Here is a 71658-nt window from a genome sequence, read left to right as displayed (position 1 = left end):
TCTCACTTATGTTGCTCTTTTTTATTACCTTTTTAACACAAGTGCCTTTTCTTTGTGTAGAAAGGGACTTTTCTCAGTTCTGTCCATCTTTTTGTTTACCTTTTTGGCATAATTGCCCGTTTGCTTGCCCAGCTAGTCCAAAGTTACGATATTTTCATTATAGAGTTATTTTTTATAGTCCAAAATTATTTATCAAAACAATTAAAGATAAAACTCGGGGCCATGCATACCTACCACCATGGGTAGAAAATTATTTCTGACAGTTATATTATGAGTTTATGCATTTTGATGTACCGAAGTTTGTTCGGAGTCCCGGATGTGATCACGGACATGACGAGGAGTCTCGAAATGGTCGAGACATAAAGATTGATATATTGGAAGCCTATGTTTGGATATCGGAAGTGTTCCGGGTGAAATCGGGATTTTACCGGAGTACCGGGAGGTTACCGGAACCCCCCGGGAGGTACATGGGCCTTAATGGGCCTTAGTGGAAGAAGAGGAGAGGCAGCCAGGGCTGGGCCGCGCGCCCCTCCCCCCTAGTCTGAATAGGACAAGGAGAGAGGGGGCCGGCGCCCTCTTCCTTCTCTCTCTCTCTTTCCCACCTCGCGAGTCCTATTCCAACTAGGATTGGGGGAGAAGTCCTAGTCCCGGAGGGAGTAGGACTCCTCCTGGCGCGCCATATGTGGCCGGCCGGCCTCCCCCTCTTGGTCCTTTATATACAGAGGCAGGGGCACCCCAGAGAGACACAAGTTGATCCACGTGATCTTATTCTTAGCCGTGTGCGGTGCCCCCAGCCACCATAGTCCTCGATAATATTGTAGCGGTGCTTAGGCGAAGCCCTGCAGCAGTAGTACATCAAGATCGTCACCACGCCGTCGTGCTGACAGAACTCTTCCCCGACACTTTGCTGGATCGGAGTCCGGGGATCGTCATCGAGCTGAACGTGTGCTAAAACTCGGAGGTGCCGTAGTTTCGGTGCTTGATCGGTCGGGCCGTGAAGACGTACGACTACATCAACCAAACGCTTCCGTTGTCGATCTACAAAGGGTACGTAGATCACACTCTCTCCTCGTTGCTATGCATCACCATGATCTTGCGTGTGCGTAAGAAATTTTTGAAATTACTACGTTCCCCAACAGTGGCATCCGAGCCTAGGTTTTATATGTTGATGTTATATGCACGAGTAGAACACAAGTGAGTTGTGGGCGATATAAGTCATACTGCTTACCAGCATGTCATACTTTGGTTCGGCGGTATTGTTGGACGAAGCGGCCCGGACCGACATTACGCGTACGCTTACGCGAGACCGGTTCTCCCGACGTGCTTTGCACATAGGTGGCTTGCGGGTGACAGTTTCTCCAACTTTAGTTGAATCGAGTGTGGCTACGCCCGGTCCTTGCGAAGGTTAAAACAGCACCAACTTGAATATCGTTGTGGTTTTGATGCGTAGGTAAGATTGGTTCTTGCTTAAGCCCATAGCAGCCACGTAAAACTTGCAACAACAAAGTAGAGGACGTCTAACTTGTTTTTGCAGGGCATGTTGTGATGTGATATGGTCAAGACATGATACTAAACTTTATTGTATGAGATGATCATGTTTTGTAACCGAGTTATCGGCAACTGGCAGGAGCCATATGGTTGTCGCTTTATTGTATGCAATGCAATCGCGCTGTAATGCTTTACTTTATCACCAAACGGTAGCGATAGTCATGGAAGCACAAGCTCGGCGAGACAACAACGATGCTACGATGGAGATCAAGGTGTCGCGCCGGTGACGATGGTGATCACGACGGTGCTTCGGAGATGGAGATCACAAGCACAAGATGATGATGGCCATATCATATCACTTATATTGATTGCATGTGATGTTTATCTTTTATGCATCTTATCTTGCTTTGATTGACGGTAGCATTATAAGATGATCTCTCATTAAATTATCAAGTAGTGTTCTCCCTGAGTATGCACCGTTGCGAAAGTTCTTCGTGCTGAGACACCACGTGATGATCGGGTGTGATAGGCTCTACGTTCAAATGCAACGGGTGCAAAACAGTTGCACACGCGGAATACTCAGGTTATACTTGACGAGCCAAGCATATACAGATATGGCCTCGGAACACGGAGACCGAAAGGTCGAGCGTGAATCATATAGTAGATATGATCAACATAGTGATGTTCACCAATGAAACTACTCCATCTCACGTGATGATCGGACATGGTTTAGTTGATTTGGATTACGTAATCACTTAGAGGATTAGAGGGATGTCTATCTAAGTGGGAGTTCTTTAAGTAAATTAACTGAACTTAAATTTATCATGAAACTTAGTACCTGATAAGTATCTTGCTTGTTTATGTTTGACTGTAGATAGATGGCTCGTGCTGTTGTTCCGTTGAATTTTAATGCGTTTCTTGAGAAAGCAAAGTTGAAAGATGATGGTAGCAATTACACGGACTGGGTCCGTAACTTGAGGATTATCCTCATTGCTGCACAGAAGAATTACGTCCTAGAAGCACCGCTGGGTGCCAGGCCTGCTGCAGGAGCAACGCCGGATGTTATGAACGTCTGGCAGAGCAAAGCTGATGACTACTCAATAGTTCAGTGTGCCATGCTTTACGGCTTAGAATCGGGACTTCAACGACGTTTTGAACGTCATGGAGCATATGAGATGTTCCAGGAGTTGAAGTTAATATTTCAAGCAAATGCCTGGATTGAGAGATATGAAGTCTCCAATAAGTTCTATAGCTGCAAGATGGAGGAGAACAGTTCTGTCAGTGAGCATATACTCAAAATGCCTGGGTATAATAATCACTTGATTCAATTGGGAGTTAATCTTCCAGATGATTGCGTATTGACAGAATTCTCCAATCACTGCCACCAAGCTACAAGAGCTTCGTGATGAACTATAATATGCAAGGGATGAATAAGACTATTCCCGAGCTCTTCGCAATGCTGAAAGCTGCGGAGGTAGAAATCAAGAAGGAGCATCAAGTGTTGATGGTCAACAAGACCACTAGTTTCAAGAAAAAGGGCAAAGGGAAGAAGAAGGGGAACTTCAAAAAGAACAGCAAGCAAGTTTCTACTCAAGAGAAGAAACCTGGACCTAAGCCTGAAACTGAGTGCTTCTATTGCAAGCAGACTGGTCACTGGAAGCGGAACTGCCCCAAGTATTTGGCGGATAAGAAGGATGGCAAGGTGAAAAAAGGTATATGTGATATACATGTTATTGATGTGTACCTTACTAATGCTCGCAGTAGCACCTGGGTATTTGATACTGGTTCTGTTGCTAATATTTGCAACTCGAAACAGGGACTACGGATTAAGCGAAGATTGGCTAATGACGAGGTGACGATGCGCGTGGGAAACGGTTCCAAAGTCGATGTGATCGCGGTCGGCACGCTACCTCTACATCTACCTTCGGGATTAATATTAGACCTAAATAATTGTTATTTGGTGCCAGCGTTGAGCATGAACATTATATCTAGATCTTGTTTAATGCGAGACGGTTATTCATTTAAATCGGAGAATAATGGTTGTTCTATTTATATGAGTAATATCTTTTATGGTCATGCACCCTTGAAGAGTGGTCTATTCTTATTGAATCTCGATAGTAGTAACACACATATTCATAATGTTGAAGCCAAAAGATGCAGAGTTGATAATGATAGTGCAACTTATTTGTGGCACTGCCGTTTAGGTCATATCGGTATAAAGCGCATGAAGAAACTCCATACTGATGGACTTTTGGAACCACTTGATTATGAATCACTTGGTACTTGCGAACCGTGCCTCATGGGCAAGATGACAAAAAAACCGTTCTCCGGTTCTATGGAGAGAGCAACAGATTTGTTGGAAATCATACATACAGATGTATGTGGTCCGATGAATATTGAGGCTCGTGGCGGATATCGTTATTTTCTCACCTTCACAGATGACTTAAGCAGATATGGGTATATCTACTTAATGAAACATAAGTCTGAAACGTTTGAAAAGTTCAAAGAATTTCAGAGTGAAGTTGAAAATCATCGTAACAAGAAAATAAAGTTTCTATGATCTGATCATGGAGGAGAATATTTGAGTTACGAGTTTGGTGTACATTTGAAAAATTGTGGAATAGTTTCGCAACTCACGCCACCCGGAACACCACAGCGTAATGGTGTGTCCGAACGTCATAATCGTACTTTACTAGATATGGTGCGATCTATGATGTCTCTTACTGATTTACCGCTATCGTTTTGGGGATACGCTCTAGAGACGGCCGCATTCACGTTAAATAGGGCACCATCAAAATCCGTTGAGACGACGCCTTATGAACTATGGTTTGGCAAGAAACCAAAGTTGTCGTTTCTGAAAGTTTGGGGCTGCGATGCTTATGTGAAGAAACTTCAACCTGATAAGCTCGAACCCAAATCGGAGAAATGTGTCTTCATAGGATATCCAAAGGAGACTATTGGATACACCTTCTATCACAGATCCGAAGGCAAGACTTTTGTTGCTAAATTCAGAAACTTTCTGGAGAAGGAGTTTCTCTCGAAAGAAGTGAGTGGGAGGAAAGTAGAACTTGACGAGGTAACTATACCTACTCCCTTATTGGAAAGTAGTACATCACAGAAAACTGTTTATGTGACACCTACACCAGTTAGTGAGGAAGCTAATGATGATGATCATGAAACTTTAGAACAAGATACTACTGAACCTCGTAGATCAACCAGAGTAAGATCCGCACCAGAGTGGTACGGTAATCCCGTTCTGGAAGTCATGCTACTAGATCATGATGAACCTACGAACTATGAAGAAGCGATGGTGAGCCCAGATTCCGCAAAGTGTCTAGAAGCCATGAAATCTGAGATGGGATCCATGTATGAGAACAAAGTATGGACTTTGGTTGACTTGCCCGATGATCGGCAAGCAATTGAGAATAAATGGATCTTCAAGAAGAAGACTGACGCTGACGGTAATATTACTGTCTACAAAGCTCGACTTGTCGCAAAGGTTTTCGGCAAGTTCAAGGGATTGACTACGATGAGACCTTCTCACCCGTAGCGATGCTTAAGTCTGTCCGAATCATGTTAGCAATTGCCGCATTTTATGATTATGAAATTTGGCAGATGGATGTAAAAACTGCATTCCTGAATGGATTTCTGGAAGAAGAGTTGTATATGATGCAACCAGAAGGTTTTATCGATCCAAAGGGAGCTAACAAAGTGTGCAAGCTCCAGCGATCCATTTATGGACTGGTGCAAGCCTCTCGGAGTTGGAATAAACGTTTTGATAGTGTGATCAAAGCATTTGGTTTTATACAGACTTTTGGAGAAGCCTGTATTTACAAGAAAGTGAGTCGGAGCTCTGTAGCATTTCTGATATTATATGTGGATGACATATTACTAATTGGAAATGATGTAGAATTTCTGGATAGCATAAAGGGATACTTGAATAAGAGTTTTTCAATGAAAGACCTCGGTGAAGCTGCTTACATATTAGGCATTAAGATCTATGGAGATAGATCAAGATGCTTAATTGGACTTTCACAAACCACATACCTTGACAAAGTTTTGAAGAAGTTCAAAATGGATCAAGCAAAGAAAGGGTTCTTGCCTGTGTTACAAGGTGTGAAGTTGAGTAAGACTCAATGCCCGACCACTGCAGAAGATAGAGAGAATATGAAAGATGTTCCCTATGCATCAGCCATAGGATCTATCATGTATGCAATGCTGTGTACCAGACCTGATGTGTGCCTTGCTATAAGTCTAGCAGGGAGGTACCAAAGTAATCCAGGAGTGGATCACTGGACAGCGGTCAAGAACATCCTGAAATACCTGAAAAGGACTAAGGATATGTTTCTCATATATGGAGGTGACAAAGAGCTCATCGTAAAAGGTTACGTTGATGCAAGCTTTGACACAGATCCGGACGATTCTAAATCGCAAACCAGATATGTGTTTACATTAAACGGTGGAGCTGTCAGTTGGTGCAGTTCTAAACAAAGCGTTGTAGCGGGATCTACATGTGAAGCGGAGTACATAGCTGCTTCGGAAGCGGCAAATGAAGGAGTCTGGATGAAGGAGTTCATATCCGATCTAGGTGTCATACCTAGTGCATCGGGTCCAATAAAAATCTTTTGTGACAATACTGGTGCAATTGCCTTGGCAAAGGAATCCAGATTTCACAAGAGAACCAAGCGCATCAAGAGACGCTTCAATTCCATCCGGGATCTAGTCCAGGTGGGAGACATAGAGATTTGCAAGATACATACGGATCTGAATGTTGCAGACCCGTTGACTAAGCCTCTTCCACGAGCAAAACATGATCAGCACCAAGGCTCCATGGGTGTTAGAATCATTACTGTGTAATCTAGATTATTGACTCTAGTGCAAGTGGGAGACTGAAGGAAATATGCCCTAGAGGCAATAATAAAGTTATTATTTATTTCCTTATATCATGATAAATGTTTATTATTCATGCTAGAATTGTATTAACCGGAAACATAATACATGTGTGAATACATAGACAAACAAAGTGTCACTAGTATGCCTCTACTTGACTAGCTCGTTAATCAAAGATGGTTATGTTTCCTAACCATGAACAAGTAGTTGTTATTTGATTAAATGGGATCACATCATTAAGTGAATGATCTGATTGACATGACCCATTCCACTAGCTTAGCACCCGATCGTTTAGTATGTTGCTATTGCTTTCTTCATGACTTATACATGTTCCTATGACTATGAGATTATGCAACTCCCGTTTACCAGAGGAACACTTTGTGTGCTACCAAACGTCACAACGTAACTGGGTGATTATAAAGGAGCTCTACAGGTGTCTCCAAAGGTACATGTTGGGTTGGCGTATTTCGAGATTAGGATTTGTCACTCCGATTGTCGGAGAGGTATCTCTGGGCCCTCTCGGTAATGCACATCACTTAAGCCTTGCAAGCATTGCAACTAATGAGTTAGCTGCGGGATGATGTATTACAGAATGAGTAAAGAGACTTGCCGGTAACGAGATTGAACTAGGTATTTGGAATACCGACGATCGAATCTCGGGCAAGTAACATACCGATGACAAAGGGAACAACGTATGTTGTTATGCGGTCTGACCGATAAAGATCTTCGTAGAATATGTAGGAGCCAATATGAGCATCCAGGTTCCGCTATTGGTTATTGACCGGAGACATGTCTCGGTCATGTCTACATTGTTCTCGAACCCGTAGGGTCCGCACGCTTAAAGTTACGATGACACCATGGGTAGAAAATTATTTCTGACAGTGAGAGACGATTTCCTATGCATGGTGGTAGCTACGCACGCATGGTGGCAACTACACACCCTTTGTATACAGAGGCAGGGGCACCCCAGAGAGACACAAGTTGATCCACGTGATCTTATTCTTAGCCGTGTGCGGTGCCCCCAGCCACCATAGTCCTCGATAATATTGTAGCGGTGCTTAGGCGAAGCCCTGCAGCAGTAGTACATCAAGATCGTCACCACGCCGTCGTGCTGACGGAACTCTTCCCCGACACTTTGCTGGATCGGAGTCCGGGGATCGTCATCGAGCTGAACGTGTGCTAAAACTCGGAGGTGCCATAGTTTCGGTGCTTGATCGGTCGGGCCGTGAAGACGTACGACTACATCAACCAAACGCTTCCATTGTCGATCTACAAAGGGTACGTAGATCACACTCTCCCCTCGTTGCTATGCATCACCATGATCTTGCATGTGCGTAGGAAATTTTTGAAATTACTACGTTCGCCAACACATATCACATCACATAGCATACCTGCAAAAACAAGTTAGACGTCCTCTAATTTTTGTTTGCATATTTTACGTGGCTGCTATGGGTTTCTAGCAAGAACGTTTCTTACCTACGCAAAAACCACAACGTGATATGCCAATTGCTATTTACCCTTCATAAGGACCCTTTTCATCGAATCCGATCCGACTAAAGTGGGAGAAAAAAACACCCGCTAGCCACCTTATGCAACTAGTGCATGTCAGTCGGTGGAACCAGTCTCACGTAAGAGTACGTGTAAGGTCGGTTCGGGCCGCTTCATCCCACAATGCCGCTGAATCAAGATTGGACTAGTAACGGTAAGCATATTGAACAAAATCAATGCCCACAACTACTTTGTGTTCTACTCGTGCATAGAAACTACGCATAGACCTAGCTCATGATGCCACTGTTGGGGAACGTAGCAGAAATTCAAAATTTTCCTACGCGTCACCAAGATCAATCTATGGAGTAATCTAGCAACGAAGGGAAGGAGAGTGCATCTACATACCCTTGTAGATCGCTACGCGGAAGCGTTCAAGTGAACGGGGTTGATGGAGTCATACTCATCGTGATTCAAATCACCGATGATCCTAGTGCCGAACGGACGGCACCTCCGTGTTCAACACACGTACAGCCCGGTGACGTCTCCTATGCCTTGATCCAGCAAGGGGGGAAGGAGAGGTTGGGAAGACTCCATCCAGCAGCAGCACGACGGCGTGGTGGTGGTGGAGGAGCGCGGGACTCCAGCAGGGCTTCGCTAAGCACTACGAGAGATGAGGAGGGAGAGGGGTAGGACTGCGCCAACTAGGAGAGAATTCACGTGTGTATGGCAGCCCAAAACCTCAAGTATATATAGGGGGGGGGAGGGGCTGCGCCCCCACCTAGGTTTCCACCCCTAGGGGTGGCGGCCAGCCTAGATCCCATCTAGGGGGGCGGCCAAGGGGGGAGAGAGGGGGGCGCACCACTAGGTGGGCCTTAGGCCCATCTGAGCCTAGGGTTTGCCCCCTTCCACTCTCCCTTGCGCCTTGGGCCCTTGTGGGGGGCGCACTAGCCCACCTGGGCCTGGTCCCCTCCCACACTTGGCCCATGCAGCCCTCCGGGGCTTGTGGCCCACTTGGTGGACCCCCGGGACCCTCCCGGTGGTCCCGCTACGTTACCGATAAACCCCGAAACTTTTCCGGTGACCAAAACATGACTTCCCATATATAAATCTTTACCTCCGGACCATTCCGGAACTCCTCGTGACGTCCGGGATCTCATCCGGGACTCCGAACAACATTCGGTAACCACGTATATCTATTCCCTATAACCCTAGCGTCATCGAACCTTAAGTGTGTAGACCCTACGGGTTCGGGAACCATGCAGACATGACCGAGATGACTCTCCGGTCAATAACCAACAGCGGGATCTGGATACCCATGTTGGCTCCCACATGTTCCACGATGATCTCATCAGATGAACCACGATGTCAAGGACTTAATCAATCCCGTATACAATTCCCTTTGTCTATCGGTGCGATACTTGCCCGAGATTCGATCGTCGGTATCCCGATACCTTGTTCAATCTCGTTACCGGCAAGTCTCTTTTACTCGTTCCGTAACACATCATCCCGTGATCAACTCCTTGATCACATTGTGCACATTATGATGATGTCCTACCGAGTGGGCCCAGAGATAGCTCTCCGTTTACACGGAGTGACAAATCCCAGTCTCGATTCGTGCCAACCCAACAGACACTTTCGGAGATACCTGTAATGTACCTTTATAGCCACCCAGTTACGTTGTGACGTTTGGCACACCCAAAGCACTCCTACGGTATCCGGGAGTTGCACAATCTCATGGTCTAAGGAAATGATACTTGACATTAGAAAAGCTTTAGCATACGAACTACATGATCTTGTGCTAGGCTTAGGATTGGGTCTTGCCCATCACATCATTCTCCTAATGATGTGACCCCGTTATCAATGACATCCAATGTCCATGGTCAGGAAACCGTAACCATCTATTGATCAACGAGCTAGTCAACTAGAGGCTTACTAGGGACATGGTGTTGTCTATGTATCCACACATGTATCTGAGTTTCCTATCAATACAATTCTAGCATGGATATTAAACGATTATCATGAACAAGGAAATATAATAATAACCAATTTATTATTGCCTCTAGGGCATATTTCCAACAATCCGCGCACCCTCTATGCACGCCGATCTCTTCATAGCATCGATGCGCGGCACAGCACCAAGGAATTGTTGCACTAAACTAAAATAGCTATTCGGCCTTGGTCCTCCCGGCCACAGATGATCCACAACGGACCTCATGGCAAGTCCGGACAACCTATGGAGCTCGGCCCACTCGGCCATTCGCTCATTCAACAGCAGCGGACGGACTCGAGCATGAAACTATGACCAGAAAAGCTTTTCCACTTCGTGATCTTTCTGATCCTTGAAGTACTCGGCCGCATCAGCAGCACTTGCAGCCAAATCCACGTAGGCGTCCGCAGAACTCCATAGTCGGTCAAGAGGAGCATACTTCGGATCTTCGAATTTAGTCCGCAACAAGAAGGGCTTCCCAGACATGATATCCGCACCTTGATGCAGCTTCTCCTTCGTCGCTCTAATTTTAGAGCGGGCTTCCTTGGCAGCTACCAGGGCCTTCTCCAGGTCCGTCGCCCTCGCTCGGCTTTCTTCTTCAAGAAGCTGGTAGCGGTCAGCGGCATCTTTCAACTCTATAGCCATTTTGTCTATTCTTTCCTTGCTCTCGCAATGCGCGGCCTGTTCGGCCCTCAACTCTTCTGCCGCCTTTAGAGCGGCCGCATTGCTACTCCTTGCTTGTTCCTTGGCTCGGGCAAGCTCCGCCCGAAGGATCTCCACGGTAGCAGCTCCATCTGCAGTCACAAAATATTAAAGATACTGGCATCATGCTCCTCTTATTATGTGACGATCACCAGAGAAATCACTTACCCTGTGCCTCGTCAAGCCGCTGGTTGACAAGCACGATATCGGCATCCACCACATCAAGTTGTCGCTTTAGCTCGGTAAACTCATCAGTCCGGCTAGCCACCGGAGCCTCAGCCACCTGCACATAAAGGCAGTCGGGTTATTACCTGGGAATATGATCCTCGGTTTGCTGCCATTCTCGACGACAACCAGAGTCTCAGGGGCTACTATCTGCATAGGGCACACCTAACGTGTGCGGTACTATCAAAAACATACACTATTTCACGTACCTCAAAGCCTTTCAGCAGACTCATAAAGGCTTCATGCAATCCGCTTTCAACGGATGAAATCCTTTCAATTATCGGACCCATCAGCGTACGATGCGCTTCTAAGACGGCCGCTTGCCCCAGAAGATCCCTCAGTGCATCCGACCGTGCTCTGTACGGTTCCGGACTCTTGTCATCGCTCTCCTTAGGAGCTGGATACTGAGGATTCTGGGTAGCCAAAGGGTTATCCTCTGGCCTCTGCGGATTAGGAGATACCCTCCGTGACGACACTTCAGGGTCGCCCGCCTCCGGAGGCGGGGTGTCAGGAGGAGGCGTTTCGTTCTCCATCATCTCCGGAAGAAGATCCCCCGAAGACGAACTATGTCGAGAAGGGCTGCGATCCGGACTACAATTTATACGCATCGGTTATTGTCTTCAGAAGTAAGGTAGGATATTTTAATTATTAAGTACTTTTTGATTACTTACAGCTCGATAGAGGGCTGATCCCCGCGCGGACATTGTGCGGCAAGGATACCCTCCAAGGCAGGACCCTCTAGCAAAGATTTCTTCTCCCATTTGGAAACCTTAGTTTCCGGATCTTCAGAGGTAGTCCTCTTCCTTCCCCGGGGCGAGAGAATGTCATATTCTTCGCCCTGGTTATCCTCCCTCGCGGAGGTGCTCATTCCCCCGGTTGGAATGAGTAGCGAGTGAGGCCCGCTTTCGCCCTCTTTATTCCCCCCTTCATCTTCCTTTGAGGGCACTAGATAAGGCGCCGGCTCGAGCATCTTGTCCAGTACCGGATTGTCCAAGCCCTCGGGAAGGGGGGCCGAACACCTGATCATCTTCGCCTTTGTTATTCAGTCCTGGTCAAAGAGCGACTCTTTAGAATGATGCCATGATAAACAAAAGGACAACGGGTTCGGCCATGGGATTACTTACTTGGGTAGCAGGGCGGTTGCAGCTGAAACCCACATCCTCGGTGGTGTCCGGACACTCTATTTGGGGTCCGAAGAACGATTTGTACATCCCTTCGAGCGTCATGCCGAGGAAGTGCTGAATAGCTCGCGGTCCTTCCGGGTTGAATTCCCACATACGGAGGGGCCGACGTTTGCAAGGCTGGACTCAATGAACTAGCATAACTTGCATTACCATAACCAGACTGAAATCTCTCTCAAAAAGATCTCGGATACGGCTCTGCAATATTGGCACGTCCTTTGCTGGACCCCGGCTCAGCCCCCTGCTAATCCATGACATCAGTTGCGATGGGGGGCCCGAGCGAAAGGTGGGGCGGCTACCCACTTGGCACTTCGGGGAGCTGTGATGTAAAACCACTCCCGCTGCCACAATCTAGACACCACTGGGAAGGAACCCTCTGGCCATGGAGCATCAGCAATTTTGCTTATTAAGGCACCTCCGCACTCTGCATGCCGCCCTTTGATCATCTTTGGCTTCACATCGAAGGTCTTGAGCCACAGGCCGAAGTGAGGGGTAATGCGTAGGAAGGCCTCACATACGACAATAAATGACGAGATGTGAAGAAGGGAATCCGGGGCCAGATCATGGAAATCCAGCCCATAATAGAACATAAGACCCCTAACAAAGGGATCCAGAGCGAGGCCTAGTCCTCGGAGGAAGTGGGAGATGAACACGACACTCTTGGTGCGTTCGGGAGTAGGGATGACCTGCCCTCGAGCAGGCAGCCTATGCGAAATTTTGGCAGTCAGATATCTGGCCTCTCTCAGCTTCTTGATGTCCTCCTCTGTGACAGAGGAAGGCATCCACCAACCTTGAAGGTTGGATCCAGACATAGTTGAAGGTCCGAAGCGCTTGACCTGAGCTTTGGGTGTTAGAACTCGAGGCGGGGGAAGGATTCGATTGGGCACGAGAGGGAAAAAAGAAAAGGCCTCGTCCTCTTTATAAAGAGGGTGAATATCAAGCGTCCTCCTCGTGGTCGTTTTGGACTTGCCTAAGATCTAGGAGTCATACCAACAGGCACGGTTGGGTTACCCACGTCCGTATTGATGAGAATCCCACAATAAGGGGGACACGATCTCTGCTTTGACAAGACGTGACAGAAAAACCGCCTCGCAGTATGCGTAGCGCTGGTTGGGAAAAACGGTTCGAATAATGACCGAGCCATGACATAACATTGTGCTGTCAAAACGCGTCAGCAGATTAGATTTGTGCAAATATTATTCTCTCTGTGGTAGTATGTGGAACCTGTTTTGCAGAGCCGGACACTATTCTGGTGTTCAAAATCTTCTATGGAGTATTCGGAGGAGGAACCCGCATTGCAATGCTGAAGACAATACTGCGCGCCGCACTCATCGTCAGTGAAGCCTAGTTCAGGGGCTACTGAGGGAGTCCTGGATTAGGGGGTCTCCGGACAGCCGGACTATATCCTTTGACCGGACTGTTGGACTATGAAGATACAAGATTGAAGACTTCGTCTCGTGTCCGGATGGGACTCTACTTGGCGTGGAAGGCAAGCTAGGCAATACAGATATGTATATCTCCTCCCTTGTAACCGACTCTGTGTAACCCTAGCCCCCTCCGGTGTCTATATAAACCGGAGGGTTTAGTCCGTAGGACAACACATACAATTATACCATAGGTTAGCTTCTAGGGTTAGCCTCTACGATCTCGTGGTAGATCAACTCTTGTAATACTCATATCATCAAGATCAATCAAGCAGGAAGTAGGGTATTACCTCCATCAAGAGGGCCCGAACCTGGGTAAACATCGTGTCCCCCGCCTCCTGTTACCATCCGCCTTAGACGCACAGTTCGGGACCCCCTACCCGAGATCCGCCGGTTTTGACACCGACAATGGTCTTGTTTTATCACAAGGCTAATACCTGCTTGATTTGATTAAACGTCTAGACATGAAAGGATGCAAACCGGTAAATACACCCCTACCCACGTCAGAAAAGTTATCTCTTTATGATGGTGAGCCTCTTGGAGGAGAGGACTCTACCAAGTACAGGAGCCTTGTAGGTGCTTTGCAATACCCTTGACACGGTCTAACATTTCTTTTTCTTTTTCGGTCAACAAAGTTTGTCAGTTTTTGCATGCTCCTACTACTGTTCAGTGGACATTGGTTGAGCGCATTCTTCGTTATTTACAAGGGACTGTGACTCATGGTCTAAAAATTTGTAAGACAAATTCTATGTTGGTCAGTGCTTTCTCAGATGAAGATTGGGCAGGTTGTCCTGATGATTGCAGATCCGCAGGTGGTTTTGCGGTTTTCATTGGCAGTAATTTGGTGTCCTAGACTGCTCGTAAGCAACCAACTGTTTCTCGATCGAGTACAGAGGCTGAATATAAAGCCCAATGCCACTGCAGAAATTATTTGGGTTCAGAATCTTCTTATAGAGTTGGGTGTTCCTCATCCCAAGTTGGCTTCTCTTTGGTGTGACAATCTTGGTGCTACGTATTTGTCTGTCAATCCTATTTTTCATGCTCGGACGAAACATATTGAGATTGACTATCATTTTGTTCGCGAGGGAGTTGCAAACAAGTTATTGAATATCAGGTTCATCCCTGCAGGTGATCAAGTGGCAGATGGGTTTACAAAACCTTTGACAGCTAAGCAATTGGAAACTTTTCGTCGCAATCTCAACTTAGATAGTTGTGATTGAGGGGGTGTGTTAGACATTGTATTCTCTGCGTATATGCACGGTGTACGTATAAACCATGTGTATCACGTTTGTAGGCGTGAGTGTGCTCTGTTGGATGGTTGGGCCGGTAGGATCAATCTCTCCCTCATTGTACCTATCATGTAGATAGATGAGATCGATCCTAACCTCCCACAACCTCCTCTATGTAATCTCTTCTGCCTTGTGCCCATATAACACACAGGCGTCCCTGCCTAGCGGCATACGCTTCCAGCCTTTTCTCACAGTAATTGTTATTGGTGTTGCAAAAAGACATGTATGAGAATTCTTTAGCACGAGGAACAAACAACATCAAGCAGCGAGTATCAGGCATCATGCTCTGGGTGGGAACGTGTACAAGGATGATGGTGATGGTGAGGAGTGGTCGGACAATGTTAGGGTGAGGGTTGGACGGGGTGGGGAATGGAGACATGGAGAGGGGAAGGAAGGGGAAGTGGGGTTTTTGGGTGGGACTTGCGCCTGCGTGTCCGGGATGGTGTTTCCTATTCCACCTGCAGATCGTTGGATAGAGACAGCACACGTATCACATGTGGCAAAATGCACAAAATGACCAAAAGATGCAACTAATTCGCAAAGTGAACCGTGGGTGTAACTATTTCACCGAGCTGACCATTTTGTGTAGCGCCCGACAGGTCGGCGCTACACTACATTGAGTAGCGCCTGACTGACAGACGCTACACTCCTGGCGAGTGTGGCACCCTAGGGCCAGGCCCGGCCCTACCCCTGGTGTGCAGCGCCTAGCTGACGGCCGCTATCCTGCCATGTGCATCGCCTAGCCGACGGGCACTATGCTTCCATGTGCATGCCTAGCACAAAGGCGCGGCACAGTGACTTAGTAACCGCAGCGGGCTGGCCCTCCCCCATCCCACCCCCATTCGTTGCAGGACCAAACAAAGAGCAGCGGCGGCGGCTCTCTTGTCTCCCCCTCTCAATCGCCTCTCCAAAATCCTTCAGATCTGATGATTTCGTTTGTGGATTTCTTCCCCAATCCATACTAAAAGGTAATCTCCTCCGATCCCCTCTTTCTATCTGAAAAATCATTCACAGTTTTCAGATTTGTGCAAGTTTTGGTGGAACCCTTGATATGAAAAATGGAAATACTGTGCTGTGATTTAGGAATTGTAGATGATTTGTAATCATTGTGGAACCCTAGTGTTGTTGATTTGTATTGTAAATCATGGTTCCACAGAATTGTTTCGTATATATGAAAAAAAAAGTCACATATGTATGATTGTTGAGATGAAAATATATTAGATGATTATTTGGATTATTGTATGATTGTTGAGTATCATTGCTAAGTACTACATGAGTATTTAAATTCCTTTTAGTGCCTATTGTAAATCATGCTTCCATAAGAATTTGTATGAAATAATGCTCATATTTGGTTATATTCATCTCAAGTGTACCTATTGGTTTGCTCATATTTGGTTATAAGCCAAAACCGTGCTCACATATGAAAGAATGCTCACATATGTCTATTGCTTGAAATATGTAGGATGGTGTGGCTTCTGGATGATTACTATGACGTTGAACACCGGGCCTACTTGATGTCGGAGAAGAAGATGGTAACAAGCATACTAGTTTGTAGTTTCTAATTTGTGTTTATTTCGAATAGACATGTCGTAATAATCTGACCTGTATGTTTGCAGAACTTTTTACCCCTGAAGATTCGGTTTCATGGGGCTTCGTCGAGTGTCATGTCGTACGATGAGCAGTACACACCGTACATCTAGATGATAGGACTCCTCCCATTCATTCAGCTTGTCAGCCGGTCGACGCCAAACCTGAATGTTTTGGCAATCACCGCACTTACGGATTGGTGGAGGCCGGAGACGCACAGTTCCACCTCTGGACTGGAGAAATGACCATGACACTTCAGAATGTTTCCATGATCCTTGCAGTTCCTATCAAGGGGAAGCCTTTGTGTGTGAGAACCGATTATGAGGGGTGGCGCCAGCAGATGGAGGCCCTTGTTGGTGTGGCTCCTACAGAGGCACCATCCAATGGAGACAAGAAAGAAAGAGCCGCTGCCGGCGCTCCTTACACGTGGATTGTAGCAAACACTTTGTGCATTGCCCTGAGGATGCTAATGATGATGTGCTCGCGTGTTACATGTGGTATGTTATCTCTGGGACTCTCTTTGCTGACGGTGGTGGCAAGACCGCTCAATGGATGTGGCTCAAGGTGTTTGCTGTCTTGGACAACAAATTTAGTTGGGGTTTGGTGGCACTGCCTACTTGTACGGCAGGTAATCAATTTTTCGTAGTTTATTTCTACATTACTAATGCAATCTTGCCATTAATTGAACCTTGTTTGCCTTTACGTGCGGTTGGATGATGCTTGTCGTAGGTCCTCAAAAGAGGGTTGCATTGGTGGTTGTATGCTCCTACTTTCGACATGGGGTTGGGAGCGCCTGCTAGTTGGACGCCCGAAAGAGGTATCGTTCAAGCCTTGGGATGATCATGACAACCCTCTACGGCTCCCTACTTGGGCTTACAAGTGGGACGTGGTATCGGAGATGACGAGCGATGTCAATATCATGTACAAGAAGTACACCAACGAGATGGATACGCTTACCGCTGAGCAGGTAAATATTGACATTACATCACTCATTATCATGCTCTCTATGAAAACTCGACATCAATGTTGCCATGTTGTGCTATATTGCAGGTGGAATGGGAGCCATATGGTGCCGGGGATAGATTTGGTGTAGCACACATGGTCACGCTGAATCTGAAGTGCTTGTAGGAAAGGCATCTTTGGCCTATACGGTGCCCACTGATATGCAATTTGGACGGTTGAGTTTCATCTGCCACATCGTGTCTACCGGCAGTTTGGGTTGTTTCAGGGTCACCCGCCGGAATAGGAGGACACGGAACGCCAACTTCACAGGTAAGAGAGCATGAACCGTGAACACTTAGAGCATCTCCAGCCGTTGGCACCCCCAAGAACATCACCGAACCAAAATAGTTGGTGTCTTGGTGGTCATCCGGCGAAATCCAGCGAAATAAAGAGGGCTTCTTCCCAGTCACATCCCACCCCAAGCAAAAGTTTGTGAGGAGAATGATTAAGTGGGCCAAGAAAAAGGACATGTGGTGAGACATGATTCGCCGAAACTTGTGACGGCGCCCCCAAGAGACCCCCAGCGCGCCGGGTTTCGCCTGGGTTTGTCGGCGCTATTTTGACGTCCTAGGGAGCGTTGGAGGCGTGGTTGGGCCGTTTTTCGGTGAAAAGTGCCGTCTGAGCCTAAAACCGATGAAAAGCTCAATATTAGCACCAGTGAAGATGCTCTTAGCATCGTGATGTCCTTTTCGATGGTGCTAATATTGAGCTTTTTAACACACAGGTTGGATAGGAAAAAATAATGAAAGATCAAGAATCGGGATAAACATAATAAGAAGTATGTCAACATGTTCGAGTTGTGCTTAAGTACGTCACTATGTTCAAGCAAAGTGCATGTCGTCTAGGCGCTGCACATGGCAGGATAGCACCGGTCAGCTAGGCACTGCACACCAGGGGTGGGGCCGAGCTTGGCCCCAGGGTGCCACGCTGGCCGGCCAGGAGTGTAGCGCCTATCAGTCAGGCGCTACACAAAAGAGTTAGCTGAGTGAATTTGTTTCGCCCACGGTTCACTTTGTGAAATAGTTACGTATCGAGGTCATTTTTTCCGTCACCTGCTGGCACCAGTTTCCTTTTTTCCGAGTAGTTTATGTAGTTCTTTTGCTAGTTTTCATTTTATTAGTCTTTTTCTTTATTATTTTCTAAAATTCATAAAATTTTGAAGATTTATAAACTTTCAAAAATTAATGAATATTTAAATAATTCATTAACAGTTTTTAAAAGAATGGTCAACATTTAAAAAAATTGCGTGAAACATCTTGAGAATTCATGAATATTTTAAAATTTTGGAAAAAATATTTACATTTGTGATCATTTTTTAACTCACAAGAATTTTTTAAAATTCATGAGCCTTTTTAATAAGCGTTGGAGGTTTTTCAAATATGCAACAAATTTTATGTAAAGAAACATACCCAATATTTCATTCTCCACTATTAAATTTACTTTTATAAACTAATCAATATTTTTTCTAAAAATGTGGTACACAATATTTTTCTGGAAAACAAACAAAATAATCGGCTCAAAAACCAACCAGCCCAAACATACATCATTGCACGTACATTATACAAAACATAAGGAACAAAACAGAGGAGCCGAAACCACTAAATGGGCCTGTGACGGACAAGGCCAGGTTTGGGAATCGGCTATTCCAAAGGTGGCGCACGGTATAGGAGGTGTTGTGAATTTTCTCAACAACAAAAAAAAGGAAGTCTTCAGGACAGGGCTAGGTTTAGAGATGCCCTGAAGGATCATGACCTATTGTCAGTAAAGGTTTTACGAAGTGGAGTAGCTGCATATACAATGATAGAGCCATTGATGCGCTGGCCAATAGTAGAATGAACAAAGATGAGATAGTATATCATTCATTTGCATACGAGAGATGGTGCGATGAGAAAGTAGACATGTGGTTCAATCTGCTGCAAAAAACAAAACAAGAAAAAAAGAAAAGACATGTTGGCCAATTTTGGGATACAACAGCCATCATGAACTGAGTCAACTTCTGGTACTTACTGAACCAAGGGGCAAAAGTTGGGCGGCAGCAGGTATATATAGTCATGTCACAGATTGGATTATGTTGCAAGTCTTTTAGCATATATGTTCCCTTTTCGTCCATCATCTACCACTCACCAAAACAGATACTTAATGACCTTTCAAAACAAAAAGAGTTCTATCATGTGAATCGTTTTTCGATTCTCAAGATCATACAGCCTATTTGAAATCCTGCTTTGGTTTGGTTCTCCTCTCCTAATTAATTAAAAAGACCCAACCCGACCCGAGCGAGCGCTAGTCCACCTTTTTGCTCTGACTGGAATCTTCATCTTCTTTCTCGGCGGCTCCCTCCTCCTCGGGCTGCGTCTCGGTGAACTCCAGTAGCTGCAATGTACAATAGTCAGAAATGAGGCTTGCATTTTTTACAGCAAGTGATTTATAGGTACTATACAATATGAGATGAAAAACAAAAGTAACATGGCAATGTCTTAAGCACAGCAAAGGACGAAACAAGTACTCCCTCCGTCTAGGTGAATAAGTCATTCGCGTAGTTCTAGGTCATCGATTTGAGGAATTAAATATGTATTATATGTCATGAAAAGTATATCACTAGATTTCTACACGGATGTAGTTTCTAAATATATATTTTTTTGTCACATATAATACATATTTAGATATTTAAATCGTCAACCTAGAACTACACGAATGACTTATTCACCGAGACGGAGGTAGTAACTGGTATTGGTGTACAGTTCTGCAGAATTACATCTTTTCTTAGGTGAATTTACCCAAGACGAGGTTGGAAGCTGGTCAGAGGTCTTACCGGCTTTACTTCACCATTCCACAAAGAGTGAACAGCCACAAAACCAGTCACGCCAGGAACGATGTATAGCAGAGCAGGCTGCGTATCAAAAACAAAAAAAGGGGGGGGGAGGGGTGGGGGGGTGGGTAAAGAAACAGGTGTTAATATTTCAGAGATGGACAGACATCACGAGCAACGAGATGACCAAAAATGTAACAGAACTAACCTGTGCAGCTTGAAACCAGTTCATCACAACGATTGTTACTATCATGCCCGCAGTGTATCCCAAAAATGCACTATTGAAGTAACGGTTCTTAATGTTTCTCGAGACATCGAAACGGAGTGCAAGTGCAACAAATATACCTGGAATCATAATAACAAATATACATTGTATGTTATAAGTGAGTTCTTGTGGAAACATGGGAGCTATGCATGTTTTCCAATATTGAATGGGGCAGAACTTCTTTGAAAAAGGCTCTTCTAATTTTGGTTATGTACTAAACAGTTAACACAGAAGACAGCAGAAATGACTAATGCATCATTACAACAAAATATTTTTACCAACCAAGCTCATCCTTGGGAAATGAGGATGCATTGTTTGCCAGGCAATCAATGTAAAACTTTTGATTCAATTTAGTTCCTGTAATCTACAAAAACCAAGCATTCATCGTAGTTCCAAGCTAATTTTTTATGTCTCCTTATGGACAGCCTTATGTCTCCTTATGGACAGCAGAACTCAGATTGGAAAATACATTTTGTGTGCAACTGGAAGTTATCGAAATCATAACTACTTTCTGAAGCTACTGGATACCTACAATCCTGATATCTGGACTGGAGCATATATTTGTTTTATTAGTAATGGCCCAAGTCCATGCAATGAGATAGCGAAAAAACCATAGAATCTCCCACCCAAATCTAGTAAGTCAATGATATCTGACTACATTAAATAAACAAGCAACTACAGGTTTCTTTCCGCAGCTAAGTCCCCTTATATCAAGTTATCAACAGCAATCCAGTTGTAATGGCAACTAGACTAGCAGTTCACCATAGATCAATACTCAGATCAGAGTTGTGGTAGTACTATCAATTCGAAAATCAGAAAAGAAATCCAGTATCACTGCAAATATCACTAGAATATGAGAGAAAACTAGCCAAGGCTTTTATCACTAACCAGGTATAACAATATCACCAAGACCAAGCATAGAGAACGGGCGTGCGGCATCCGCGGTGGGAAATAGAAGCTACAAAAGGAGAGGAACAGATGGATAAATTGAAATACTCATCATGGAACAAAATGACGTTGACAATAATGTGAATTCACCCAAACAAAACACTAACCTTTATTGGAGCATCAAATGATTTAGCAACACTGACCATAACTGGAGTGAAGAAAACCCAGAAAATGTCATACACAAAAAGTCCAGCCTGAAATTATAAAAGGAATTGAGCAACCATTCACAAAACAATATTAAGAAATAATAAAAGGAAGGGCTCAGTGACGATATGTGAAACTACAGCAGAGACTGACTAGGACTGGCATTTTTATAAGCCATACACCAACAAGAATTTCAAAAGTTGTAGAGCTAGTAGTAAACAATCATAGTTCCAAATTATCCAATTCATGAGATAGTAGGATCACAGTTCAATCCTAATTGCCAGAGGATGAGTACAGTCTATGTTTTTAAGGCGGTAAGGCGACCTAAGGCGAGCACCACCCGCTCTAGCGCCTAGGCGCCTAAGGCGGACATATTTGTAAGGCGCTGCCAGGGCGCCTTATCGCCTAAGCGTCCAAGGCAGGACGCCTTAAAAACATAGAGTACAATACAGACTATGTGGTGAAAATGCAATCATGAACTTGCCAACACGATACCACCAATCAGAACCAATTTGCTGAAGTGCCGAGTAAAAACAGAGAAGGATCATTTATAATACCATCACAGTAAAAGTAGTCCACGATTGATACTAGATTCTATAATATTACAAATAAATCATAAAAACAAGGACAAAAGCATTATCTACCATGCATATGGTGAGCTGCTAGAAACAATATTAATTATATTAAAAGAAAAGGTGTCATGCTTCAAAGTGAGGATTATGAAAGCAGAGAGGTGAAAAGGAGGAAGACATGTGGGTGGCTGAAATAATGAAAGGTGTTCACAAGTACACCACCAGAAAATAGTGATATTAAGTTTCAGTTCGTTACAAATTTTGAGTGAATCCATACCAAGAGAATACCACCGGTTTTGAATGATCCTAGTGATAACATCTCAATTCCCTGCAAGATTAAAACTGGCGTATTAAAGTTTTGAGCAAGTAATAAGCAGGGAGGAAAACTCAGAAGTAGCAGTAAGGGCAAACCTGAATGCAGAAAGCAAGTCCCAAAACATTGTTTGCTAGCCAATGCTTCTTCATGGCATACCATACGCAAAAGAAAAAACCAGGGACTGAAGCGACAACTTGAGACTTGGTAAACTCCACCGACAGTGCTGAAATATGAAGTTAATGAGCTTACATCACCATCAAGACTCAACCTTGTAAAGGGGGATAGCATGAAAAATTCTAAAATGATCAAGAAGTCACAATCGTTTTGCAAAACTCAAGAAGAGTGATCAGCCGCAGCAAAAGCATTGCAAATCTAGAAAACAATGAGACCCATATCAAACAAAACATTGTCACAAAAATGTGTGTACATGCCATTTAATTGTTTACAGAAGACAGGATCTTCTATAATTTCACTCTTCGATTTATCTTTATTCTTTGTGCAAAATTCAACACATGGTCCCATGGAGCAAATGAAAACTATCATGTTGCCAGAAAATGAGTGCTGAATTTTCTTCAAGTCTTATTTAGTTAGGATACTCCATAAGTAATATATGGACTCTTGGTAGCACATTTATACTATTATAAAGTACATGGCAAGTTGGAGTTACTAGAGATACAACAAAACAGTGGCTCAAGACAGCAGGCTAGTAATAGAAATTATGATGTGTTAATTTGACATGAGCTACAAGATGTAGAGCAAAGTGGGAAGTATCAAAATGAAGGTGGGAATCATACAGTGGAAATATGGAGCACGCCAGACGATGGCATTATCATTCCATCCTTCTGGAAGAAAACGTTTGACGGTAGGGAGCAACGTTGCACTGCATCAGAAAATAGGGATCACACATAATCTCAGGTTTGCATTCACACTTTTAAGTATTTACATCCGTGGAAAAACTCTTCAAAGAACAGTTGGAATTACCAGAGCGCAGCAATGCCAAGAATGAAAAAGTAGGCAGTGAGAACAGTATTGACCAGGTCCTTGGAGAGAAACTTGAATAGAAGGAATAGCGACAGAAGCATAGCACTCCCCACCAAAGGGAACCGCATAGCATGCTCTTTGGACATTGTCTCCTGCATAAGAAGAAATGAAAAGGTTGAGTTGGACAGAGCGATACACAATAATTTCATGTTAACCCATCACCGTAGTTACCAACCAGGAGATACGCTAACACGAAAAGATTAGAGAGAGGAAAATGCTGCACTCACAGCGGGTGGAGTTGACTTGACAGAACGGTAACAGCCCACATAGACAGTAAGACATGCTGTCAGTATCACATTCAAATTTGGGTTCACATTGATCACGAGCGGTGCCAAGCTCAAACCTGCACATGCCGAAACACGCATTAGGACCACGAGTCGTGAAACATCCTATCAGGTCGGACAAACGATAGGTAACGGCCACCGCCAAAGCGTAAATTTTTAAGAAGCATACCAGCAAGAGCCAAGTTGGCAGCACGCTCATGTGTTTTCATTCTTCAGCTGGATGGTTTTGCCCCTCCTACTCTAGCTCAGGAGCTTCAGGGTGCCGTGTTCCTGCTGGAGCAAAAATGTAAGCCAACGCCGACGAGTCCAGGGACGGATCTAGATGGTGTGCCACACAAGCTGTGAAGGTCCCCTAGTGGGATTTAACTAAGAGAATCGATGTCTAGAAACAAGAGCAATTTGCAGTTTCCTGCACTGCCGCGCCACCTCTCCCTAACTCCCTCGGTACCACCCAGATCTGCTAAATCTTGGGGGACGAACTGCTCGCCGGATCCGGAAAGATTAAAGCTTGGAACTCGACGAATTCCTCGACCGGCGGCAGAGGAGAGGAGAACCCGCAGCACGCGCGTGCCCCCGATCTAGGCGGTGCACCAGGCGCGCGGCGGCACGCCCGCAGGTCGTGCAGGTCCCCTAGCGGGATACAGCAAACGGAATCGACGGATTCATACCTAGTCGCCGGCGGGGTGGAACGCGATGCCCCGGCGAGGGAGACGGGACGGCGACGGCGGGGGCGGCGGCACGCGTGAGAGGCGGAGGGGTCCCCCGTCGGCGCCGGCGGCACGAGGCGTCGGACCGGAAGGAGGTTTGGGGATCCGGCTGGGTTCACGCGTGACGCGAGGAGGATTTTGGGTGGAAGGGAGGAGGGGAGTAGTACTTGTACTGCAATAGTATCCCCGGTTGGGGACGATGACGACTCGGATACCGGATCCGGCCGTCCGTCCTGAACGGCGACGGTCCGGATTGCTCCGGCCACGTAGAAAAACCTTCTCTTACCTTGCCCAACCAAAAATACAATCGGATTTGGAATGTTTGATGTGTCAAAATTGTCACCATGAATTATGCGCGTATGCTCATAAAATTGTTTATTAGACGGAGACATCAAACGAAAAGAGATGTAAGATGCCGAGCAGCTCTACACACGGGGAGGGATTTTGCAAGACGATGTGGAGGCTGCGTGTGCAGCTGAAGTTCCGGGTTTTGGTGGCGGGTTCTTTATGAACTTTGTGCCGGCGGGGAGATGCGGCGAAGACACATTAAAGATGGTGTGGTGTGTCCCGTGTGACGAGGAGTCGATATACCATGCTCCGATCAAATGCGAGCATGCATTATTATTTTAGCAGGCGGCGTAAGTTTTCCCCGATGAAAAGTTGCCTTGTTTATACCATGTGACGTGGTCGGGGGACATTTTGGATAATCATTTCATGAAGAAGAGCAAGTTGCTATCATTATCTTCATGATGTGAGACGAACCGTGATAAATACACTTCCAAGGAAGTCGCTACAACGGTCTATGGAGCTCAATAAGAGTCTGGACATTCTTGTGCATTAGTGCCTAGGGGTCCGGATTAGGTACATCGACATGGTTGAAAGGTATCTAATTAAGGATGGCTAAAGATGAATACGGATGGAGATACGGACACGGTGAAGGAGTGTGTGTCATGGTGTGGGATTATATTTGGGCAGTTTCAGATGGGGCAGTTCAGCGAATATCCGGCTATGTATGATCCCTTGACCACTGAAATGTCGAGGTGCTATGATGTTGACAGTGGTGAATGACCGACACCAGATTGTGATTGATACGGATTGTTAGATGGTCTCATAAGCGTGGCATCAAGGATGATCGTTTATTCGAAGGACAAATCATTGGGTAGATGCACACATATCTCATGAATTTCTAGGGATTTGACTTGCAATGTACTCGTCAGGAATCTAATGGAGCAGCCCATAGATGTGCCAAGGAAGCTTTATCTATATAGACTGATGCTAGCATGTTTAGCGTAATACCTGGTTATATGGTTGACATTTTGCAATCAGACATGATCCACCTGAATGAATAATATGCCTTGAGGGTCATTCTAAAAAAATAGATTGGATGTTGATGCACCTATATGTGATGTTCCATGCAGAAGTTGTAATCATCCTAACGGTTTTGTGGATATGTTTACCTTTACCTCTCGCCCGTTATATAACACACCCATCTCGTCCCAATTTTGCACTCCTATTAATCTTTATTGGTATTTGTGTGATATATATTTTGCACATTTAATGGAAGAGATTCCTTCTCTCTCTATCTGATTCTAAAATTTATTGTGCATTTTATATGTAATAATTAGTATCATCTTTTGTGTCGTTCTATAGCTTGAGCTTCACCGTAAATCAAAGTCACACGCCACACATTAGGGCCTAACCCCTCCATCTTAGCCTCAATATGGTATTGTGAATAATTTGAAACCTCTAGTTTCATTTCCTTGTTCCTTAACAAACCAAGGCCTCCCCTCCTACCGGAGCTGCCAACGACAAGACTATAATCATAACATAAGGAAAGCTTCTACTTTATCCTTACTTATTTGAGTCTTAACAATTCCTAACACCTCCAGGACAAATTCCCTCGTGATTCACGAAACACTCGGGCTATAGTGATGTTGCCCGCACTATGACAATTCCATGCTAGAGGACTTATGAGTTTCGGCAGTGATCCGCAAGGGAGGCCCCCGATAAATCCAGATGATCATTCTTGTTCGATGACTGTTTCTTCTTCAATCTCTTCAAATCCCTCGATGATATGCACTCTGTTGGTGGTAGCGGAATATTACTAGGATCCACCCTTTCTCCATCATTTCCAACTACTGCAACTAGGGTCAAATCAAGGTTCTTGCATGTTGCACTCCCTTTCCATGCCCAATTGTTCCTCTCCGTCTGGTTTAAGGGGGTTGGATGCAGTGTTGGCAGTGTCCTCGCTCTTAGAAAAATGCGTCCTTCGAGGATCTCTTTTGTGGTGCATGTCCTCCTCTAATAGTGTCGTTATATCCACGTCCCGGTCTCCCCGAGAAGCAATCACGCCACCTATAGGGGCTACATAAGCCACATTTCTTCGCTGCAACACCCTCCACCTTCCCCACTTCTTATCTTTCATCTTTGACACCCCATCATCGCACTCCTTGTGGCCATGCCCCATTAGTGCACAAGCTTGACAATAAAAGAGGAATATTCTCATATTTCACAATTAGCATTTGTTTTCCTTCTCCTTCAATTATCAGAGGCGCTGATCGTGTCAAGGGGTTTGTCGTAAGAACATGAGCACACGCCCTCACATTGTCTCCCTCATTATAGAGATTCGGCCAGAGCTACACCTCGTACACCTTCTCAATCATGCGTGTTAGTTGGTCAACCCCGACTCATGGCGATAAAGGTCCAGCATCGTAGATCTTATCCCACACATACAAACCGTTTAGAATAATTGACTGAGGGTTATCCTTGCCATCTAGTCCTCATGATCACTGTCGAGGGAATTCCCCACCGGGTAGAACCACGAAGACATCAGGTCCCAACTAAGAGGTCCATGCAGGGCCAAGCCCATGAATGGAAAGCACCAGATAAACACCAGCAGAAGGTGGGCGGCCCAGTCAGAGTGGACACCAGTCGGGGGATCTTCATCACTCGGTTTGCCCGTCAGTCGGTTTGCCCATCAGTCGATAGCTTTATCATTCAGGATGTAACCAGTCGGATTTCATAGTAGTCCAACGCTCAGGAGCATTCAAAGAAGAGTTACGCACGGAGCTTCACTATACAATAAATGCCAAGCATTACTAGCCGCTTCCTTCAAACTTTTTAAGGCGTGTGTTTCAATCATAATGGACATGAAACTTTTTAATGTGTCATTTAGTAGCACTTATGACCAGCCAATGGACCCTGCTGCATGGTGGACTCTATATAAGCTTGTTAGGGAAGCTGAGTGTTCGGAACATCTGAAATATCAAACTCATATGCAAGAACAACTCCTAGAGAGATATGACTAGGGCCTTTATCTCCACCAATGAGGGACCTGAACCTGTATATGATCTTGTGTCACCCATTGGCATCTCGGTAGATCAAGCTCCATTCATACCTCCCCACTTACTGTGAGATTTAGCAACACAACAGTTGGCACCAACTATGAAGTTGCGCATCTATCGATCAATGGCGCAGATGGCCTTTCCTTCTTCATCGACTTCCGACACCGAGATGATCCCAGGGGCGATCATCTTCTTTGAGTCGATTAGTTTCATCGCTGGAGATTCCGTGTCAAATGTGCTCGCACCTTGTGAACATTTTATTTTCAAATTTGCAAATATTTTTTTGAAATCATGAAGATTTTTTACAAATTCATGAACATTTTTTAAATTCGTGAACATTAATTCTAATTCATGAACTTCAAAAAAAATTCACGAAGATTCTTTTTAATTTGTGAACATTGTTTTAAACTCGTCAACATTTCTTGAATCGGCCAACATTTTTTTGAAAATTTGTGAACATTTGTTTTGAAAATCTCGAACATTTATTTGTTTGGTCAACATTTTTTCAAATGCATGAACATATTTGAATTATTGATTTTTTTTGAATCAGCGAACATTTTTTGAACCCATGAAGTGTTTTTTTTGAAAATTGGGAACAAATTTTGAACTTCGTGACCATTCCTTGGTTTTCTGAACATGTTCTGAAAAAATCGTGAAAACTAATTTTATTCGTGATTTTTATTAAAATTATGAACATTTTTTGAATACATATTTTTTTTCGAAATCATGAACATTTTTTGAATATACGAACATTTTTTAAAATCACAAACATTTTGAATATACGAAATTATGAAAGGCTTTTAAAATTACGAACATTTTGTCTCATACGCTTCATCTTTTTAATATCTTTCGTGAGTATGATGGAAAGGATAATTGTGCTCAAGTGCTAGAAGAAGAAATCTATAAAATGTTTGGCACTAAATATTTGAATGATGAGCATGATTGCAATGTTGTTAGTACGAATTCTTTGAATATCCATGACACTAATGATGATTGCACTAGTTATGATGAAAATGTCTCCTATAAACATGTCAATTTCTGTGGAGTGCATTGGGTTTGTAAGTACACACCAAATAGGGAAGATAGATATTGCAAGAGGCATAATTACTTATAAACTAAATTGTTGCAAGAAAGTCTTGATGATTGTGCTGAAAAAATCAATATTTTTCGCGCCCCTTGTGAACTTTGCAATGAACATGGTCATTTAAAGCTCCAATGCTATTTGTTTCATGATCAAGTCGTGTCCAAACATTGTGATAACTTGATTACCCTTGAGCATCATAAAGAGCTTAGCCTTCTTTTGGGTTATGAAGAAATGAAACGTATAACTGGGGGTATTCCAAAATTTAATCTTGATAGAGTTCTTCATTTTGATCTAGAGGAAATTTATATGTATTGTGCGGTGAATTGTATTGAAAATCCTTATATTGTCAAACATAAAGAAAAGAAAACAAATAGAAGATGAAGAGAATACTAATGAAAGGGAAGAGACTTCCCAATACCCTCCTATTATTTCTTATAATGAATCAGGTAACGAGGAAGAGCCTCCTATTCAACCAATCTCATTAATAAGGAGCTCCAAAAAGGGGATTGAACCCACACATGATGTGGTGAAGAAAAAGAAAAGAAAAAGGAAGAGAGGTAAAAAGATATCTCTTCCAAATAATGCTGCTCCTATTACTATTGTGCCTCATGAAAATATAATTGTGGAAGATAATGATACTTCTTATGATCTTGAAAATCTTTTTGGCACTTGCTTGGAAGAATATGATAATTGCTATACTATTGGTGCTATTCATACAATTAATGATGAGAGTGATTATGCTTATGATATGAAAAGGCCCAAGCTTGGGGATGCTATGTTTGATGAAGATGATGTTTTTGAGAATATATTTGCTGCAATTAATGTTTGTCCCAAGCTTGGGGATGCTATGTTTATTAATGATGATATTTTTAGTCTTCCAAGTTTTGATATGCAAAGTTGTTATGATAAGAACAAAGTTGCTACTTATGATGATTATTGTGATGAAACTTGTGCTATAAAGAGTAGTTATGATTATATTTATAAAACTTGTCATGATTATGAGTACCCTTTCTCTGAACATTACTCTTTTAATGTGGAAACAATTTATAGTATTCAAGTCTCTTATGATACTCCCACTATTCCGACTGAGAAGAAATTTGCTTATGTGGAGAGTAGTAAAATTCTATGCTTGTAGATCATGAAAAGAATAATTTAGGTGCTGGTTATATTGTTGAATTCATTCATGATGCTACTGAAAATTATTATGAGGGAGGAACATATGCTTGTATGAATTGCAATAATATCAAGTTTCCTCTCTATGTGCGTAAAGTTTTGAAGTTATGCTTGTTTTACCTTCCTATGCAAGTTGATTCTTGTTTCCATAAGTTGTTTGCTCACAAAATCCCTATGCATAGGAAGTGGGTTAGACTTAAATGTGCTAGTCATATTCTTCATGATGCTCTCTTTATGTTACAATTATTATCCTTTATGTGAGCATCATTGAAATCATCATGCCTAGCTAGGGGCATTAAACGATAGCGCTTGTTGGGAGGCAACCCAATTTTATTTTTGTTCCTTGCTTTTTGTTCCTGTTTAGTAATAAATAATTCATCTAGCCTTTGTTTAGATGTGGTTTTATGCTTTTAATTAGTGTTTGTGCCAAGTAGAACCTTTGGGAAGACTTGGGAGAAGTCTTGTTGATCATGCTGTAAAAAACAGAAACTTTAGCGCTCACGAGAATTGCTGCCATTTTTATTTGGAGAGTGCTATTTAGTTAATTATTTTTGCATATGATTAATAGATAAATTACTCAGGTCCAGCAATTTATTTGAGAATTTTATGAGTTCCAGAAGTATACGTTTGATCCAGATTACTACAGACTGTTCTGTTTTTTCCAGATTCTGTTTTGTATGTGTTGTTTGCTTATTTTGATGAATCTATGAGTAGTATCGGAGGGTATGAACCATAGATAAGTTGGAGTACAGTAGATATTATACCAATATGAATTTAGAATGAGTTCACAACAGTAACTAAGTGGTGATTTATTTTCTTACACTAACGGAGCTTACGAGTTTTTCTACTTTAAGTTTTGTGTTGTGAAATTTTCAAGTTTTGGGTAAAGATTCGATGGACTATGGAATAAGGAGTGGCAAGAGCCTAAGCTTGGGGATGCCCAAGGCACCCCAAGGTAATATTCAAGGACAACCAAGAGCCTAAGCTTGGGGATGCCCCGGAAGGCATCCCCTCTTTCGTCTTCATTCATCGGTAACTTTACTTGGAGCTATATTTTTATTCGCCACATGATATGTGTTTTTCTTGGAGTGTCAATTTATTTTGTTAGAATTTTCTTGCTTTTATTTAGAACAATGTTTTGCATCTTTTATTTCAATAAAAGTGGCATTGATAGCCTTTACTATGCATATTTTAGAAGTCCACATGTTGCTGTTTGAAAACAGAAAGTTTACCGCTGTTGCAATAATTCCCTAGAAAATTCAGAATGTGATAAAATGTTGAAACCTTTTGCATATTAAGCTCTGATAAATTTACTACAGTGGGAATTTTATTTCATAATTTCTGAAGCTAGGGAAGTATGGATGTTGCAGCATTCTTTACAGACTATCCTGTTTAGGCAGATTGCTGTTATGTTTGCATTGTTTGCATATGGTTGCTTCTTTAATGATTCTATTTGAGGATAGGACTATTAAATATGCAGAGGCATTTAGTATGCAATGTTGAATAATAATTTTAGTGATTTTCTACAGTAGAGTATGATAAGGTTTTTGCAATGGTTTATACTAACTTATCTCATGAGTCCTTGTTGAGTTTTGTGTGGATGAAGCTTTTGAGATTTAGGGAGACCGTGATATGAGAGGAATTAAGGAGACACAAAAGCTCAAGCTTGGGGATGCCCAAGGCATCCCAAGATAATATTTCAAGAAGTCTCAAGCATCTAAGCTTGGGGATGCCCCGGTTGGCATCCCACCTTTCTTCTTCAACAACTATCGGTTAGTTTCGGTTGATCCTAAGTTTTTGCTTCTTCACATGATGTTTGCTATTCTTAGATGTCATTTTATTTTGTTTTGCTTGCTGTTTGAATAAAATACCAAGATCTGAAATTATTAAATGTTAGAGAGTCTTCACATAGCTAAATAATTATTTAACTACTCATTGATCTTCACTTATATCTTTCGGAGTAGTTTGTCGTTTGCTCTAGTGCTTCACTTATATCTTAAGAGCACGGTGGTAGTTTTATTTTGAAGAAATAGATGAACTCTCATGCTTCACTTATATCATTCTGAGAGTCTTAAATAGCATGGTGATTTGCTTAAAATCCTAATATGCTAGGTATTCAAGAATAATAAAACTTTCCTATGAGTGTGTTGAATACTATGAGAAGTTTGATGCTTGATAATTGTTTTGAGATATGAGGATGGTGATATTAGAGTCATGCTAGTTGAGTGGTTATGAATTTGAGAAATACTTGTGTTGAAGTTTGTGATTCCCGTAGCATGCACGTATGGTGAACCGTTATGTGATGAAGTCGGAGCATGATTTATTTATTGATTGTCTTCCTTATGAGTGGCGGTCGGGGACGAGCGATGGTCTTTTCCTACCAATCTATCCCCCTAGGAGCATGCGCGTAGTACTTTGTTTCGATAACTAATAGATTTTTGCAATAAGTATGTGAGTTCTTTATGACTAATGTTGAGTCCATGGATTATACGCACTCTCGCCCTTCCACCATTGCTAGCCTCTCTAGTACCGCGCAACTTTCGCCGGTACCATACACCCACCATATACCTTCCTCAAAACATCCACCATACCTACCTATTATGGAATTTCCATAGCCATTCCGAGATATATTGCCATGCAACTTTCCACCATTCCGTTCATCATGACACATTCATCATTGTCATATTGCTTAGCATGATCATGTAGTTGACATAGTATTTGTGGCAAAGCCACTGTTCATGAGTCTTTCATACTTGTCACTCTTGATTCATTGCATATCCCGGTACACCGCCGGAGGCATTCATATAGAGTCATACTTTGTTCTAGTATCGAGTTGTATCATTGAGTTGTAAATAAATAGAAGTGTGATGATCATCATTAAATAGAGCATTGTTGTCCCCCCCCCAAAAAAAGAGGAAGGCCATAAAAAGGCCAAATAAAAAAATAAAGGCCAAAAAAGGGGGATAATGCTACTATCCTTTTACCACACTTGTGCTTCAAATTAGCACCATGATCTTCATGATAGAGAGTCTCCTATGTTGTCACTTTCATATACTAGTGGGAATCTTTCATTATAGAACTTGGCTTGTATATTCCAATAATGGGCTTCCTCAAAATGCCCTAGGTCTTCATCAGCAAGCAAGTTGGATGCACACCCACTTAGTTTCTTTTTAAGCTTTCATACACTTATAGCTCTAGTGCATCCGTTGCATGGCAATCCCTACTCACTCACATTGATATCTATTGATGGACATCTCCATAGCCCGTTGATACGCCTAGTCGATGTGAGACTATCTTCTCCCTTTTTGTCCTCTCCACAACCAACATTCTATTCCACCTATAGTGCTATGTCCATGGTATACGCTCATGTATTGCGTGAAGATTGAAAAAGTTTGAGAACATCAAAAGTATGAAACAATTGCTTGGCTTGTCATCGGGGTTGTGCATGATTTAAATATTTTGTGTGGTGAAGATAGAGCATAGCCAGACTATATGATTTTGTAGGGATAACTTTCTTTGGCCATGTTATTTTGAGAAGACATGATTGCTTAGTTAGTATGCTTGAAGTATTATTATTTCTATGTCAATATGAACTTTTGTCTTGAATCTTATGGATTTGAATATTCATATCACAAGTAAGAAGAATTACATTGAAATTATGCTAACTAGCATTCCACATCAAAAATTATCTTTTTATCATTTACCTACTCGAGGACGAGCAGGAATTAAGCTTGGGGATGCTTGATACGTCTCCACCGTATCTATAATTTTTGATTGCTCCATGCTATATTATCTACTGTTTTGGGCAATATTGGGCTTTATTTTCCACTTTTATATTATTTTTGGGACTAACCTATTAACCGGAGGCCTAGCCCAGATTTGTTGTTTTATGCCTATTTCAGTGTTTCGAAGAAAAGGAATATCAAACGAAGTCGAAACAGAACGAAATCAACTAGAGAAGTTATTTTTGGAAGGAAAGCAACCCAGGGAACTTGGAGTGCACGTCAGGGGAGACACGGGCTGCCCACGAGGGTGGGGGGCGCGCCCCCTGCCTCGTGGGGCCCCCGTGGCTCCTCCGACGTACTTCCTGCACCCATATATATCGTCGTACCCTAAATCTTCCAGAACGCACAATAGATCGGGAGTTCCGCCGCCAGAAGCCTCCGTAGCCACCGAAAACCAATCTAGACCCGTTCCGGCACCCTGCCGGAGGGGGCAATCCTTCTCCGGTGGCCATCTTCATCATCCCGGTGCTCTCCATGACGAGGAGGGAGTAGTTCTCCCTCGGGGCTGAGGGTATGTACCAGTAGCTATGTGTTTGATCTCTCTCTCTCTCGTGTTCTTGATTTGGCACGATCTTGATGTATCGCGAGCTTTGCTATTATAGTTGGATCTTATGTTTCTTCTCCCCCTCTACTCTCTTGTAATGGATTGAGTTTTCCCCTTCGAAGTTATCTTATCGGATTGAGTCTTTAAAGATTTGAGAACACTTGATGTATGTCTTGCCGTGCGTATCTGTGGTGACAATGGGATACCACGTGATTCACTTGATGTATGTTTTGGTGATCAACTTGCGGGTTCCGCCCATGAACCTATGCATAGGGGTTGGCACACGTTTTTGTCGTGATTCTCCGGTAGGAACTTTGGGGCACTCTTTGAGGTTCTTTGTGTTGGTTGAATAGATGAATCTGAGATTGTGTGATGCATATCGTATAATCATACCCACGGATACTTGAGGTGACATTGGAGTATCTAGGTGACATTAGGGTTTTGGTTGATTTGTGTCTTAAGGTGTTATTCTAGTACGAATTCTAGGGCTGTTTGTGACACTTATAGGAATAGCCCAACAGATTGATTGGAAAGAATAACTTTGAGGTGGTTTCGTACCCTACCATAATCTCTTCGTTCGTTCTCCGCTATTAGTGACTTTGGAGTGACTCTTTGTTGCATGTTGAGGGATGGTTATGTGATCCAATTATGTTATCATTGTTGAGGGAACTTACACTAGTGAAAGTATGAACCCTAGGCCTTATTTCCTATCATTGCAATACCGTTTACGCTCACTTTTATCATTAGTTACCTTGCTGTTTTTTAATTTCAGATTACAAATACCTTTATCTACTATCCATATTGCACTTGTATCACCATCTCTTCACCGAACTAGTGCACCTATACAATTTACCATTGTATTGGGTGTGTTGGGGACACAAGAGACTCTTTGTTATTTGGTTGCAGGGTTGCTTGAGAGAGACCATCTTCATCCTACGCCTCCTACGGATTGATAAACCTTAGGTCATCCACTTGAGGGAAAGTTGTTACTGTCCTACAAACCTCTGCACTTGGAGGCCCAACAACGTCTACAAGAATAAGGTTGTGTAGTAGACATCAACCAACAATGTCGAAGGCAAAAATCCAAAGGTGGTAAACGGTCAAAGACTCAAGCATTATATCTCAAGTACTCCCATAAATGTTGAGACGAATATAATTGATACCGGAACACTGGAGGATCACATAAGGGATACTTTCCAGAATGTTTTAGACTCCGAAAAGGAATAGGTATGTGGTACGATAAGTAAACCGACTCGAAAACGTTTCCAATGATAAATTTTCTCCGTTTTGGAATATTAATTTTTTTTGGAAAATTAGAAGTAGTCCGAAACAGACACGAGGCCACCACAAGGGTGGAGGGCGCCCCCCCCCCCGTCCTTGTGGCCACCTTGTGTGCCCTCTGGACTCCGTTTTCTTGCACGATACTTCTTTTGGTAGGTAAAAATTCATTATATAATCTCCCGAAGGTTTTGACCACCGTTCCATGGCAAAATCCCCTGTTTTCGTTTTGAGTTGTTTCTACAGCAGATTTGGAGTAAGATGTCTTCGCAAGAGTCGGTCGGGGAGAGTTGGGTATCTCACCCGGCACCAGGCCCAAGAGCATACAATGATGCTAACCACTTTGGGGCAGCAACAGAGGAAGAGATGGAGGCTGACTTGAAAGAGTGGATGACATGGAGGAGGATCAATAAGTCACCTCTCGCCTTCAAACCAGATTCATGCTGGAAGAACTTCAGAGCTCAGCAATACCAAATTCGGTTATTCCTCCCAATGCTAGATTTCTCTCTTATGAAAATATGAAAAAGAGTGTTGCTTTTTCTCCCGCAACAAGGAAACATCCATGGGTGGATGGAGCTTTAGCCGTCACGGGTAAACTTCGCAAGGAAGTAATGGATCTTAAGTAGCAAATTAATAAGCTTGAGGAAGAGAATATCACATCACCGCCCCCGAAGAAAGAGTTCTAAATACACAGGTATGGGCACTCCTTTTGGCAACTGCCAAGCTTGGGGGAGTGCCCCGGTATCGTATCACCATCACATCTTTATCTTTATTGTTTTTCCTAGTTCAATCCTTTTGGTTACATATTGATCTAGTAGAATAAAATTTTAGTTTGATTTAGCCTTGAGTTTTGCTTTATGTTCCATCTATGTAATCGAGTCCTTGAGATATATAATAAAGAGTAGTTTTGAGTTAAGGGCTTTGCTTTCTTGCTATTATCTTGAGGGAGTTAAATAAAAGAAAGAACAAAAAGAAATAAAAAGATCATATATCGATCTTATGGAGAGTAATGACTTCACATATAAAGAGTATGTTGAATAAAAGTTGTTGAGAGTTGACAAGCATAGTTTTGGTCATAGTTGTAATTAATAGGAAGTAATAAAGAAAGAGAGGTTTCACATATAAATATACTATCTTGGACATCTTTTATAATTATGAGCACTCATTAAAATATGACATGCTAATAAGTTGATGTTGGACAAGGAAGACAACATAATGGGTTATGTTTGCTTATATCCGAATAGAAGTTATATTGTTTTGGATTATCCAACATGTTGAGCTTGCCTTTCCCTCTCATGCTAGCCAAATTCGTTGCACAAAGTAGAGATACTACTTGTGCTTTCAAACATACCTAAACGCAGTTTTGCCATGAGAGTCCACCATACTTACCTATGGATTGAGTAAGATCCCCCAAGTAACTTGCCATCGGTGCAAGCAATACAAATTGCTTTCTAAATATGTATGATCTATTAGTGTGAAGAAAATAAGCTTTATACAAACTTGTGATATGGAAGAAATAAAAGCGACAGACTACATAATAAATGTCCTTATCATAAGTGGCAATATAAAGTGACGTTCTATTGCACTAAGATTTTGTGCATCTAACCATAAAAGCGCATGACAACCTCTGCTTCCCTCTGCGAAGGGCCTATCTTTTACCTTTATCTCCTACCCTTACACGAGAGTCATGGTGATCATCACCTTTCCCTTTTTATACTTTTTCCTTTGGCAAGCTCTATGGTTGGAGAGATCCGGATATATATATATATATATATCCACTCAGATATAGGTTTTCATAAAGTATTATTGTTAACATTACCCTTGAGGTAAAAGGTTGGGAGGCGAAACTATAAGCCCCTATCTTTCCCTGTGTCCGACTGAAACTTTGTACCCATAAGTATCGCGTGAGTGTTAGCAATTGTGAAAGATTATATCATAGTTGAGTACGTGGACTTGCCGAAAAGCTCTTTAATTGACTCTTTATGATGTTATGATAAATTGCAATTGCTTTAATGACCAAGATCATAGTTTGTTAGTTTTCAATGAAGTTTCTGATTCATACTCTATCTTGTGAATGAAATGTTACTTTGGCATAAGAAATTATATGACAATATATGTTGCTGTTCTAAAGATGATCATGATGCCCTCATGTCCATATTTTATTTTTATCGACACCTATATCTCTAAACATGTGGACATATTCATCGATTTCGGCTTTCACTTGAGGACAAGCGAGGTCTAAGCTTGGGCGAGTTGATACGTCCATTTTGCATCATGCTTTTATATTGATATTTATTACATTATGGCTGTTATTACACATTATATCACAATACTTATGCCTATTCTCTCTTATTTTATAAGGTTTACATGAAGAGGGAGAATGCCGACAGCTGGAATTCTGGACTAGAAAAGGAGCAAATATTAGAGACCTATTCTGCACAACTCCAAAAGTCTTGAAACTTTACGGAGCTTATTTTTGGAATGTATAAAAAATATTGGGCGAAGAAAGGACCAGAGGGGGGCCACCAGCCAGCCACAAGGTGGAGGGCGCGCCCTCGACCTTCTGGGCCCCTGGCTGGCCTCCGGTGCCCATCTTTGGCTATATGGTGTGTTTTGACATGGAAAAAACAATCAAGAAGGAGCTTTCGGGACAAAGCGCCGCCGTCTCGAGGTGAAACCTGGGTAGAACTAATCTAGGGCTCCGGCGAAGCTGTTCTGCCAGGGAAACATCCCTCCGAGAGGGGGAAATCGTCGCCATTGTCATCACCAGCGATCCTCTCATCGAGAGGGGGTCAATCTCCATCAACATCTTCACCAGCACCATTTTCTCTCAAACCCTAATTCATCTCTTGCACTCGATCTTGGTCCCAAAACCTCAGATTGGTATCTGTGGGTTTCTAGTAGTGTTGATTACTCCTTATAGTTGATGCTAGTTGGTTTATCTGGTGGAAGATTATATTTTCAGATCCTTAATGATAATTAATACTCCTCTGATTATGATTATGAATATGCTTTATGAGTAGTTACGTTTGTTCCTGAGGACATGAGAGAAGTCTTGTTATAAGTAATCATGTGAATTTGATATTCGTTCGATATTTTGATGAGATGTACACTACTAGGAAAAAGGCTACTAGTTGGCCACTAGTAGTGCGGGTACCCGTGCTACTAGTATCGCGCTACAGCTAAAAGTTAGTAGTAGCGCGGGTGCCGCCCACGCTACTACTATTTGGAACTCACGCTACTAATAACAAAGTAGTAGTAGCGCATCTATTATACCACACGCTACTAGTATCATAAATACTAGTAGCGCACCCCCCCACACTACTACTAAAAATTAGGAATTAAAAAAATAAAAATTAGATGCAATATTCATGGATGAAGATCAGAGACACGTCCAGTGCAAAATAAATTAAGGTCACAGGACCATTTTAACACTTGCACGTTCATGGATGCAACATTGAACGTCTCAACTGGAAGAGATTACGAGATTTCATTTAACAGTAAATGCACACAACCAAAGGTGGGTACCTTTCCTAGTGTTCCACCAGCAGCCTAAACATACCACTGCTCCTCCACCTCGGTGACCTCCGGCGTCGCGATCACCTGGATGATCATCTGTGCAACGCAGTTGCCGGGCTTCATGGCGAAGTCCACCTCCAAGTGGTTGAAGAACACGACGCCCACCGGGCAGCGGTACTCCACGTCGATCACCCCTACGGCCACGTCGGGAAAGTAAAAAATTGTTAGTGCTCGTCAGCGTCCAAATCCAGTAGGGTATTTTCTTACTTTTTAGAAGATGCACACGAATCAATAGTAACAGCCAGAGGCTGGTCCTTACTTGTTGCACGGGACGTGAAGAAGGGCGGGTCCCCTCCTTGTTGCACGAACGAATCAAAGGAAGACACTGCCGCGAGCCGTGAAGAACGCCGGGTCCCCTCCTTCTGTAAATAGCTCAGGTGCCTGAAGTTGTAAGGAATCTTAATACAATGAACTCATAGTAATGCATAATAACAAGAAAAAAATAACCATGAATCCTAAAGAAAAAGATCATTCTATGAGTCAGGTTGACAGTTTTGAGACACGGGAAAGGATAATGTTGGTAACCGTATTCATTAACAAGAAGAATAGGCTGAGATTTCTCAAATGGCATTTGTTTCACCAACAATGATTAATGACGAGGCATGTAAGATTTACCTGAGCAACATCAGCATACCCTCTTGTCCTTGCAAGAACTTGAAGGCCAAGGTTCTTAGCTTTCTCCCTACTGACTAGTACAAGTGCAGCAGCACCGTCGTTGTACATTAAAAGATGAGAATGGCACTACAGTTACACTTCCAAGTAAACATTGCTTTACATAACTTATATTAGCCATGGAGAAAACCTAAAATTCGAGCTATGAATTAATATAGCCTCAGTACACTCTTAAGATGATACATTTACTACTAAAGATATACAGCATAGTTTGGCTGATGTTGCATACCAAAGGTAATCTGATTGTTTAAAAATAAAGCTACAATGCTACAGTAAGAAGTATCATAATTCTGAATGAAATTGCTAGTTTAGAGGTATTAAACAGACACACTTCGATCACAAAGATCAATATCTACTAGCTTAAATTCAAATGCTTTAGTCAAGATTGTGATAGCATACTGGTACTAAGAGACAATATTTCATACATAAGAAGAGTTTTGGGGTCCTCAAATAATGCACACACCGGAATAAGTTCCCAATCAAACGCGCCCCTGTCTCGAGCTGCTATTCCATGCTCATTGCTCTGGATGGCATAAGCATCCTAGATGAAAGAACCAGGATTTGTTTATTCATTAGTGCTGATCTCCACGGGCAGCTAGCAGTGTATGCTGATGCACAATGTACACATCGAACCCTCCAAAACCAAAAACATTTCTGAGTGAACAACAAACCAACAGACTACTCGACCCTGAAAACAAACTTTTTTTGTGACATTCATTCTCCATTACTACAAAAGGCAGAGAAACAAACATTTTTTGTGTTTTTCATTTTCTTTTGCTACAAAAGGCAGTAAAATGAACTAGCATTTTTTTGTGTTTTTCCTGCGCTTCGAAAGACAATACATAGAGCAAACAAACGGAATCCTCTCGAGATCTTTACTTTCTCCGTGGTGATTTGTGACACCGCTGCCAGCCTACATATATGAAGTAATTCTCAGAAAATGTATACGTGGAGTATCAATGGTTACTGTATAAAATGATGAGAAAGATATATGTCTTGTGCGTGCAGATTGGTAATTAAATTTATTTTTTACAGTTGATTGGCAATTCCTGTTATTCAATCTAGTCTAGAAAGTGAAAAAAAGACAAGGAGCATATCACCTTGATTCCCACAGGTGAAGATACACTGCTAGCTTAGCTCAGTCAGAATACTATGGTTTCTACAAAACTGTAGTTTTGAAAACTATGAGGTGTTTGGCTAAACCAACAACAGTAGTTTCATATTCACTTGTATTCCTGATAGAAATTTTTTCTAACTTCTAGAAAAAGAGGTCCAGACCTCTTTTTTCTCAAACTGACAGCTTGGTTTGTAACTCACAATTATCAACATGGCAAACTAGGCCTCTGCGTAGCATGCTCCACACTAGTTAAGCATGATGCCGAATTTTTCGAATACTGCGGTATTTTAAAAACTACTCTGCCAATCTAGGCCTTACTGCATATAAGTTTCATAATGTAATTTCGTCCAAAGCATTGAGATTTAGAGATCAGGGGACGGCGGGATGAGGCACCTCTCTGAGCTGAGCAGGGGTGACGAATAATGTAATTTCGTCCAAAGCATTAATATAGCATGCTACCAGTACCTGCAAAATTTCACACAATCAGCAAAAACACTTACCTAACACCTGTACAGAACCATGCCCGTACATCTGTTCTCATTTTCACATGGTTTGTCGTGCCTTCAGAAACTGCCATGGGAGGCCATGTGAAGCTCATAAGCAGGCAGGGACTGAACTAGACGGTTCTAAATGATCCACGACTCAGCCAATATGGATGCTTGTGTAACAAAAAATGGCAGTTTCTGCCATGGAGGGCACATGCATACTGCATGTATGTTAAGTTCGCAAGCTAAACATTTTCCCTTATGCTCAGGCTAATTAACCGGAGGCATACCCCAATGTCTTCAGCAACTCAAGAAAAATTGCACATCCTTGATTGAAAAAGAATATATTAAACCAAGGGATAGCGAGATGATTGGAGATCTGAAGTTCTTAAACAGCTCAGGATTCTCACCGCTACTAGGGAGCAGCTCAGGATTAATCTCACCGCTTTCTTCGTCATCAGAAACGCCTTCCGCCCAATGGTGAAGCCACACTTGAGCTGGGTAGTCAATTGACTACACAGCTTTTTGCAAAAACAACATATATCAAGTAAAAATCATGCCAAAAAATCTTATGAATGCATACATTTGACTACACAACATTAAGTTGACCACACATAATTGGGTTCCTGGCACCGCCACTGCTTCCGCCCCAACAGCGCCTGCGGGAGGGACCTGTACGCGCGCCTCGTCCTCAGCCATGACCTCCTCTCCCTCGTCGTCCTTGCCGCCGTGCTGCTCCTCTTCTCAGTGAGGCTGACGACCCGCACCGACGACTCCGCGGCCGTTGGATGGAAGAGTCGCATGCTGCTCCTCCTTGCCGTTTGCCTCTCCGCCGCCGCCTTCCCCCTCGCCGCCTCAAGGCAAGGGTGCAGGCCTTGAGGCACGGATCTGGGAGGAGGGGAGGGAGGGGCGGAGCTTGGGGTGCTTGGGGGCGTATTCCGCGCGGCCTGAGCTCGCCGGAACCGGCCGGCGTGGATGCTGGCGGCGGCGAGGAGGTCGTGGGGGAGATGAGTCAACTGAGGGGTGGGGGTGAGGTTGGAGAGAGAGAGAGAGTTTGGTGGGGTGGGAGTGGGAGTGAATTTTTTTTCTTTAGGATCGGGGTGGGAGTGGTGCGGCAAGAGAGGGATACGCTCAGTAGTAGCGTGGGTATCTTACCTTCGCTATAGCTATTCACTTAGTAGTAGCGTAGATTTATACCCCTCGTTATTATTATGGCATGTCTCGAGGAGGCACGGTAGAGACCGCTTAGTAGTAGCGAGGGGTAAAAACCCGCGCTACTATTATCAACTTTGCAGTAGCGAGGGATAAAAATCCGCGCTACTAGTAAGTAGCAGTAGCGAGGGGTATAAACCCGCGCTACTAGTAAGCGTCTGTCTATAAGCTTTTCTTTAGTAGTGGTATGTTGTCTCTTCTCTAGTGGTGTTATGTGAACGTCGACTACATGGCACTTCACCATTATTTGAGCTTAGGGGAAGGCATTGAGAACTAATAAGTAGATGATGAGTTGCAAGAGTGACAGAAGGTTAAACCTTAGTTTATGCGTTGCTTTGTAAGGGGCTGATTTGGATCCATATATTTCCTGCTATGCTTAGGGTTACCTTAATACTTATTTCGTAGTTGCGGATGCTTGCGAGAGGGGTTAATCATAAGTGGGAGGCTTGTCCAAGGAAGGGCAGTACGCAAGCACCAGTCCACCCACATATCAAATTATCAAAGTAACGAACGTGAATCATATGAGCATGATGAAAACTAGCTTGACAACAATTCCCATGTGTTCTCGGGAGCGCTTTGCTTTTTATAAGAGTTTGTCCAGTCTTGTCCTTTGCTACAAAAAGGATCGGGCCACCTTGCTGCACCTTAGTTACTTTATTTACTTGTTACCCATTATGATTTATCTTATCACAAAATTATCTATTATCGATAATTTCAGTGCTTGCAGAGAATACCTTGTTGAAAACCACTTGTCATTTCCTTCTGCTCCTCGCTGGGTTCAACACTCTTACTTATCGAAAGTACTATAATAGATCCCCTATACTTGTGGGTCATCAAGCAAATATTTTAAAAACATTAAACATATATATAAAAATATTAAACAAGTATTCAAAAAATGTTGAACAAGTATTTGAAAAAATGTTGATCATGTATATACGAATGTAGACTGAAAAACAAAAAGAAATAAAGAAAAGCAAAAAAATGAAAACTGAATAAATAAATAAAATTAAGCAAAGAAAAAGAAAAATGAAAAAAGAAGAAAAAAGAGAACACCCAAAGAAGAAAAATTACAAAGAAATGTTGAACACGTGTTTGAAAAAAGTTGATCAAGCATTTGAAAAATGTTAAATGTCTACAGAAAAAATGTTGATCGTGTATTTAAAAAATGTTGATCATTTTAAAAAATGTTAAAATATACACAAGAAAACTCATTTTTCGAAAATCAGTATACCTTATAATTGAAAGCAGAGAGAAAATGGAGAAAAATGGTTAAAAAAGGGGAAAAACAGTGGAGAAAACCGAGCCATTTCGCCCAAGTACATATACTTCATCAATAAACCTATAGTAGCACAGTGGAGACCTGAGATTGAATCCCCTCGCCCGCGCATTGTAAGTCTGTAATTTTTCTTGTTTTATGTTCGCCGCAATGGGCCGGCCTGTCACTGTAGACTCCGACGCTAGAGCAAGCTATTCCTCGCTTGGCTCTTCTCTCTTATTGAGACATTATCACACGAGTAGTTTGTGAAGATGACGGTCACTCTATGGGCCATATGGTCATCTCGATGAAGGCTATACATGAAGGGATCTTCCAAACACCTGCGGCATTGCATGCGTTTGTATGCAGGTTCATTTCGGAGCTTGAGATTGTGCAGGAAAATAAATAAATATGCGTGTGCTAGTTGCTGCACCTGCGAGTTCTGGAGTCCAACGACTCAAGGCACCCCCCATGGACATGCAAAAAATCATGTTGATGGGGCTGTACGACCAGGAAGGGGGAGCTCGGCCTCGGCTGTTTGCAGAGACAACGCCAGAAATTAAATTGGCAGTTCCTCTCTTGTCATCGAAGGGGTCTGTGACCCTTTGGCGCTGGAAGTAATAGCTTGTCGAGAAGCTCTATCATTAGCACAAGACCTTCACCTACATAACATTGTTATAGCATCTGATGCAAAGCAAGTGATGGAAGATATAAAGCTTGGCAATCATGGAAGAATTGGAGTAGTCATCACTGAGATAAAAACTAGAACATCTATTTTTACTTGTACTTTTATTTTTGAAGGCCGCGCAGTCAATGTCGACGCACATAGTTTAACTAGTTTTTCTTTTTCATTGGCCCTGGGTCGTCATGTTTGGTTTGGCTAACCAGATGATCCAAATTGTGTCCTACTATCTGTGGTTTTCGATTAATATAAAGTTTAGCCCAACAACAACAACAAAGCCTTTAGTTTCAAACAAGTTGGGGTAGAGTAGAGGTGAAACCCATAAGATTTCGCGGTGGCTCTAGCACATGAATAGCAAGCTTCCACACACTCATGACCATAGCCTCACCCCTAAAAAAAAACTGCCATGGCAAATCTCAAGTTTTTCTTTTGAGAAACTGGCAAATCTCAAGGTAGGGCAGTAGCAGATGACAGGCCCAAAGTAACATATTGGCCCAGTTGAAGGAGCAACATACTGGCCCAGGAGAAGAAGCCCAACGCTGGAATGCTTCACGGTTTGATTTTTTGTGCCCTGTACGTGTAAAACGACCACCATAGTTGATGTACATGGATATATGAGCATATATATCAGAAAGAATTTGCAAAATATATTGATCAGGCTGATTGTTCTGCTGACGGGATTGACTCTCCTTTGGTAGATTGGCGTCTCTGCCACCAAATGAACTACATAGCAACCAAAATCAATTCGGCTATTGGTATTCATGCGAGAGCAACTAGTTGACGACCGCTTCTTAGGGAGCCTTCCAACAATCACTTGGGGTGGGCTGAGAGCGCGTCACCGCTGCCGCCACGTGTCGCGCTTTGGGTGTTTCTTTTGGAATTTTTTTATTTTTTCACATGGGTTTTCGGCTTTTTAGACGGTTTTTTTCTTATTTTTTCGGCTGGTTTTCCACCGATCTTCCTTAGCTTTTGGATAAAAAAAATGCGCGAAAAATGTGTTTTTTTTGCTTCCGTGACAGTGCCTCTAAAAAATAAAAAAATGTGCTCCTTTTCCTTCTACGAGAGACACAATTTCACTTCCGTGAGAAGCATGGCCGTGCCTCTGGGAAAAGAAAATACCACATTTTATTTTATCTTTTTCCTTCCGCGAGAGGCACGGTTTTATTTTCGCGAGAGGCCATGCCTCTCGGAAACAAAAAAACACGTGTTTTTTCCTTCCACGAGAGTCCGTGCCTCTTAGAAATGGAAAAAATGCATTTTTTTTCCTTCTGTGAGTGGCACGTTTTTGTTTTCGTGAGAGGCCATGTCTCTCAGAAATGAAAAAAAAACGTGTTTTTTTCCTTCCACGAGAGGCACGGTTTTGCTTCCGCATGAGGCACCGTTGTGCCTCTCGGAAACGGGAAGAATGCATTTTCTTTTTTTTCCTTCCACGAGAGGCACGGTCTTGCTTTCGCGAGAGGCACGGTCTTGCTTTCGCGAGAGGCATGATCGTGCCTCTTTCGGAAAGAGAAAACGAACATGCTCCCTATTTGGTTTTTTCCTTCCGGTTTTTTCTATGCAAAAAAAGTTTGTCAAAATCTAACATCATGAGATCTAGTTTTGAAGATCTCGACGCGAGGAATCCAATGGTGAAAACGGTTCAAGATTTGAACGTACGGTTTAAGAGGTAAAAACGTTTTGAATAAACAGATCGACGAAAAAAAAATACCCAGGAGCCACTTGTCGTAACCTGGGAGGGTGAGGTTGATCTTTGGAAGGAGTACTCCTCAATTAGTGATTTCGATTTCATAAATCATAGTGCGAAATCGGACCAAAATCTCTAGGTTGATTGATCCCGAGCGGTCCTGCCGCACGGCCCGATCAATTTCATCATTAAGGCCCAACTCGTATTGGAAGTATGCTTTAGAGACAATAATATTGTATTATTATATTTTTGTGTTCATAATTTAGAGTTTATACTCCATGCTATTAGAAAGAATTTGCAAAATATGTTTGGCATCAAGCTATCTCCGCCCTGGTCATGGATCTCATATCCGAACACCTGCAGATCTGTTAGAATAAATCTGAGGCGCACCGTCATTCTACCGAGGACCAAGCAATCACACAAGCATGATACCAAGATTTGTTAACGAGGTTCACCATCATGTCAACATAATAGTACAGGCGCACAGGAGGAGCCGGTGCCCGGGTGGCTGGTGTGTGGTATTGTGACAGTGTCACAGGGAGGAGGGCCCGTAGTCAGGCCCCGGGGATGTAGCCATAATGATGAATCTCGTTAACAAATCTTGATGTCATGCTTGTGTGATTGCTTGGTTCTTGATAGAATGACGGTACACCTCAGATTTATTCTAACAAGATCAATGACGATCCCGGAAAGCCACAGAGCAAAATCCTCGACACACTCACCATCCTTGAACATCAGATTCTCGTAGTCCCGGTGCAGTTTCTATGCCTTGGCCTGCCAGACACGCTCGACGCCGACGCACATCGTGCGCATGGCATTCCAGGCATCCTTGGCCTTATCCTTCGTGGGGATGACGCGCGCGTCGCCGGCAGTGCATTCCTCTCTGCATGCTTGGATCCGACGCAGTGCTCAACATCCCAGATACCTCGAGGCTGCATCTTGACACGCATCAGGGGCACCCACTCGGGGTAGTTGGTCCGTGTGAGCATGAGGTAAGAGGTGGAGCCAATGTGCTCCTTTACCGTGTGCTGGACCATCTGCATATCCCTGCCTCGGCTCGTCCTGGTCCGCAAACGGCTCACCGCGCGTGTCTATGACGGAGTGCGCGAGTGCGCCGCCATGTCAGAGTTATCCCCGTCGGAAGCCATGTCTCTGATGTCACGTGATGTTACCCAAAGAGAAAGATAATGACTACAAAGAGAACTGAGCTAGAAGACAAGCGTGCGCAACATTCAACTTGCCGCTTCCTTTTCTTTCTCCCTATTTATTTGTCCCATGCTTATAGAAAGTAAAACCTTCCTATGCCAAACTTGACGGTCGTGCCATTCCACGACGCTCGATGTGGGCAAGGTGCGTGCTTGTGCCGCGATCACCTTTGCCATGACATCCTCATCCCATGACCGGATCAAGGCCGCGCCTATTACTAGCTAACCAACCAACAGAAGCTAGCTCGACCAAGTCATGTAGACATGCACACGGCCGTTTGTTTTGCTAAGTAATACTTCCTCCTTTCTATAATGTAAGACTTTTTTTCAAGTCTTACATTATGGGATAAAAGAAAACTAACTAAATTTGCAACGGGATTATGGCACATCTTCTGACGCCGTGCGTGCAGTACACTTTGTCACACCGCGGAGGGAAGTATACTTTCTCACAAAGCACAGTTCACCTTCACGCCCCTCGAATCGGGAGTACATCTTGACGCAACGCACTTTCACTCGAGGCCGCGGAGTAGACGCTCACTCGAGGCCGCGCATGCATGCATGCATGCCTCACACCTTGTCGCGCATGTACACAGCCTGTGTGGATCGCACACGTGAAATCCAGAGAAAACATCAAGGGTGTGTTTGGTTGCCGTGCGCTACAGTACCTACGTTGCATATCCTTCTCTACTCAGTCTGGCTTTGAAAAAACAACCTTATATACAACATCTGCGAGTTGTTTGGTTGCCTGCATAGGAGATCAACTTTGGCACGTTATTTGGTTGCCTGCATTGTCTCGACGCATGCAACTACACGCTGTTTGGTTGCCTGCATGGGGTATGATTAAGAGTTAGCACTTGCACTTAGCACACAGGGTTAAGAACTAGCAGAGGAAGAGGGAGAAGAAATACACTGTGCGCCGGATTATGGCGACTGCGGTGGATAGTGGCCGTGGCGCCTTGTCCGACATGACGAGTATGGAGTCGTGGACGAGCGACCCCGTTGGCGGCACGGCGAACGACACCGTCGGTGAACTAGTTGCGGTGCTCGCGCAAAGACAATGGACAGAGGAGGAGAATGCAGTGCTCGCGCCATGATATCGTCAGTGCAGTGGACGAGAGAGGAGGCCGAGATGATCGACGCCGGAAACGACTCCAGTGTAGTAGGGCGAGAGAGAGGAGGCGAAGATGATCGACCCCGTCAGCGGCACGGCAAACTGCAGTGTGCACGGAGGCAGAGGACACAAGAAAGCAGTGTGCGCGCCATTGCAGCGTTAGTGCAGTAGGAGGACAACAGAGAGTAGGCCGAGATGAGCGACGCCGGAAACGGCTCTAGTGTAGTAGCACGCAGGAAAGGAGAAGGACTTCGGCGTCGAGAGGAACGAATAAGAGGGCTCTGAGCAGAGGACAGAGGAGCTAGACATGGCGGCGTTAGTGCAGTAGACTGCTGTTCAAAGAGAGACGAAGCTACGATCATCGAGACCAAAAACTTACAACACGAATGTTGTGAGGAACTGCGAGATTAGGCTGCTGGTCAAAGAAAATTTTAAATAATCGATCATGCGTGACGAATCTGACAAAATTCATCCAGAATTGCTCCAAACGGGAACACAAGATTAAGAACTTATGGCCGATGAAACTACGAACCGATCGCCTGAATGGAACCGTAGCATCGAGGTGTATCTTTTTCGTGTAGAGCTTACCTCGAACCGAAGCACCGTTGTGTAGATCAGATGGAGGAGATTAGATAGGAGCTCAGTAGAGGTTGAAGAAGACCTCAGGTAATCACCTGGCATCCCTCCCGTCTCTACTCGTGCAAGGCCCACTTGTTTGCGCTCGGCTTGGTCTGGCTCAAGAGAAACTGTCGTTCTGAGCGTTTCCAATGAGTCAGATCCAGAGGTGTTTTAAGATTCGTATTATACAGACCCAATAATAAAACCAATCTACCAAACAACCTGTTTTCTTCCCGCACGGATCTGATTGAGCTTTATACAGACAACCAAACACGCTCCAAATCTTTTTAGATGTGTCACGCGGAAAGTATAATCAATAAGCAGCTATCGGGATCGTGACTGGTGCAGAGGCAGTGCTAGTGTTACTATGAACAAGAACAAATAAAACAAATTTGGAGAAAACATTGCAGCGTGCGCATGCATGCATCCAATATAGCCAGCATCCTTGTCAATGTGTAATTGCGTGTAACTCTTTGTATATTTAGCATTGTTGCGTCGTGCACGTCACAGCGACGTTCCACGTTAAGTTAATCCCACTCACCGCCAACGCCGGCCGCACGGCATGCATATTTCGTATCAGCGCTGCGTCACCGGCGACCGAAAAGCGTCTCTGCCGTCCATCCTATTCCTATACCGTCCAAATTAACCGGCGACGGACGGAGGAATCGATCGACGCACTGGAAACCGAAGAAGAAAAGAAATAGGGGCGGGGGCCGGGAAACGACGGAGGATAGAGAAGGAAGACAGCCACAAGCCCACAAGGAACTAAACTGGCAAATCGCCCTGCTCATCTTTGCTGCAATTCTCGCCGGCGGCTGCCCACGGGATTTGGCCAGGTAATCAGGGCAATCGCCCTGCTCATCTTTGCTGCAATTCTCGCCGGAGTGTAGCGATTCTGCGTCGTCGTTGCTTGCCTGGCTTGGTAGAGAGCTGTGGTGGTTCGCGCGTGCTCTTAATTTTTACTAGTAGTGATCGAGGCCGGGAGCGCTGCTTGTCCATCCGGCGTTTGGCTCAAGTGGGGAATTTACTACAGTAGTTTCTTTGTGTGCTGCTCTCCTTCTGAACTGTGGTTGTGGGGATTCCGGTGGGCGCGACACTTCCTGTTCATTTCGTCCCTCCAACGGAGATGCTTGCCGCAGATCCGCCGGGACCAACATTCACTTCAGAGCGATCTTCTGGGATTATTGATTGATCGACCGGCCCAGCATGAATCGACCATGCCGGGAGTTAAAACCCTTGATTACATTGATCGATTAGTAGTTGGTTCTCGGTTGTTTTTTCAGCTCAGTTGTTGGATGGCTGCATTTCTTGTATGTCAGATCTCTTCCATGTTTACAACACATATATGCCTAGTCATGGTAGTATTAATTTGTGAACCTTTTTAAGAAAACTTTCCCCAAATTTGACAAGGGAACTTCACCCATTTTGTTGACCTTTGAACCACTCTTGCCCTCGCCATTCATGTCCCATAGTGGTCTTTTATGGCCAGCCCGCTCCTTTCACTCAAGGCCGGTCGTTCTCTAAGAAGAGGGAATCAATTCAATTGTTTCAAAATCATCTTTCTGTGATGTTCGTGCTTTAATTAGGACAGCAGTAATCATCGGAGTGGAGACAGTGGAGAAGGGAGATCGATATACTTGAAACTGATCTCAATTCCTGACTGAACTATAAAACTGTTTGCTGAATCACATATGTCGTTTCTCTTGTTTTGACATAGTGAAAATGGATGGGAACACCAGAGGAGGTAGACATTCTGAAGCATTAAAGAACTACAATCTGGGCAGATCATTAGGTATTGGCTCATTTGGAAAAGTGAAGCTTGCAGAGCATAAGCTTACAGGACACAAAGTTGCTATAAAGATTCTGAACCGCCGCCAAATGGAAACAATGGAAATGGAAGAGAAAGGTATGCCTCCTTGTCTAGGATACATTCGTCTTGCTTACTCAATATTTCGAGTTATCTGCTTAATGTCAGTGCTGGTCAGACTTGTGGGCTTGTTCCTGATTCCCAGTTAATCAATTAGTCGAGATAAAGTACATCAGTCTAGTATACATTCGGCTTTGGTTCAGAAGAAAGCTTACCTCTTGTTGTTGCTGTTAGTAAAATTTGCAGCTGGAATTTCTTCATAGGCTGAATTTCTAACGATTTACTTCTACTGTTTTCTCATATCTTGTTTCCAGCAAATAGAGAAATAAAGATATCCAGGTTGTTCATTGACTTCATTCACCCTCATATCATCCGGGTTTATGAGGTCATTGACACACCTAAGGATATATTTATTGTCATGGAATATTGCAAGAATGGTGAGCTATTCGACTACATTGTTGAGAAAGGGCGGTTACAGGAAGATGAGGCTCGTCGAATCTTCCAGCAGGTGCCCTTTCTGCTCTTGGCATGTAGGAACACATTCTTTGGGAATACCAAGAGGTGTTCATTAATGAACTTTGCTGAGCTTCTTATTTTGATTGTGAAATGTATGGACATGCTGGCCAATTGTCCAGTCTCCACATTTCTCACGTGCTTACTGTGCAAATCGTAATCAATTTGCTTCATTTGCATTAATTGACTAAGTTTTAGAGAAGGATTTTTTCCTCGATGCCATTTTTTCGGGAGTGTTCGGAAAAACCGGTTCCCGCGTAAAACATAATCGCAGAAATCTAAACATTTATCGATCCATCCATAAGGTAGATCAGGCGGCTACTCCTCCGATGCGGAAGTAATTGTGCATCATTCGCAAAATCACTAATTATTCATAATTTTTTGGCCCAAAATTTCTCAATGAATTTCGAATTCAAATTTCTAGTGTATAAATATATTATATTTAACACATAGTGCACACTAAGTTGTTGCTAGTCCAGTGGTCAGCTAGTTTCCTTCCGTGCTGATATCCAACGGCCCACATTCGACTCTTCATCATTGGCACCGTCACTGATATTTTTTATGCACTAAACAAAATAAAGTTTGCAAAAAACGTGGACTTGACTTTTGGCGACCTCCAGCAGAGAAGTAGGCCTCCTTAATCACCTGGTTGTGGACAGTTTTATGGTAGCCCATACATACTCTCTTTTGGCACCATCTTGACGTTTGAATTCAAATGATTTCTTTTTCAAACGGTATCAACTTTTCTCGGGGCTCACGGAAATTTCCGGTAACCAGTCGTGTTACCGAAAAATTCGACCGAAAGAAAAATCTGATATGTTTAGCTCAGGACCTATACCACATATTGTTGGAAGCTTTCGAAGCTAATTGCTTTGTCTTTTGGATTTAACTGATCAACCAGTTAACGTCTCCTTGATGTGTCGATGTTTTAGTATCACTCTGTTGTCTTCATCTTTTGATGTCTTGATTATCTTAGTATCAGTAATTAAACCAATTCTTGTTTAAATGGCATCCTATTCTTCATGCCTTGATTGTCTTAGTGTCAGTTCTTAAATCAAATTGTGCTTTAAAACATACAGAGATGGTATTTCCTCCTGAAGGCGAATATGTAATTTGAAGGGTTCTTTCTGATTCACTGAATGCATATTGAGGTTTTGTATCAATATTTTTTATTAACTTTTTTCCTGAACAGATCATATCTGGTGTTGAATACTGCCACAGAAACATGGTTGTTCATCGTGATCTAAAGCTAGAAAACTTGTTACTTGATTCCAAATATAATGTGAAACTTGTTGACTTTGGGTCAAGTAATGTCATGCATGATGACCATTTTCTGAAGACAAGCTGCGGGAGTACAAACTATGCTGCACCAGAGGTATTCACTTATTTGTATTACTCGCGTCTGTATCCTCGTGTTTCTTCACACACGTCGTCTGCGTTAATAGCTTAGCGAGTGTTTCTACGCAGATTATCTCAGGTAAACCGTATGCTGGACCTGAGGTTGATGTTTGGAGCTGTGGGGTGATACTTTATGCTCTTCTTTGTGGCTCTGTTCCATTTGATGATGAATATACTCCCAACTTGTTCAAAAAGATAACGGTGAGACAGAACATATGTATATTAAGTTGGATCTGACAAGTGTATACCTTTGTAGATTAGTTGGACTTTAGCATTCACTTTATGTCTGGAGATTTGACGCCCCCTTGGTTGGTATTCCAGGGAGGTAACTATATCCTTCCAAGTCATTTATCTGATCTTGCAAAGGATTTGATCCCAAGAATGCTTCTTGTTGATCCCATGAAGAGAATCACAATCCGTGAAGTTCGAGACCACTCATGGTTTCAGAATCGCCTTCCTCACTACTTGGCAATGCCTCCACCAGAAACAACACTGCAAGCCAAAGTGGTACACATCTATTTCACATTTCAAGTGAAAATCATATGTGTACAGTAAAACTTTTCAGCCTTTATCCACTAATATATACAGGTGTCAAAATTATGAAGAAGCTTCTCTAACCCCCATAAGACTAGGGGTCCGCAGGTTATATATTGATTGATGCTTGGAGTACAAGGTTTGATTGAAGATCTACTTCAACCGTGGGAGAAATACAAGGGGATAAGAGATAGAGATACATTATGGTTTGAACAACCTCTCCTATCTCCTAACAACTCTAATATGGCTGCAACACATGCACCATAATATGAAGTTTAGATTACTCTTGAACTCTTCAAATGGTCTTGATGCTAGGGCCTTTATAAATCCATCTGCAAATTGATCTCTAGATGGAATAGAACGTATGTCCAATTTTTTACTAGCACCCTCCCTCATACAAAATGATAGTCAATTTCAGTATGATTTGTCCTTGCATGAAACACAGGGTTAGCTGATAAATATGTAGCACCAATGTTATCACACCAAAGGCATGGAGTTTGTATGTGAAGTATGTCAAGTTCCCTGAGCATGGATATGACCCAGATAACCTCTGTTGTTGTATTTGCTAGTGCTTTATACTCTGCCTCAGTTGTTGATCGAGAAACTGTTGCATGTTTCTTTGCACACCAGGATATCAAGTTAGGTCCAAAAAATATTGTAAAGCCACATGTTGACCTTCTATCATCCAAACATCCTGCCCAATCAAAGTCAGAGAAGGCACTAACAAGAGTAGAAGATGACTTGCTAAAAGTTAATCCAACGTTCAATGTACTCTTTACATATCTGAATATGCGCTTGGCTGCCGTCAAATGAGCTGCAGTTGGTGCATAAAGAAACTGACACACTATATTAACTTTAAAGAAAATATCAGGCCCGGCGAGTGTCAAATACTGAAGTACACCTACCAGACTTTTGTACCTTGTACCATCCTCTTGATTCAAGGATTGACCCTCTACAAGAGTGTTTTTCTGAACTAGATAGTGGTGTTGATGATGGTTTACACCCCTGTAGGCCAGCCTTACTCAATAAACCAGTTGAATATTTTTCTTGAGAAAGATGAAGTCCACCTTCTTTCATTTTCTTAACTTCAATGCCAAGGAAAAAAAATGCAAATCCCCTAAATCTTGAAGTGCAAATTCCGAGTTCAAATTTTTCAAAAGTGTTGTTACTGCTTCATTTGAGGAACTAGTAAAAATGATGTCATCAACAAATATAAGCACAAAGATGGATGTATGTGACTTGTTATAAATGAAAAGTGATGTATCAGATTTAGAGGGAACAAAACCTAGTGCTTGCAACTTAGAGCTCAAACGAGAGTACCATGCCCTTGGAGCTTGTTTCAGTCTATAGAGAGAGATTTCAAGCCTGCACACATGAAATGGTTTGTTTTTATGCTCAAACCCGTGAGGTTGCCTCATATAGACTTCCTCTTCTAGAACACCATGAAGGAACACATTTTGCGCATCTAGCTGTCTAAGAATCCATCCTTTGGACACATCAACAGATAGAACAAGACGAATTGTGGCAGCTTGGACACAATAGTAGATAGAACATGACGAATTGTGAAAGCTTTAATACCAGGACTGAAAGTGTCCTCATAATCTATGCCATACCTCTGCTTGAACCCTTTTGCAACAAGCCTAGGCTTGTAACGATCTATGGTACCATCAGACCTTCTTTTTATTCTGAACACCCACTTGTATTCAATCACATATTTTGTTAGAAGTATGCCCTAGAGGCAATAATAGAGTGGTTATTATTATATTTCCTTAATCATGATAAAGTTTTATTATTCATGCTAGAATTATATTGACCGGAAACATAAATACATGTGTGGATGCATAAACAAATACCATGTCCCAAGTGAGCCTCTAGTAGACTAGCTCGTTGATCAAAAGATGGTTAAGGTTTCCTAACCATATACATGTGTTGTCACTTGATAACGGGATCACATCATTAGGAGAATGATGTGATGAACAAGACCCACCCATTAGCATATCATATGATCGTTCAGTTTTTGCTACTGCTTTCTTAAATGTCAAATACATATTCCTTCGACCATAAGATCATGCAACTACCGGATACCAGACGAATACCTTGTGTGCTATCAAACGTCACAACATAACTAGGTGATCATAAAGGTTCTCTACATGTATCTCCGAAGGTGTCTGTTGAATTAGCGTGAATCAAGGTTGGGATTTGTCACTCCGTATGACAGAGAGGTATCTCTAGGCCCTCTCGGTAATACACATCACAAGAAGCTTGCAAGCAAAGTGACTAAGGAGTTAGTTGCAAGACGATGTATTACAAAACATGTAAAGAGACTTGCCGGTAACGAGATTGAACTAGGTATGGAGATACCGACAATCGAACCTTGGGCAAGTAACATACCGACAGACAAAGGGAACCACTACGTATGTTGTCATAAAGGTTCGACCGATAAAGATCTTCATAGAATATGTAGGAACCAATATGGGCATCCAGGTCACGCTATTGGTTATTGAACGGAGAAGCGTCTCGGTCATCTCTACATCATTCTCGAACTCGTATGGTCCGCACGCTTAACGTTCGTTGACGATATAGTTTATATGAGTTATGTAGTTGGTGACCGTGTCCTGGATGAGATAACGGACATGACGAGGAGCTCCAGAATGGTCCGGAGGTAAAGAACGATATATAGGATGATACTATTTGGTCTTCGAAAAGGTTTTGGAATGCACCGGGTTATTATGGGATCACCGGAAGGGGTTCCGGGAGACCTATGGGGAGTTATTGTGCCAAACGGGCCAAGGGAGGGAGCACACCAGCTCACAAGGGGCTGGGGCGCCCACCTCCTGTCCGCCGGCCCTCTAGGGAAGGAAAGGGGGGCGCCTAAGGCAGGGAGCCATCGGCCCCCTCCTGCCATCTCCTCCACCCCCTAGGAAGGAAGGGGGGGTGCCCAGGGTGGCCGCCAGCCCCCTTGGGGGCGCGCCTAGGCAGCCTCCCCTCCCCCCTCCACCTATATATATGTGAGCAGGGAGAGGGGCAACACACACCATGATCCTAAAGCTGTGTGTGGCGCCCCCTCTCCCTCTAGTTCTAGTTCCTCCTCCGTCCATATCCGTTGTGCTTGGCGAAGCCCTGTGTATATTTTTACCACCACCGTCACCATGCCACCGCGTTGTCTGAATTCATCTACTACTTCGCCTCTGTTGCTAGATCGAGAAGGCGAGGACGTCATCGAGCTGAACGTGTGCAGAATGTGGAGGTGTCGTACGTTCGGTACTTGATCGGGAAAAATCGTGAAGGTGTACGACTACATCAACCGCGTTCATAAACGCTTCTGCTTAGCGATCTACAAGGGTATGTAGATGCTCTCCCCCTCTCGTAGCTATGCATCTCCATGGATTGATCTTGCGTGTTCGTAGGATTTTTTTGTTTTACATGCGACGTTTCCCATCAGTGGCATCATGAGCCAGGTCTATGCATAGATGATATGCACGAGTAGAACACAAATGAGTTATGGGCGGTGATGTTCATATTGCTTCCCACCAATGTCTTATTTTGATTCTGCGGCATTGTGGGATGAAGCATCCCGGACCAACCTTACATGTCCACGCACATGAGACCGGTTCCACCGACTAACATGCAACTTTTTTTGCATAAAGGTGGCTGTCGGGTGTCTGTTTCTCCTACTTTAGTTGAATCGGATTTGACTACGGCGGTCCTTGCAAAAGGTTAAATATAAACTTCATAATCATTGTTGTGGTTTTGCGTAGGTAAGAATGGTTCTTGATAGTTGCCCGTAACAACCACATAAAACTTGCAACAACAGAGTAGAAGACGTCTAACTTGTTTTTGCAGGGCATGTTGTGATGTGATATGGTAAAAATATGATGTGATATATGTTGATCTATGAGATGATCATGTTTTGTAATAAGTTCACGACTTGCATGTCGATGAGTACAACAACCGGCATGAGCCTTAGGGTTGTCTTTAATTATTGTATGACCTACGTGTCAATCACTTATACTTTATCGCTATGCGTTAGCAATAGTTGTAGAAACAATAGTTGGCGAGACAACCCTGACGTAACAATGGAGATCAAGGTGTCGTGCCAGTGACGATGGAGATCATGCCGATGCTTTGGAGATGGAGATCAAAAGCATAAGATCATGATGGCCATATCATGTCACATATTTTTGATTGTATGTGATGTTTATCCTTTATGCATCTTATTTTTCTTAGAATGACGGTAGCATTATAAGATGATCCATTCACTTAATTTTAAGATAAAAGTGTTCTCCCTGAGTATGCACCATTGCCAAAGTTTGTCGTTTCAAAGCACCTCGTGATGATCGGGTGTGATAGATTCTACATCCACATATAACGGGTGTAAGCTAGTTTTACACATGCAAAATACTTGGGTTAAACTTGACGAGCCTAGCATGTATAGACATGGTCTCGTAACACTGGAGACTGAAAGGTCAAACGTGAGTCATATAGTAAATATGATCAACATAGGGATGTTCACCATTGTAGACTACCCCATCTCACGTGATGATCAGACATCGGTTAGTTGATTTGGATCATGTATCACTTAGACAACTTGAGGGATGTTGATTTAAGTGGGAGTTCATTAGTAATTTGATTATTTGAAATAAAATTTATCATTAACTTAGTCTTAATAGTTTTTGCATATATACGTTGTAGATCAATGGCCCGTGCTACCGTTCCCTTGAATTTTAATGCGTTCCTAGATAAAGTTAAGTTGAAAGATGATGGTAGCAACTACACGGACTGGGTCTGTAACTCGAGGATTATCCTCATTGCTGCACAGAAGAATTATGTTCTTGATGCACCGCTAGGTGACAGACCTGCTGCAGGAGCTGAAGCAGATGTTATGAATGTCTGGCAGGCTCAATCTGATGACTACTCAATAGTTCAGTGTGCCATGCTTTATGGCTTAGAACCGGGATTTCAAAAGCGTTTTGAATGCCATGGAGCATATGAGATGTTCCAAGATATGAAGTTAATATTTCAATCAAATGCCCGGATTGAGAGATAAAAAGTCTCCAAATAAGTTCTTTAACTGTAAGATGGAGGAGAACTGTTCTGTCAGTGAACACATACTCAAAATACCTGGGTATCATAACCACTTGACTCAGCTGGAAATTGATCTTCCACTTGAGAGTGTTATTGACAGAGTTCTTTAGTCACTGCCACCAAGCTACAAAGGCTTCGTGATGAACTATAACATGCAAGAGATGACGAAAACGATTCACGAGCTCTTCGCGATGCTGAAATCGGCGGAGGTAGAAATCAAGAAGGAGCATGAAGTGTTGATGGTTAACAAGACCACTAGTTTCAAGAAAAAGGGCAAGGGAAAGAAAGGGAACTTCAAGAAGAATGGCAAGCAAGTTTTCGCTCCCGTGAAGAAGCCCAAAGCTGGACCCAGTCCTGAAACTGAGTGCTTCTACTACAAGGGAAATGGTCACTGGAAGCGGAACTGCCCCAAATACTTGGCAGATAAGAAGGATGGCAAAGTGAACAAAGGTATATTTGATATACATGTTATTGATGTGTTCCTTACTAATGCTCGTAGTAGCGCCTGAGTATTTGATACTGGTTCGGTTGCTCATATTTGTAACCCGAAACAGGAGTTGCGGAAGAAATGAAGATTGGCGAAGGACGAGGTGAGGATGCGCGTCGGGAATGGTTCCATGGTTGATGTGATCGTCATCGGCACGCTACCTCTATATCTACCTTCGGGATTAGTTTTGGACCTTAATAATTGTTATTTGGTGTTAGCGTTAAGCATGAACATTATATTTGGATCTTGTTTATTGCAAGACGGTTATTCATTTAAATCAGAGAATAATGGTTGTTCTATTTATATGAGTAATATCTTTTATGGTCATGCACCTTTGATGAATGGTCTATTCTTGTTGAATCTCGATCGTAGTGATACACATATTCATAGTATTGATGCCAAAAAATGCAAAGTTGATAATGATAGTGCAACATACTTGTGGCACTGCAGTTTAGGTCATATTGGTGTAAAACACATGAAGAAACTCCATGCGGATGGACTTTTGGAATCACTTGATTATGAATCATTTGATACCTGCGAACCATGACTCATGGGTAAGATGATTATAACTCCTTTCTCTGGAACAATGAAGCGAGCTAATGACTTATTGAAAATAATACATACCGATGTATGCGGTCCGATGAGTATTGAAGCATGCGGCAACTATCGTTATTTTCTAACCTTCACATATGATTTAAGTAGTTATGGGTATATCTACTTAATGAAACACAAGTCTGAAACATTTGAAAAGTTCAAAGAATTTCAGAGTGAAGTGGATAATCATCTTAACAAGAAAATAAAGTTTCTACGATCTAATCGCGAAGGTGAATATTTGAGTTACGAGTTTGGCCTTCATTTAAGACAATGTGGAATTGTTTCACAATTCACGCCACTTGGAAGACCACAACATAATGGTGTGTCCGAACATCGTAACCATACTTTATTAGATATGGTGCGTTCTATGATGTCTCTTACCGATTTGCCTTTATCATTTTGGGGTTATGCATTAGAGACAGCCTCATTCACGTTAAATAGGGCAACATCTAAATCCATTGAGATGACACCGTATGAATTATGGTTTGGCAAGAAACCTAAGTGATAACCCACAAGTATAGGGGATCACAACAGTTTTTGAGGGTAGAGTATTCAACCCAAATTTATTGATTCGACACAAGGGGAGCCAAAGAATATTCTCAAGTATTAGCAGCTGAGTTGTCAATTCAACCACACCTGGAAACTTAATATCTGCAACAAAGTGTTTAGTAGCAAGTAATATGATAGTAGTGGTAACGGTGGCAAAAGGTAATGGTAGCAAAACTATTTTTGGGTTTTATAGTGATTGTAACAGTAGTAGCAGAAAAGTAAATAAGCGCAGAACAATATAGGAAAAGCTCGTAGGCATTGGATCAGTGATGGAGAATTATGCCGGATGTGATCGATCATGTAACAATCATAACCTAGGGTGACACAGAACTAGCTCCAGTTCATCAATATAATGTAGGCATGTATTCCGAATATAGTCATACGTGCTTATGGAAAAGAACTTGCATGACATCTTTTGTCCTACCCTCCCGTGGCAGCTGTCGGGGGTTGGGTGCGACATATGCCAAAGGATGGCTTATCATGCTGGGGGCAAGTAGAACGTCGCCGGTGCCTGGAAACGGGATGAGGCGAAGGCATGCACGCCGGCAAATCTTACCCAGCTTCGGGGCTCCCCGGGGAGATAATACCCCTACTGCTGCTCTGCGGGGTCTCCGCATGATCACTATGGCAAAGTGTGTACACGGTTGCTCCTTGAGCTGTTTCCTAGAGATAGGAGAAGGCTGGGCTAGCTCTCTCCTTCCTATATGATCTAGTCTAGTGCTAAATGGATTCGAACCCTTTGCATGGGTGTCCTGGGGGGTTTATATAGGCCTACCCCCCAGGGGTACAATGGTAATCCGGCTGGGCGCGGACCCAGCCGTCAGCTTCTCCGGCCTCCGTCTTCTCCGCCGACTGCTGGCCGGCCAATTGGCGGGCCCCGCCGACTGGTCTGGTACGGCGCCGACAGGCCGTGTCCGCCGCTGGCGGGTCCTGCCGGCTGCTGATTACTGTAGCCGTGCTTCTAATGACGCGGGCTTGGTCATGGAGTCATGGCAACAGCCCCGCCGCCTGGCAGGCGATCACTGTTGCCACTCTCCATCACATCCGGTTAATGGCGCGTGGGCCCCGGGGGAGGGGCTGGCCGACTCTCGGGGGCCGACTCCCAACGGGTCCGACTGGTGGCGCACTTGCCGTCTTCTGGGGTCCCGCTGGCTGGTGGGACCCTCCGCCCTAGGGTCGTACAGACAAGCCGTCGTGGGCGCAGGATTCGGTCCACCGGTGCTGATGTGAGGGCCGGCATGGCAACAGTGCCGCGCCGCACGGAGATCTCCGCGGGTACGGCGTACTGTGGCCATGCCTGCCTCTGGAAAGGGGTGGGAGCAAGCTTCACTGTAGCCACTCCCCTGTCCTGTCCCTCTTGATGAGGACATGGGGTTTGTTGGAGTCGCGGGCCGACTCCCTAAGGCCGGCTTCTCGGGAAGTCGTCAGTCAGGAGTCGGCTTATCCTGAAGTCGTTCCTGGGACTCGGCCGCGAGTGGCAAGTCGGTTGCCTTGCCACTGACTTCTCAGAAGGTGGCTCTTTGTCCTGGGGTCTTGAGGGGCGCAGCCTGCCCCGATGTCTTGAAAGGTTCTGGGACTCGGGTTAGCCTACCCGTGGCCCATTACTCCGACAGTAGTCCCCGAAGCTGATGAGGCGCCATGGACGATCGGCCGAGGAGCCTCAACAGTTTCTCTTTCCGGGTGCCCGAGACATGGATCTTGCTTGACTTCTGCCAGGCCGACTAGAAGGAGTCGGACTCGCCCAACTCTGACTTGCACAGTATTTCGAACGTCGCGGCGGGATCCAAGTAGCGTGCTGGCTAAGCTTCCAGGCCGCCGCCCGTTCCGGGCCTGTCACGTGGCAACACGCGGCCGGGCCAGTCTGCCAGCCTACGCGCGTGACGGGACAGGCCCGTAGTCGGGGCCCGCCATTACCACGCCTCGGCGCTCGAGCGGATCCGCTGTGGCCCGAGCGGACGATTGGGATTCCCGTGAAGTTATTGCGCGCAGTAACTTTTGTCGTGGAAACGTGGGGGTCGTGGGGTCGTGGGCGCAGTAAATCCCACGACCGCCCCCTCGGCTTCGCAGCCCATGAGGCTATAAGTAGGGGGAGGAGGGGGCGCGGCAGAGCACGCGCGCCCCTCCTCCACGCTACTCCTTGCTCTTCTTCTTCTTCTTCCTCGCACCGCCGTGCGCCCAAACTTTGCCGAACGCCGCGGCGATCTGCTCACGAGGAGTTCTTCTTTTGCTGCTGCCCCTCCCTCGGTGCATTCCGGCACCTGGGATGGCTTAGAAGTCCATGACGACCACATCGAGTTCCTCCACAAGACTCGTCAGCTCCCCGGCAAAGATTACGTGCGGGTACGCCTTGCGCCGAGGGGGGAGATCTCTCCGGCGCCGGAGGAGGGCAAGCGAGTTATCTTCCGCTCGCACTACCTGCGCGGATTGGGGCTGCCGGCGAGCAGCTTCTTCCGCTCCTTTCTGGAGTTCTGCGGCCTCCAGCCGCACCACCTCACGCCCAACATGGTGGTGCTGCTGTCTGCCTTCGTGGCCCTGTGTGAAGGCTTCCTCGGAGTCCTCCCCACCCTCGAGCTCTGGGGGGAGTTCTTCTACTCCAAGCTCGGCACCCAGGCTGCAGGCGTGCCGGCTCAGTGCGGCGCGTTCATCGCCATGCGGAGGTCAGGGGCCGACAACCCCTTCCCCACCATCAAGCTGATAAAGTCGGTGAAGATGTGGCAGCGATCGTACTTCTACGTGAAGAGCGTCTTTGCGAAGGGCGATTGGGTCAACCTGCCGGCTTTCGAAGTTGGCCCGCCGGCTGGGAGACTGCCCAACTGGTCGTACCGGGCCAAGTCGCTGACGCTTGCGGGAGCCGGCGCCGTCACGCGACTCCGAGTGCTGACGCTGTCGGAGGGCTTGACTGGTCCGGACCTGCTGGCCGCCTTCGTGGCGCGCCGAGTTCTCCCGCTCCAAGGTCGCCCCCACATGATATGCCAAATGAGCGGGCACCGTGACCCGAGTCGGATGTGCACCAAGGACATGCCTCACGAGGAGGTGGCCTACATGGTGAACCACCTCTCGGACAGCAAGGTCCTGGAGGACTGGCGGTTCGGCAAGGAGCCGTACTCCCGCGCCAACCCCCCACCCACAGTGAGTTGCCTTTTCTTTCTTTCTTTGAATTGTCTTCTTTCTTGCCGAGTTTGTTTTGTCCGACCTGACCAGTCGGCTTTGGACAGAATCCCCTCCTCCATCCACTAGCCAGCACCACGGGGCCGGCCCGCGAGTTCCTTGCCGACCAGGCGGAGAGCGACGTCGACGACCCCGATCTGGGGGCGGCGGCTTTGGAAGACGACGCCGAGGGAGGAGGCGACCCGCGGCTCGGGGCCAGTCCAGAGGACTGGCCTGATGATGAGGAGGAGGTCGCCCCCCGCCACCAGCCAGGAGCCAACCATCCCGGCGCGGGCTCTTCCGCCGCGCCGGGTGCTCCAGGCGGCGGGAAGAAGCGCAGGGCCGTGTCGACCTTGTTCGGCAGTCGGCCGAAGAAGCCCAAGAGTTCGGCTGCAGCGACCAAGCGGGACGAAGCGGCCACGAAGGCCATCCGCTTCCGTAAGGAAGTAAAGAAGCCGCCACTGGTCTCCGCGTGAGTATTCCGTCTTAACGCTTTATTCTTTCTTTGTGGCTTTTGTCTGAGTCTTTTACTTGCTTTCCTCGCTTCAGGGCTCCCCTCACTCTTGAGAGGGTTGTCGCCGCCTCCGTCATGGGGTCAGCGGAGACGTCCGCCACCACTCCGCGGGTTGACCCCGCCGCCGACCTCCGGGAGGCGACGGAGCGGAACGCGCAGGAGAAGCGCATCGAGGAAGAGGCCGCCAGCCTGGAGAAGGTGGAGGCCGATAAGGCGGAGGCCTCCACCAAGAAGAAACTGGCGGAGGCCGAAGCCGCCGTCGCGACGAAGCGACAGGCTGAGGAGGCCGCGCACCGCCAATCGGCGGTGTTCGTCACCCCGCTGAACTCTGCGCCACCGCCTCCAGAGTTCACGGGGCAGACTGGGGAAGCCGGCGGCGAGAACCCCATCATGGAGAGGGAAGGCGACGACTCCTCCATGTCGGACGTGATCGTTCCGCCACCACCTCCGCCGCCGTCTGGGAACGCGCAAGGCAAACAGCCGGCGGACCCACCAGTGCCGCCGACTGAAGACGAGGCCGTGGCAAGGCTACTCCTTCAAGTTGGCTCGCCAACACGCCGCCGTCTTGAGAAGGCGACTTCGGCACCACACCCCCTGGAGACCGGCACCGCCAACTCGGCGATCCCAGACGCCGAAGCGACGAGCGCCGTGCCCATTGGGTGGGTGCGAGGAGGCGGCACGGGGCCGCTGAACCAGGCGCTTCTGGATGTCCAGACGAAGCTGCGAGCTGAGGGCGACACCATCCAGAACTGCACCAAGGCGTACCTGGCGTCGCGGGCAGCCGTCCGGGTATGCTTTCTCTTTGGTCCTTGTTTTCTTGTTCCTCTCTATGGGGGCGCGCCAGTGCATCCACTGGGTGTAGTCCCCGAGTTTCGGGCCGGCTGCTGAGCAGGCGGCCCGGAACTCCAATTGGTGAGTTCCGGGTACTAACTTTTGTCTGAAATACTTGTCGCAGGACTACCACAACCTCCGTGTCACTGCCTTCAACCGCAACATTGAAGAGCTGGGCAAGCGGACCGCCGACTTGTCGGAGAGCCGGAGTGAGTCCTTTTTTCTTCTTTGCGGGGGCGCGCTGGCGCACCCGCGGGCTGCAGTCCTCGAGATTCGGGTCGACTGCTGAGCAGTCAGGCCGGATCTCCCCGGCGACCTTCTTTATTGATGACTTAATGCCTTCTTTCTTCCTTCTCTTCAGAGGCCAACGCTGCTCTTCAACAGCAGCTGAGCGAAGCCAACTCCGCATTGCGTGCCAAGGGGGAGGAGTGCAGCAAGCTCGCCGCAGAGCGCGATCAGCTGGTCGCACAATTGGCAGAACAACAGGATCTGCTCAAGAAGACGCAGAAGGAGGCGGAAGAAACGGAGACCGCCCTCCTGGCCAAGTTCGCAAGCGAGCGCTCCTCCTGGTCTGACAAGGAGGCATTGCTGGCCTCCGGCTTCCACGAGATTGAAGACATCGTTGATGGTGAGTTTCTTTACTTTCTTTCTTTGAGCTGCCGACTATAAGTCGAGCCGACTCCTGATTTTTGACTTGCTTCTTCATTCTTTCTGTCTTGGCAGACTTCTTCCCTGGGCACTCGCAGGCCGCCATCCAAGCCATCGAGGCTGACCATGAAGGTCGGAGGGCAGAAGGCGCAGAGATCGCCGCCGACGCCCCCCGAACCCTTGATGAGCATATCCTGAGCATCGAGGCTCGCCTTCGGCCGGCTCACCGGATGCTGCGCCGGCTTCAATGTGTCGGCGCCCAGGCGATTGCTGCCCTGTGGCCAGACATGCAGGCTCCGCGCACCCCCAGTCGGACTGCCGACTGGCTGGAGGTCGCGGCTGGTCGTCTTGAGGCCTGGAAAGGTTCCTCGGCCTGAGCTGGAGCGCGCCAGATCTTGGAGTTTGTCAAGGCATGGTATCCGGGGCTGGATCTAGACCGGCTGGCCACACTCCGGTCAGAGGCCCAGCCGGAGCTGGCAGCGATGGAAGACGCCCTCGTCAAGCGTGCCGCGGCGATCGCCGAGTACACCGACACCAGCATCTTCGTCCCCGAGCGGGCTAAAGATGGCGAGGAGGTACCGCCGGAGTGGTTTGGGATGAACCTAGACTACGGCGAGGACTCGACGGAGGTGATCGGCTCCAGCGTAGAGGAGGAAGGCGAGGCGGAGGATGGAGGCGAGACGGAAGCTCCAGAAGACGGAGCAGACGACCAGCCTCAGCTCGACCGCGCCTCCAGCAATGAGCCGCGTGTGACCGAGCCGTCTGCCGTCGGAGGCGATCAAGGCGAGACTGCCCAGCCGGCCGCCCCAACGCCTGATGCTGCCGTCTCCTCTGACCCTCCGAATCCGTCTGCCGCCTCCTAAGCTGCCACCTTATCTTTATTTTATCTGCTTTAATAGTCTTTGAAGAACTTGTTAATTCACACAGTTCCACCCGCGGGGTGTATTTTGAACTTCTGCTCGAAGATTCGGCCAAGGGCCTATGTTATGTAAATATTTATCCGAATTCTATCTTTTCTTGCTCATTGCTCTTTTGGCTTTTTCCTTTGCCACCTTCCCTTAGTTGCCGTCTTGCCCGTCGGACAGCCGCTCTACGGACTGCCGTTGGATCAAATGCTTGGCTACTTTGGGAAGGCAAGTACTTAGCCGTTTTAGAGTTTTTTTAGCAAGTTGAATAGAAGGCAGCGAGCCGACTGCTCAATAGTCGGTTTGCGAAAAGAAAAGGAAAGGCTGAAAACCGGCTTAAGCTATGTTTTATGCTTTGAGTCCTTAGCCATTTTTCATGCGAACGCCCATTCTACCTTACTCCTGCCCACCGGACAGTCGCTCTGCGAGCTGCGGCTTCTGATAGGAGATGGCTTAGGCGCCACACACTACTTGTCTGGCTGCAGGAAGCATTTCATAGTGCAAGGCGGCAAGTCCACAGGCCGACTAGTCGAGCCCGGTGCCAAGCGGCATAAAAAAGAGTAACACACTCGTAGGCATAATTCTTATCATACAGACAAAAGAGGGCAGTCCCCGAGCTCGTCTCGGGGGCCCCGAAGTCTTGGTACTTCAATACAAAAGGTAGCGTGGTACATACTGCATCAACTGTAAAATCTTCGGAGGAGATTTGCATGCCATGGCCGCTCTGTCTCTTTGCTGGAGTCGTCCTTCTTGCGTGCTCGGGGCTTCTGAGCGTCAATCAAGTAGTAGGAGTCATTGCCCAGCACTTTGCTGATGATGAAAGGGCCTTCCCAAGGCGCCGACAACTTGTGCTGGCCGGCTGTTCGCTGGATCAGTCGGAGCACAAGGTCGCCCTCTTGGAAAGATCTCGACCTGACCTTCCTGTTGTAGTATCGGCGCAGGCTTTGCTGGTAGATGCTGGACCGGCTGAGTGCCAACAGCCGGCCCTCTTCCAGCAGATCGACGCCGTCTTGACGTGCTTCTTCTGCTTCCTCCTCGGTGTACATGGTGACTCGCAGGGAGTCGAACTCTATGTCCGTTGGGATGACGGCTTCAGCACCGTAGACGAGGAAGAAAGGCGTGAAGCCGGTTGACTTATTTGGAGTCGTGCACAGACTCTAGAGGATGGCTGGCAACTCATCGAGCCAGCAGCCAGCCGAGCGCTCCAGAGGCTCGACCAACCGGGGCTTGATGTCGGACAGGATGAGGCCGTTTGCCCGCTCCACCTGGCCGTTTGATTGCGGATGGGCAACGGACGCTAAGTCCAGTGGGATGCCCTGTGTCGCGCAGAAACGGGCCAAGGTGCCTTTGGCAAAATTTGTGCCGTTGTTGGTGATGATGCTATGTGGTACGCCGTACCGAATTGTGATGTCGGAGATGAAAGTCACGGGAGTCAGATCATTCTGTTTTTTGATTGGCTTCGCTTCTATCCACTTGGTGAACTTGTCCACCGCGACAAGTAAGTGAGTTAAGCCACCTCGTGCCGTCTTGAATGGTCCCACCATGTCTAGGCCCCAAACGACGAAGGGCCAGGAAATGGGGATGGTCTTGAGTGCAGAAGCCGGCTGATGTGGCTTGGAGCGGAACTTCTGGCACCCTTTGCATTTTTGGACCAATTCCTTGGCCTCTTCTAAGGCAGTCGACCATAAGAAACCGTGTCGAAAAGCTTCGGTGACGAGTGCTCTTGAAGCCGCATGGTGGCCGCACTCGCCTTGATGGATGTCTTTGAGAATTGCTTGGCCTTGCTCTGGCTCTACGCAGCGCTGGTAGACACCAGTGACGCTGCGCCTGACCAGCTCTCTGTTGACTATGGTGTAGGCTGCCGCTCGGCGTTGTACTTGCCGAGCCGAGGTCTCATCAGTCGGCAACTCTTTGCTCACCAGGAATTTAAGGATGGGCTGGGCCCATGAGGGTGCTGCTATTTCTTCGACTGCCAGAACTGCGACTTGGACGAGGGCGGTTGGGCCGGGAGGCGGCGGGCTGGAGTCAGCGACCTCTTGCTGGATTAATGAAGTCCCCGGGCCGACTGGTGCAGTCCTCGGGCCGAATTCTGGAGTCTTCGGGCCGGCTTCGACTGTGGCGGCTTTAGGGCCATCTGCCAAAATCCTCGTACCATCTGCTGGGGCTCTGGAGTCGGATCCGACTTCTTTGGGGGGAGCTGGCACAAAGATGGAGTCTGATTCTGGTGAAGGCTTGACAGACGGCGTAAGGAGACGCTGAAGGGCGACGACGGATGGTATTGCCTGGTGGGTGGAGCCGATTCGTGCCAGGGCGTCTGCTTGGTCGTTGTGGTTCCTTGGCACATGGAGGAACTCGCACCCCTCGAAATATCCACTGAGTTGCTGCACGAGGAAACGGTAACTCGCCATGTTTGCATCTTTGGCGTCCCAATCGCCGGACGACTGCTGGACCACTAAATCCGAGTCGCCATAACACAGGATCCGGTGAATGCCAAGCTCTTTGGCAAGCCGGAGTCCGTGAATGAGCGCCTCGTATTCGGCGACGTTGTTGGAGGCGGCAAAGTGGATTTGCAGTGCGTATTTGAGCTTGTCGCCTTTAGGAGAAGTGAGGACAACGCCGGCTCCTAAGTCGGTGCGCATTTTGGAGCCGTCGAAATGCATCCGCCAATGGGTGGAGTCGGGCGCTGGTGGTAGATACTGGGTCTCGGTCCAGTCGACGAGGAAGTCGGCCAATGCCTGTGACTTGATGGCGGTGCGGGGCTGGTAGTAGATGGTGTAAGGAGCCAACTCTATGGCCCATTTGGCCACTCGGCCAGAAGCATCTCGGCTTCCAATGATCTCGGCCAGTGGGGCCGTGCAGACCACGGTGATTGGGTGCTCTTGAAAGTAAGGCTTCAACTTCTTGGCGGCAAAGTGCACGCCATAGCACATCTTCTGGTAGTGGGGGTAGTTCTGCTTGGAGGTCGACAACACTTCGCTCAGGTAATATACCGGTCTCTGGACAGGTAGTGCCTTGCCTTCCTCCTTGCGTTCTACTACAATGACCGTGCTGACTACCCGGCTGGTGGCGGCGATGTACAGGAGCATGGGCTCCTTAGGAGTCGGAGCCGCCAGAACGGGTGGAGTAGTCAACATCTTCTTCAACTGAAGAAAGGCTTCGTCCGCCTTGTGGTTCCACTCGAAAAAAGTGGTCTTCTTCATGAGCTGGTATAAGGGGAGAGCTTTCTCGCCCAGCTGACTGATGAATCGGCTGATGGACGCTAAGCAGCCAGTGAACTTTTGCACGTCCAGCAGTCGGCTGGGTACCTCCATCCTCTCAATGGCCTTGATCTTTGCAGGGTTGCACTCTATGCCGCGCTCAGAGACCAGGAAACCAAGGAGCTGGCCGGCTGGTACTCCAAAGACGCACTTCTCAGGGTTGAGCTTGATCTGGAATCGGCGCAGGTTCTCAAAGGTCTCCTTGAGGTCTTCCAGCAGTGTTCCACGCTTCTCCATCTTCACCACCACATCGTCCACGTAGACGTGGGCGTTCCTGCCGAGTTGCTTGAGGAGGCATTTCTGCATGCAACGTTGAAAGGTGGCGCCAGCATTCCTTAAGCCGAATGTCATGGTTAGATAGTAGAAGGCTCCGAATGGTGTGATGAAGGCGGTCTTTAGTCTGTCATCCGGGTTTAACTTGATCTGGTGATATCCTGAATATGCATCCAAGAAGCTCAGTAGCTCGCATCCAGCTGTGGAATCTATCACCTGATCGATTCTCGGTAAAGCAAACGGGTCCTTGGGGCAAGCCTTGTTGAGGCTTGTGTAGTCGATACACATTCGCCACTGCTTGTTCTTCTTCAGTACTAGGACCGGGTTGGCTAGCCAGTCGGGAAAGAACACCTCCATAATGAAGCCAGCTGCCAGGAGTCGGGCTATCTCTTCTCCGACAACTCTTCTCTTTTCTTCTAATAAGCGGCGCAAGGGCTGCCTGACTGGCTTTGCATCAGATCGGACATGTAACTTGTGCTCGGCGAATTCCGTCGGTACACCCGGCATGTCTTTGGGGGACCATGCGAAGATATCCCGATTCTCATGGAGGAAATCGACGAGCTCGCCTTCCTATTTGCTATCGAGGTTTGCGCCTACGACAGCGTACCTCTCCGGGTGCTCCGGATCCAAGGGTATCTTCTTTATCTCTTTGGCCGGCTTGAACGAACCCTCAGCCTCCGACTCCTTGGGGTTGGGCGACACCTCTAGCTGCTTGCCGGCCATCGCCACAACCCGGTCAAGGAGCCGCTTCTCGGCTGCGATCACTAGGGACTCGACCAACCGACTACTCTCAGCCACACAGGCAGATGACTTCTGGTGTCGCCGGCTATGGTCAGAATCCCCTTAGAGCTAGGCATCTTCATCTTGAGGTAGGTGTAGTGGGGGACCGCCATGAACTTGGCCAGGGCAGGTCGGCCAAGTAATGCATGATATGGGCTCTCGAGATCCACCACCTCAAACCAAACTGACTCTCGGCGGAAGTGATCTTTGTGTCCAAAGAGGATGTCCATCAAGATCTTGCCGATTGGTGAGCAAGAAAGGCCAGGAACAATGCCGTGGAACACAGTCCGGCTGTTCTGAAGCTGTCTTTGCTTGATTCCTAACTTCTCCATGGTGTCCTTGTACAGGATGTTGATGCTGCTGCCTCCGTCTATCAGAACTCGCGAGAAGCGAGCAGCTCGCCTATCCGTGGCAAAGGTGGCTTCCAAGACCAAGGCATAAGAGCCCGGACTCGGCATCGCCTCTGGGTGATCAGCCCTGCTCGAACTGATAGGCCTCTCGGACCAGTGCATGAATTCTGGTGTCTCTGATGCTACCGCATTCACCTCTCGCTGCTGCAGCCGCCTGCTGCGTCAATCATCAGCCACGCTGGTAAATATCACGTAGGCCCCGTTCTCTTCGAGGTACTCGTCTTGTACTGCGTCGACTGGCCTGACAGCCGGCTGCTGGGACGGAGGCGGAGGCTGCTGCCCAGCAGGCGGGGGAGGCAGGAGGCCGTCTCCTTTGGCAATCCTGGTGAGCCAGTGGCACTTCCGGGTGGTGTGATTCGACGGCTTCGCGCCTCTATGGAACTTGCAAGGGCCATCCAGAGTCTGCTCGTATGAGAAAGCTGGCAACCAGTTGGGCTTGCCGCCTTTCTGTCGCTTGGGTGGAGGCTGCCCATCTGGCTGCTGGTCTTCGACTGTTGCCACCTGCCGACTGCTGGAAGCCGGCTGCTGGGCCTTGCGCTTGTGGTCGCTCTGCTGTTGCCGCCGACCGGCGTCTCCAGCCGGAGTTCCAGGAGCCTGAGGGGCCACTTTGCGAGTCGCGCTAACTTGAATCTCCGCTTTCATGGAGGAGTCAGCCGTGGCGTACTTGTCTTCTATGATCAGCAGCTCGTCGA

General features: G+C 45.5%; 3 protein-coding genes and 1 pseudogene across 4 annotated transcripts; 2 read left to right on the top strand and 2 right to left on the bottom strand.

Moving 5' to 3' along the window:
- Positions 1-19307: 19307 nt before the first annotated feature.
- Positions 19308-24499, bottom strand: LOC125546103 (signal peptide peptidase 2). 2 transcript variants are annotated; one of them, XM_048710245.2, is made up of 12 exons: positions 24308-24499; positions 23809-23912; positions 23583-23698; positions 23296-23447; positions 23109-23194; positions 22410-22537; positions 22276-22326; positions 21390-21476; positions 21223-21292; positions 20278-20414; positions 20073-20150; positions 19308-19633 (listed from the first exon to the last, which is right to left on the bottom strand). In XM_048710245.2, exons 2-12 carry the CDS (start codon positions 23846-23848, stop codon positions 19544-19546), a joined length of 1035 nt encoding a protein of 344 aa, XP_048566202.1. In that variant the 5' UTR covers positions 23849-23912; positions 24308-24499; the 3' UTR covers positions 19308-19543. The 2 variants fall into 2 exon arrangements, with proteins under 2 accessions (XP_048566202.1, XP_048566201.1); XM_048710244.2 differs by having other exon boundaries at positions 23809-23909.
- A 14946-nt stretch (positions 24500-39445) lies between these two features.
- LOC147981884 (uncharacterized) lies at positions 39446-41865 on the bottom strand. The gene is made up of 4 exons (XM_087517231.1): positions 41818-41865; positions 41316-41387; positions 40269-40346; positions 39446-39514 (listed from the first exon to the last, which is right to left on the bottom strand). The coding sequence occupies exons 1-4, from the start codon at positions 41863-41865 to the stop codon at positions 39446-39448; spliced, it is 267 nt and encodes an 88-aa protein (XP_087373357.1).
- Positions 41866-49994: 8129 nt separating this feature from the next.
- Positions 49995-54204, top strand: LOC125546102 (serine/threonine protein kinase OSK3-like). The gene is made up of 7 exons (XM_048710243.2): positions 49995-50010; positions 50892-51080; positions 51356-51549; positions 52747-52929; positions 53022-53153; positions 53274-53459; positions 53541-54204. Exons 2-7 carry the CDS (start codon positions 50897-50899, stop codon positions 53553-53555), a joined length of 894 nt encoding a protein of 297 aa, XP_048566200.1. The 5' UTR covers positions 49995-50010; positions 50892-50896; the 3' UTR covers positions 53556-54204.
- Positions 54205-65628: 11424 nt separating this feature from the next.
- Positions 65629-66204, top strand: LOC147981883 (uncharacterized; annotated as a pseudogene).
- Positions 66205-71658: the final 5454 nt, after the last annotated feature.

The sequence above is a fragment of the Triticum urartu genome, chromosome 3A, assembly GCF_056163025.1.
Source record: "Triticum urartu cultivar PI428250 chromosome 3A, HENAU_Tu73, whole genome shotgun sequence".
In the NCBI taxonomy this organism is placed as follows: Eukaryota; Viridiplantae; Streptophyta; class Magnoliopsida; order Poales; family Poaceae; genus Triticum; species Triticum urartu.
Note: the sequence above shows the minus strand (reverse complement) of the source record. Positions and strands in the feature narration are given on the sequence as shown.

Coding starts and splice junctions, on each gene's coding strand:
- LOC147981884 (XM_087517231.1), bottom strand. CDS start 41,865: ATGACGAAGAAAGCGGTGAGATTAATCCTGAGCTGCTCCCTAGTAGCG. Junction 40,347..41,315: donor CCCCTGCTCAGCTCAGAGAG/GTGCCTCATCCC, acceptor TCTTTCATCTAG/GATGCTTATGCCATCCAGAG. Junction 39,515..40,268: donor TTGATTGGGAACTTATTCCG/GTGTGTGCATTA, acceptor TTACAACTTCAG/GCACCTGAGCTATTTACAGA.
- LOC125546103 (XM_048710245.2), bottom strand. CDS start 23,848: ATGAAAACACATGAGCGTGCTGCCAACTTGGCTCTTGCTG. Junction 23,195..23,295: donor CTTGGCATTGCTGCGCTCTG/GTAATTCCAACT, acceptor TTTCTGATGCAG/TGCAACGTTGCTCCCTACCG. Junction 20,151..20,277: donor ACTGGTTTCAAGCTGCACAG/GTTAGTTCTGTT, acceptor TTTGATACGCAG/CCTGCTCTGCTATACATCGT.
- LOC125546102 (XM_048710243.2), top strand. CDS start 50,897: ATGGATGGGAACACCAGAGGAGGTAGACATTCTGAAGCATTAAAGAAC. Junction 51,081..51,355: donor AATGGAAATGGAAGAGAAAG/GTATGCCTCCTT, acceptor TCTTGTTTCCAG/CAAATAGAGAAATAAAGATA. Junction 52,930..53,021: donor CAAACTATGCTGCACCAGAG/GTATTCACTTAT, acceptor GTTTCTACGCAG/ATTATCTCAGGTAAACCGTA.